This window comes from Solanum dulcamara, chromosome 1 (assembly GCF_947179165.1).
Source record: "Solanum dulcamara chromosome 1, daSolDulc1.2, whole genome shotgun sequence".
Taxonomy (NCBI): Eukaryota; Viridiplantae; Streptophyta; class Magnoliopsida; order Solanales; family Solanaceae; genus Solanum; species Solanum dulcamara.
The window spans coordinates 81,585,008-81,657,096 of NC_077237.1; the positions used below are offsets into that span (position 1 = coordinate 81,585,008).

Here is a 72,089-nt window from a genome sequence, read left to right on the forward strand (position 1 = left end):
TGGGCTTGGCGCTGTAAGGGCGCGGTGCGCCACTATCGCACCATAAAATAGCCTCAGTAGTTTGGTCCTTGGTGCGATGCGCGACTAGTAGATATGTAGGTTGTAAGCCTATTCGACTTGGCGCCGCAGTGGCGCGATGCGCCACTATCACGCTAGTAGTGTTTTTAGCCTGTTTTTCAGATTTTTGGAGAAAGGGCAATTTGAGAATTTTCCCAAATTATATATGTATCTGCCTTGGGATGTTTTTGGTACCATTTTCAGTCCCTCTCTCTCTCTAAAATCCCTAACATTTCCCTCTCTTGTTCTTTTTCTTCTTCTCCAAATCCTTCTCCAACAAAGAGTGCCTTCAAGAGCTTCAAGATTTCAAGTTTTTCATTGAAGACCCAACAACAAGGTTTCTTCAGAATCTACTCTAAGGTATGTAAGGCTATGCAAAGCTTGGGTTGAGTCTACCCATGTGCCCTATATCTTCTTTGAGATTTATTGTCTATAAGAATGAAGTTTATTAGTAGAGTTAGGTCCAAATAGGTCCTTTTCATCTAATACCCTAATTTCTATTATGTTGATGTTGTGGAGTCAAGAAAGTGATGTGCTTTATGTTGATTATGATAAAGAATGTCAATTTTCTTACATATGTTATTTATTATTGAATTGTTGATTTAAAACCTTGGAGTTTTAATGAGTCCTAAGGACGTGATAAATGAGAAGAGGAATGGTTGAATATGTTTGTAGGTTGTCATAAATGCATATCTAAGTTACACTTGATTGAGTTGATTTGAGGATAGAGTTGATGATGTTGGCAAGGTTCTAAATGAGACTAGCCTTGATGACGTGTTTGAGTTGATTGGATGGAGTTTTATGAGCATGGAGTCATGGGAGGAGTATTGAGAACCGAATTGGGTAAGAGTATTATCCATACTCGAACCCCATAAACTACGCCGCCAATGTAGGGAGGGTTGGAACCGTCAAAGTCGGATACTTCCCATGGGATCGAACAGTTAAAGTCGGATGTTTCCCATTTTATTATCTTGAAATGATAGGACTTGACTGATCGATGGAAAGTATGATTTGTTGACTCGTTCATACCCTGGCAAGGTATGAATAGACGTGGCAACAATTTCGGCTTGTTGTACTATCACTGGCTCATAAGTGATGGTTGTCGGATAAGAGAAACTCTCATGTAGGTCTTGATAATACTCTGAGTCGGATTGAGTTGAGTGGCATGTGATTTGGCCCCGTCTAAACCATTTCTCGTTAGACTTAGGACACTTGATTGAGTTGTTTTCTTCTTTCTGAGTTGAGATTTCATAGTTGGTTTGACCCTTTTCTGATGTTGTATTATTCGGCCATTTTACATACTCGTACATTCCATGTATTGACGCTATTTAGCCTACATCATTTCATAATGTAGAGACAGGTACTAGAGATCATCAACCGGTGCACCATTGAAGATCTACTCACCCCAGCTAGTTGGTGAGTCCTCCTAGTTTCCGGAGGATGCCGAGATCTTCTTTACAACTTTGTTTTGTTTTCTTTATTTTGATGGATGGTAGCCATGGTCTTCTCATTGGCACCTCCTAGATTATTGATAGAGGCTTCATAGATTAGAGTGTGAGAAGGTTGGATAATTATTTCGAATAGTTTTATTTTACTTGTTTGTCGATTTGATGGTGTTTGGCCTTCGGCCCCTATAATATGAACAGTATGCCTATGATTGAGTCTTTCGCTGAGAGAATGTGAACGAATGAAGGTGTGACTAGACCAGGTGGTTCACATAAAGGCCAGAAATAGCTTTCGAGTGCCGATTGCGCCTAGGGTACCCTTCCGGGGTATGACAAACATGGTATCAGAGCCTAGAGTTCAAGAGTCCTTGGGAGTCTATGAAGCCGTGTCTAGTAGAGTCTTTCTTATAGGTGTGTTTTTTACCACACTTATAATCAGGAGGCTATAAGGCATTAAGAATTGTCTCACTTCTTTCATACTATGAATTCGTGCGATAGAGTTAAACTCTATAAAACTTCCTTTCTAATTCGTGCGTTTATACGTTGCAGATAATGCATCCCAAACCTACTACCAGCCAAAGGAACACTGATAATGCAGACATGCCACAGTCAGAGGTACGCCCATCGAGGGCTAGAGGCCGACCTGCAAGATATGCGGAGGCACCTCAAGTGCCTGCTACTCCGCATGCGCCTATTTCAGAGGCAAAATTTTGAGGGGCAATCGCTATGCTCACTCAATTAGTGGCTGCCCGAAATGGTAACAAGAGTTCGCTAACTCTTAGCTCTAGTTCCCAAGAGCCATCTGCTACCACCAGAATTAGAGACTTTCTGAGAATAAATCCGACGGCATTCACAGGTCTAAGGTTGATGAATATCCCCAAAATTTTATTGATGAGATATGGAAAATCCAAAAAGTTATGCATGCTACAGAGATTGAGGGGGTTGAGTTGGTGTCTTATCAGCTCAAGGATATGGAAAACATCTGGTATAACCAATGGGAACAAGGTAAAGGTGAGGATGCTGAACCTACTATCTGGGATGAATTTGAGGGAGCCTTTCTTGACCACTTCTTTCCCAGAGAATTGAGGGAAGCAAAAGTGGAGGAGTTTGTGAATCTAAAACAAGAAGGTATGACAGTTAAGGAGTATGGTCTGAAGTTCATCCAACTATCCAGATATGCTCCAGAAATGATCCCAAATATAAGGTCGAAGATGAGAAAGTTTGTCTCTGGATTGGGAAGGCATGTGAAGAAGGAGTGAAAAGTGGCATTATTAATCTCCGACATAGATATTTCAATATTGATGGTGTATGCTCAATAGGTGGAGGATGAGAAAAGGAAAAACTGGGAGGAGCATCTGAGAAAGAGGAAAAAATCAGCGGGACATGAGAATGAACAGAGGCAGAATAAGAGCAATAGGTCCTTCTTCCAGAAGAGGCCTTCCAGTTATGCCCTATCAACTGCGAGTGCACCTATGCTGCAAAACAGGTATGATCGGCAGGGACAGAGTCATCAGAATATTAGACCCCAGGGTTCTCAATACCAGGATAGCGTGAGTCAAGGTTCGAGAGGGAAGCCACCATGCGGCAAGTGCGGTAAGCTCTACTTGGGAGAGTGCAGAGCGGGAAGGGGTGGTTGTTATAAATGCGGCCAAATGTACCATTTTCAGAGGGAGTATCTAACAGAGGGAAACAGAGCCCAGTATTCCACCACTGCACCACCGGCTAAAGGCAATCAGAGGGGCACAACTTTTGGTATGGGCGGAGGTACAAACCGCCTATATGCCATAGGTAGTCGCCAAGATTAGGAGAACTCTCCAAACGTCGTGACGGGTATGATACGAGTCTCTTCTCTTGACTGTTATATTTTGATGGATCCGGGTGCCACGCTATCTTTTGTGACTCCTTACGTGGCAAGTAAATTCAATATAATTCCTGAATGTCTTTATGAGCCCTTTCGCGTAGCTACTCCTGTCGGTGATTCTGTCGTAGCTGAGAAACTCTATAGAGATTGCACTGTGTCAATCTATCATAGGGATACCTTGACTGACTTAGTTGAGTTGACATGGTCGATTTTGATGTGATCCTTGGCATGGACTGGCTTTATGTCTGTTATGCCTCTATTGACTATAGGACTCAGATTGTTAAGTTCAAATTTCCTAATGAGGCAGTCATAGAGTGGAAGGGTAGTCCTGTCGTACCTAAGGGTAAGTTTATTTCATACCTTAGGGCCAGAAAGCTAATCTCAAAAGGGTGTATTTATCACATTATCCGAGTGAAAGATGAAAAGGTTGAGTCTCCATCCCTTGAGTCAGTTCCGATTGTCAATGAGTATCCCGAAGTCTTTCCTGAAGACCTACCTAGAGTCCTTCCTGATAGAGAGATCGACTTTGGGATTGATATTCTTCCTGATACCTAGCCTATCTCTATCCCTCCATATAGAATGGCTCCGGCTGAGTTGAAAGAGTTGAAAGAACAGTTGAAGGACTTGTTAGATAAGGGATTTATTAGGCCAAGTATCTCACCATGGGGTGCTTCCATCCTATTCGTGCGAAAGAAAGATGGGTCCCTTAGAATGTGTATTAATTACAGGCAGCTAAACAAGGTCACCATAAAGAACAAATACCCTTTCCCTAGGATAGATGATTTATTTGACAAACTTCAGGGTGCCACCTGTTTCTCAAAGATAGACCTAAGATCGGGCTACCATCAGTTGAAGGTGAGGGAGTGTGATATCCCAAAGACAGTTTTTCGGATCCGTTATGGCCACTTTGAATTCTTAGTTATGTCCTTTGGGTTGACTAATGCCCCCGCAACTTTTATGGATCTCATGAACTGAGTATTTAAACCATATCTTGATATATTTGTGATTGTATTCATAGATGATATTTTGGTTTACTCTAAGAATGAGGAGGAGCACGCCTATCATCTTAGAGTCATCTTGCAAACTTTGAAAGACTAGGTATTGTATGCAAAGTTCTCCAAATGTGAATTTTGGCTTACGTCAGTGGCTTTTCTAGGCCACATTGTATCTAGAGATGGTATTCGGGTTGATGCTCAGAAGATTGAAGCAGTGAAAAATTAGCCCCGACCCACATCCCCGACAGAGATCAGAAGCTTCTTGGGTTTGGCCGGCTATTATCAAAAGTTTGTAGAGGAATTCTCATCCATATCATCACCATTGACCAAGCTGACTCAAAAGAAGGCTAAGTTCCAATGGTCCGATGTTGGTGAGGAGAGTTTCTAGAAATTGAAGACCAAGCTAACCACTACTCTTGTTCTAACTTTGCTCGATGGAACAAAGGGTTTTGTGATCTATTGTGATGCATCTAGGATCGGTTTGGGATGTGTGTTGATGCAGAAAGGGAAGGTGATAGCCTATGCTTCGAGACAGCTTAAGGTTCATGAGAGGAATTACCCAACTCATGACCTTGAGCTGGCAGCTATGGTATTTGCTCTTAAAATTTGGTGCTACTATTTGTATGGAGTGCATGTTGACGTGTTCACTGATCATAAGAGTTTGCAAAACATCTTCAGCCAGAAAGAACTCAACCTAAGACAAAGGAGATAGCTTGAGCTACTCAAGGACTATGATATGAGCATCCTCTACCATTTAGGTAAAGCTAATATTGTTACTGATGCTTTTAGCAGGTTCTCTATGGGTAGCACTGCCCATGTGGAGGAGGGAAGGAGAGAATTGGCGAAGGTGGTACATAGATTAGCCCGATTGGGAGTTCGTCTTGAAAAGAACAATGAAGGTGGAGTTAATGTTCAGGATGGGTCTGCATCCTCACTTGTGGCAGAGGTAAAGGAAAAACAAGATCAGGATCCCATCCTTCTCCAATTGAAGGAAGTTGTTCACAAACAAGAGGTGATGATTTTTACCAAAGGGGGAGATGGTGTGTTAAGGTACCAACATAGATTGTGTGTACCTGATATCGATGATGTTTGAGAGAGAATTATGGTCGAAGCGCATAGTTCTAGATATTCTATTCATCTTGGCTCTACAAAAATGTATCATGACTTGAGGGAAATCTATTGGTGGAGTGGGATGAAGAGATATATTGCAAAATTGGTTTCCAAGTGCCCGAATTGCCAACAAGTGAAAGCTGAACATCAAAGACCATATGGTTTAGCTCAAAATATAGAAATTTTGGAATGGAAGTGGGAGATGATCAACATGGACTTTATTATAGGTTTGCCGAGGTCCCAAAAGCAACATGATTTAATTTGGGTGATTGTGGATAGAATGAGAAAATTAGCTCACTTCCTGACAGTTAAGACTACTGACACCGCAGGAGATTATGCAAAATTATATATACAGGAGATCATCAGATTGCATGAGGTCCCCTTGTCTATCATCTCAGACAAAGGAGCTCAATTCACTTCCCAATTTTGGAAATCCTTTTAGAAGGGACTGGGTTCGAAGGTGAACTTGAGTACGGCCTTTCATCCCCAAATAGATGGCCAAGCAGAGTGCACCATCCAGATATTGGAGGATATGTTGAGGGCATGTGTGCTTGACTTCAAAGGAAATTGGGATGATCACTTATCTTTCATAGAGTTCGCATATAATAATAGCTATCATGCAAGCATTCAAATGGCTCCTTATGAAGCTTTGTATGGGAGGAGGTGTAAATCGCCAATTGGATAGTTTGAAGTTGGCGAAGTTGAGTTGATTAGGCCTGATTTTGTTCACCAATCCATGGAGAAGGTGAGAGTTATTCAATATAGGCTAAAGACGGCCCAAAGCCGCCAAAAATCTTACACCGATGTGAGGAGGAGAGACTTAGAGTTTGAGTGGGTGATTGGGTATACTTGAAGGTGTCACCCATGAAGGGTGTCATGAGGTTTGGAAAGAAGGATAAGCTTAGTCCTCGATACATCGGTCCTTATCAGATTGCGAGGCAAATCAAAAGTATCGCCTATGAGTTAGAGTTACCCTCGGAGCTAGCCGCCATCCATCCAGTATTCCACGTCTCGATGTTGAAGAAATGCTTGGGATATCCCTTATTGGTAGTCCCCATTGATAGTATTGGAGTTAAGGATAGCTTGTTCTATGAAGAGGTTCCGATCCAAATTCTTGATCGCCAAATTTGCAAATTGAGGAACAAAGAGATTGCCTCAGTCAAAGTTTTGTGGAGGAATCAATTTGTCGAGGAAGCCACATGGGAGGTAGAGGAAAATATGAAATCTAAATATCTGCTTCTATTCGTGCCTACCGATGAGAATGTTGAAGGTAATGTCCATTTTCTTGACTTGAATTCGTTTGTGCATTTTGAGTTTGGATAGTGATTATTTTGAGAATTTGACTGGTTGTATGACTGAATTCTGATTGTGATTTATACCCCGAGTCCACCCTTGGTTCACTCGTCATTCGAGGATGAATGATCCCAAGGGGGAGATAATGTAACACCCCCCAAAATTCTTCATTAGGATTCGAACCCATCTTCGTATATGTGTAGGATCGAACCCGACTATTGTGAAGTGTGTGCATGAGTTAGGATGAGTTCCCAAGTAATTGAAGAGCGTTAGAGGTGATATGGGTCATGAAGGACCCCTAGGACCAAGCTAAGTCCAAGAATTCGGCGTGGCTAAGTTTTAGAATGAGTTTGTGTAAGAGGTCAACTTCTAATGACCCTATCTTTTGAAAGACAATGATTTGGGTGGACCATGAGCTATTAAATTAAATGTCATCAAGTCATCTTTCCAATGCCACCAAGATCGTAATTTTTGGAGTTCGGAGTCAAAGGTTATGACTATCCTAAGACAAACTAGCACGGCAGGAATTTCAGGCCTGGGTTGCAACTGCTGGAAATTTGGGCTTGGAGCCACAGTGGCACGACGCGCCACTATCGCGCTAGGAACATGCCTCAGTAGTTTGGTCCTTGGCGCGATGCACCACTACGAGATGTGCAGGGTTTTCAAGCCTATTTTCCAGAACCCAGAAAACTTGAGCTTGGCGTTGTAAGGGCGCGATGCGCCACTATCGCGCCATAAAATAGCCTCAGTAGTTTGATCCTTGGCACGATGCGCCACTAGCAGATGTGTAGGTTGTAAGCCTATTCGACTTGGCGCCGTAGTGGCGCGATGCACCACTATCGCACCAGTAGCGTTTTTATCCTGTTTTTCAGATTTTTGGAGAAAGGGCAATTTGGGAATTTTCCCAAATTATATATGTATCTGCCTTGGGACATTTTGGGTACCATTTTCAGTCCCTCTCTCTCTCTCTAAAAGCCCTAACATTTCCCTCTCTTCTTCTTCTTCTTCTTCTTCTTCTTCTTTTTCTCCAAATCCTTCTCCAACAAAGAGTGCCTTTAAGAGCTTCAAGATTTCAAGTTTTTCATTGAAGACCCAACAACAAGGTTTCTTTAGAATCTACTCTAAGGTATGTAAGGCTATGCAAAGCTTGGGTTGAGTCTACCCATGTGCCCTATATCTTCTTTGAGATTTATTGTCTATAAGAATGAAGTTTATTAGTAGAGTTAGGTCCAAATAGGTCCTTTTCATCTAATACCCTAATTTCTATTATGTTGATGTTGTGGAGTCAAGAAAGTGATGTGCTTCATGTTGATTATGATAAAGAATGTCAATTTTCTTACATATGTTGTTTATTATTGAATTGTTGATTTAAAACCTTGGAGTTTTAATGAGTCCTAAGGACGTGATAAATGAGAAGAGGAATGGTTGAATATGTTTGTAGGTTGTCATAAATGCATATCTAAGTTATACTTGATTGAGTTGATTTGAGGATAGAGTTGATGATGTTGGCAAGGTTCTAAATGAGACTAGCCTTGATGACGTGTTTGAGTTGATTGGATGGAGTTTTATGAGCATGGAGTCATGGGAGGAGTATTGAGCACCGAATTGGGTAAGAGTATTGTCCATACCCGAATCCCATAAACTACACCACCAACGTAGGGAGGGATGGAATCATTAAAGTCGGATGCTTCCCGTGGGATCGAACCATTAAAGTCGGATGTTTCCCATTTTTTTGTCCTGAAATAATAGGACTTGACTGATCGATGGAATCCATGATTGGTTGAATTGTTCATACCCTGTCAGGGTATGAATGGATGTGGCAACAACGTCGGCTTATTGTACTATCACTAGCTTATAAGTGATAGTTGTCGGATAAGAGAAACTCCCATGTAGGTCTTGATAGTACTCTGAGTCGGATTTAGTTGAGTGGCATGTGATTTGGCCCCGTCTAAACCATTTCTCGTTAGACTTAGGACACTTGATTGAGTTGTTTTCTTCTTTCTGAGTTGAGATTTCCGAGTTGGTTTGACCCTTTTCTGATGTTGTATTATTCTGCCATTTTACATACTCGTATATTCCATGTACTGACGCCATTTAGCCTGCATTGTTTCATGATGCAGAGACAGGTACAAGAGATTATCAAATGGCGCACCGTTGAAGATCTACTCACTCCCAGCTAGTTGGTGAGTCCTCCTAGTTTCTGGAGGATGCCGATATCTTCTTTACAACTTTGTTTTGTTTTCTTTATTTTGACGGATGGTAGCCATGGGCTTGTCATTGGCACCTCCTAAATTGTTGATAGAGGCTTCATAGACCAGAGTGTGAGAAGGTTGGATTATTATTTCGAATAGTTTTATTTTACTTGTTTGTCGATTTGATAGTGTTTGGCCTTCGGCCCCTATAATATGAACAGTATGCCTATGATTAAGTCTTTCACTAAGAGAATGTGAACGAATGAAGGTGTGACTGGACCAGGTGGTTTGCTTGAAGGCCAGAAATGGCTTTCGAGTGCCGATCGCGCCTAGGGTACCCTCCCGGGGCGTGATACAGAGGTTCCGAGTTTGATACCCCATAGCGTTGCAGCGTGAAGAGGGACTAAGGTGTGAACTGGCTGACCCTAGCATAGATAATACCTGAATATGTGGGCCCTGAAAAGAGGGTCATCACAAATGTCACGATTCGAACCTAGAGCCTAGACATGACACGGCGAATGAGACACCCGGAGATACCTCACCCAAGCCTCTTAGAATTCATTAAGCATTTCATTGGTAATAATAAACAATAATAAGCGGAAATAAAAAAAATATTTTCCATTTGTGTCCAAACATACCTCTACTAATAGACTTGACGGGGGCTAAGACATGTCCCTAGCTCACTTTTAAAATAAGTGTCAAGATATGCCTTAATAAAAGTCTTACTATTATACATAAAATAAGCTTAGAATAAAAGGGGTATTGTTCCTGAACCATGGGAACTCACCACAAGCAATCTTCAAACTAATCCGAGCTAGCCACGTGGAGGAGATCAAGGAGGAGCACTGGTCCCTACATGCTGATATCATATAGGCAAAAGTATGTGTTAGTACTTTGAATGTACTAGGTATGTAAGTATGCAATGCAATATATCATTATACAATAAAGTGATACAATGGACCATGCTAGAACCTGGTATTCATTTGAAATACCATTTAGAGTTATGAAGCTTAGTCAATGAAAAATGGATGCCATTATGTATCATAAAAGAAACTTAAACATTTTAGAGGTACTCATGAGTCATCATAAGAAATCATATGCTTGTAAAGTATCATAAATTATAAATAAGTATACCATAAACCTTTTGAAAGAAATCTTTAGCTTTGTGAGAGAATATACTTTACTTTGTGATAGATATAGTAGACATCATATGAAATATTTAAAACATTAAAAAAGGGACCTTGTACTTTTGTGAGAGTGTCCGTTAACTGACATAAACCATGTGAGCAATAACATGGAGTCTCGATGTTATCCCTACATTGGAGGAAAGGGAGAGAATACTTGCCAATGTAGACTCCTATATGCCTAAGTGGATCCACTAAGCTATTGTGTAAACTGGGTACTCACCTCTAGTTCTTAGACTCGGATACTCACCACTAAGCCTTGATATTTTGGGTACTCGCCTCTTAGAGATTGGGTATTCTCCTCTATCTCCTTTATACCTACGGTGGCACGTAGTTTTAGGATGTGGGTATTCGCCTCTAGTCCAGTTCGGTGCTAGGTAAGATCTCAGCAGAATAATATTTAAGTATCATAATAATATAAGCATTGTATAACCTTAGACATTAAATCATCATCGGTGGAATGGCTCATTAAAACATTTTATTTGATTCAAATATGTGAGAATTGTCCTTTTCACATTGAATCATTTCTTTGGCTAAAATCCCTTTCATCATCATTCAATCATTTCACAAGACTCCCTTAAACATAGGCATTTGCTTCATAAACTTTCATTTGGAGTTAAACTTCATTTCAATTTTACTTTATCATAGGAAACTAGGTGGGTTCATTTTATAAACACCTTCAAATACATTTAAAGAATACTTGTATGCATGAGAGTGATATATACACATCAAATCAAACATCTTAAAAATAACCCACCACATGCACTTTAAAACTACCTTCCAAACCTCTATATAAAAACCTTGACAAACCATCCATTTCATATAAATAAGAATCAACATAAGTCAATATAGGTAAATAAACTTCAAATATTCAAGAATCTATATATTTGGAATCGTAGTATGAAAATTCATAAAAACTCATCACTTGAAATTAAGAGTCAATATCCATCAATATATATAAAGAAACTTCAAATATATCATAATCTATGCATTTCAAGAAATCATGTAAAAGTCCATAAGATTTCATCATTTTGAATGGAAATACTAGATTGAGAAAACTTTTGGGCTCCATGGGTGGAAGGACCCATGGATGAAAACCCACATACCTTGGAGAACAATTCCCAAATACAAGCTTAAGAGTAATGGAGACTTGAAGAACCTTGAATGGAACCCTAGATTTTCTTCTTGAAACCCTTGGGAGAACTTTAAGAGGAGAGGATTTAGTGTTTTAGTCTAGTTGTGAGAAAATGAGAGAGTTAGAAGGTTTAGGATCTTTAGATAGGGTCAATTCAGTCCCCAAAATGACATCACTTTGGTTTAAAACACAAGTAAAGACTAAAATGACCTTAAAATCTGGAAAATGGGCATAAACCCTGTAGGCACGATAGATGGTGCATCGCGCCAGCACCCAAACTACTGAGGCTAGTTTCGAGCGCTATAGTGGCGCGGCCTGAAATTCTTGCAGTGATAGTTTGTAGTAAAAGGGTCATCAGTTTTGACTCGGAATTCCAACAATTGCAATCTTGGTGGCGTTGGAAAGAAGACTCAAATACCTTTAATTTGATAGGTTATGGTCCACCCAATTCATTATATTCTAGGAGATATTGTCATTTAAAGTTGACCCTTATATGAACTTATTCGGAAACTTAATCGATAAAAGTTCTTTGGAATCGGCTTGGTGTTAGAGATCCCTTATGACCCCTAAACACATCCAACACACTTCAAATACTTAGAAATTGATGTTAACTCATATATACAATTAACAGTAGATGAGTTCGACCCTATACGCCTAAAAAGAATGGTTCGAATCTTGGTATAGAAATACTTGGGGTGTTACAATCATAGTGCATTGCATTGCATTGATACCTGTGATAAATGTTCTATCTGTTTAATTATGATATTGAACTGTAATTATGTGTTTACTATATTCACGTCGTTTTATATAAATTTGCGGCAACACAGCCAGAGTGGGACTTTTCTGTGTGCAGGTGAAAGCGTTCCTTAGTTTATTTGGTAGTTTTTGATTAGTTCCTTATACTCAGTCCGTTAAACCTACTGAGTATATGTGGATTATACTCACTCTTTCTTCTGTGTCCTTTTTTGATGTAGATACTGGTCAAGGTACGCAGCACGGTAGTTGATTCTCGCAGATTCATCATCATCGGATCAGTAGTAATCTTGGGATCCAGATCACCGCTAGTCCATCTTTCATTTACAGTCTTTTCTATATACCAAGACTTAAACTGTGTATTCAGATTCATATTTTTACTTCGATGCTATTAAAACTTATGACACTAGGTTTTGGGATATTATTGTTGTTGTCTTCTATTTCGCGTTTATTTCTGGCCTGCCCAACCCTTCTTTGCTTGATCTACTCATGTATAGAAGCTTGAAGTTGGATCAATTACAAAAAGCACATGTGATAAAAATTGAAGTCAAGTGGCTTACTAGCTAAAATATAATATCAATATATATATATATATATATATATATATATATATAATGAATCTAAGAGAAAATAAAAAGAGCTATATCACAAATGAATGAATGATAAGGTAAAGAAAAGGGCATGCGCAACAATAATTTTGGACATGATTAGACTTGCTTATGGAAGATCAATCTTTCCAATCCAAAAGCAAAGGAAAAGGAAAAAGAACTCTGTGAATTATATGTGTGTTCCATATCCTATATATTCTGGTACATCTTTTTTTCTTAGTTGCTTATTGATATTACCTTTCTTTCTTAAGTAGGGAATGCCATGTTGCAAGGAATTGGAAAGAAAAGGAAGCAAACCAGAAGTTTAAGATAGACAAAGACAAATGAAAAAAAGGGAAAGAGATCATAGAGAAGTGGAAGTGTACTAAGTTTGAAAAGTACTTTGCCTAACAAATTGTATATATATTATATATATAGTGCACCGTGCTGCCCTTTTTTATATATATTTTTCTAGTAATAATACTAATGTAAACAACATTATCCTCTGTTTGCTTCTTTTTTCTTTAAGTTGTAGGTGTATCAAGGTTGAATAATAATTTTGGCTGTTAAGAGTAGTACTACAAAATTAGTAGTGTGGGGGTGACAAATGGCAAGTCAAAGATGTAGGTGAGTGAAATCTTGATTGTATTTTTCAACTTGGTAATACTTTGAGAAAGAAGTAAAAGGCCATATGCCTTTAAATTTCAAAGTTTTTGAATCTTTTTACTGGTTCTTTTGTATTAGGTACATCCAACAATTATTTTATCTATAATGAAACACACCAATTCACTATGTAAATGAGATTTGCTCAAGTGGCTGACCACCTTTGTCATCAAGGCATCAATCAATGCGTTGAGGGATAGAGTCACGCTGGAGGGTAAGTGGAAGCACTATTGATCCTCCTTGAAAATAATAATTATTTTGAATTAGTGAAAGATAATTTTGTTGCTAAACAATAAAAGTCCGTCGTTAATCTTATTTAAGGATGGATTCCCGATGAATGATAAAATAATATTGTTAATTATGGACTATTTAGTAACAGATTAACGAAGAATTTCATACCTAATTCATATTTTTTATATGAGTCAAAAATTGAAATGCAATGAATAACGATGGGTTATTATGCAATTTATCCATTGAAGCTCTAGTTGGAATACATCAAGAGAATCCTGGATTGGACTATTTACCAATTGGGCCATTTTGAACGCAACATTATAATTGGGTTATCTTACACAAATGTATCGCGCAACAAGATTATTGTTTAGTTAAATGATCGCATGTATATATAATGTATTATATTATATTATATGCACAATATATAATCATATATATATGATGTATAATATGTATAAGAGATGTATATGCATATATATTGCAATATATTGTATCTATATTATATACATAGCGTATAAACAATGTATCCACACTCTTATACACAAAATCAAATGTTATCCATGTTATCTTCTTCATCAACTATTCAGCTGCTCGAATCGGTTGAAAACATTTCCAATCGCCAATATCTCCCTTAGTAGATCTCCAAATTTACAATAACTCCACAAGGAAGAGATCAATTCTTGGTTGCTAGTGGCTGATTCTCTAATTTATGTAAGTATGAAAAAAATGTTCCATATGTAAATTCTAAGTTTCCTCCTCACCCACCCAACGTCCCCATCTTCGATTTCCGTCGGTTAATGTTGGTGTTAATCAAACAATACAACTTCACTAGTTCTTGAGATTGATTATTTTATAAGCCGTGTTTATAATTATAACTTTCAAACAATATCTTTATTTCTTTTTTAAATTTCGAATCTAGTTAAACGAATTCACATACATTAAAATAGAGGAAGTAAAAAAGGTATGTAGCAATATAACACTAGTATCACATGGAACAAATAAAGCATGCATGGTCATACGATACATTATTTATTTATTTTATTTTATTTTCATCTACAAAACATAGCATGCATAAGCACTAAGGCCCTGCATTACATAGCTCTTACATTATTTAATTTGAAATAGTCTCATAAGGTTTTGAAGATTACACGATTGACATCCCGATTCTCTTTTCATTTTTGAACACAAATGCCTTTGCATTCTCTGTGAGAACCAAACGGTTAAATCCATTTTCGGAAGCAATGCCAACATTTTGGCAAGTAAGTTTATTTCCTTGGGGACAAAACACTAGCTTATACGTCGAGTCACCGAGTGACCTAATCTGAAATTGGACGTTCATGTTCCTGGAACGACCTGTGCTTATAGGGTATTTCTCCGCGGGTTCAGGAAAGTTGTCGACCTTCCACATGGCATAGTCAGAACAAGTCGGAGAATCAAGATAGAATTTGATGTGTACGGTAGACTTCTCAGTAATGATATCATGTTTGGGATGATTAGGTATGATGTAGACTGCTTTACCTGTTATGACATAATATAATTAAAAATGATTAAATGGTGCTTTTATATTTGACATAATCACGTAATTCAATAGTATTTTATGATTTTAATTAGTTTATGAAAGAAATGATTTTTTTAGAAGCTATAGTCTAAATTAAAACAAGTTTGGTATATATAGCTTATTTTTTCAAGCTTCTCATGAAAGTTCAATACAAGTTGTATTTTTAAAAAAGAATATTCAAGTGATTAACACAACCCATCAGCTATATTAAAAAAAGAGAAAAGTATATAACTATTCCAATAAATAAGTGATTTTGACTTTTTCTCTTTATATATATAATAGGTGGAATGATTTGAAAGGTCCTTCTATTTATAGTTTCTTAAGAATCGTGAATAATCAATAATTGACAAATATTATTGGACGGAGAAAGTAGTATACATAACAACTGATATAGTACGAAGGGAGTGCAATTGGACAATACCATCATCAAGGTCATTTCGGGATTGCACCACCGATGTGGGACAGTTGTTCTGATCTTGATTTCCGAGATTAGCAAGCTTAACGCCTCCGCCGCCAGCTCCCCATGTAGCCGAAACTATAAAGTACCTTGAGTTTTTGTTTAGGGGATTACCCTCTGTGTCTTTTATAGTTGGAAATTCTTTATTTGGTGTATCAGTGGTACAAGTGGCTACGGTAGACAAGAAAAGAAATGCAAGTGATAAAAAGAGTACGATGATCTTCATCCTTAATTTTTATATTTTTTGGTTTATTTCTTACTATGTAGGTTGTATGAATTTTTTGTTAATTTGGATGATGAATTTATAGAGAAGATGTGACTTGATATTCATGTCGTTTCTTTCTTCTTTTCTAAGTTAATATATTTGCATAATTGCATCTAATTTCATGATCAGCCTAAAAATATTTTTTTTTAAATAGTAATTGGCATTAAAATAAATATTATATTTATCTAAATGATAAGAATTTTATATAGGTGGTTACAAAATATTTTAAAAAATGTTAACCTCTTTTTAAATATTTTTAGGCTCTCTTCGAAAGATAAATGCTTGTATTTAGATATATAGATATAAATATCGTGTTAATTAATAATAAATATATATAAAAAGAATAAAATAATATGTCTATATTATATTATTAAGTACAATATTTTTAAAGAACAACGTAAATATTTTAAAATAAAAAATTAATAATGACAATGTTAAGTCTAAATAATGAATAATATTACATTAATATTTTACAACAAATTTTAACGGCTCATAATGTACATTATATTAGACTTACTTCAACCGCATAAAAAAAAATAATGACAATGTTAAGTCTAAATAATGAATAATATTAAATTAATATTTTACAACAAATTTTAACGGCTCATATTGTACATTATATTAGAATTATTTCAACCGCATAAAAAATTAATGATGACAATTTTATGTCTAAATAATGAATAATATTAAATTAATATTTTACAACAAATTTTAACGGCTCATAATATACATTATATTAGACTTATTTCAACCGCATAAAAAATTAATAATGACAATGTTAAGTCTAAATAATGAATAATATTAAATTAATATTTTACAACAAATTTTAACGGCTCATATTGTACATTATATTAGACTTATCTCAACCGCTGATATATTAGCCAAAGGCTCATGAAACGCATTTGACAGTACGTAATTGAGACTTGATATTTATCCACGTGACTTAGTTCAACTCTTGTCCAGAGTTTGTTGAGTTACATTTTGTGATAAGATTGTTGTATCCTGGAGGAGACAAATCAAGAGGACTACTGCTGGACCAGTGAAAAGATTTGCTGTAGTGAGCTTGAATCTCTTTAAAGAGAACGAGATATTTGTGCCTCAGCCTTAAGATACTTTATGCTCTTCATTTTATTTTTCAGTTATAATTTTACAATCTTGTAATTTCACCAACAATTTTAAGGAGAATTCAAAATGGCTACAATTGAAAAATACGCGAATATCAAGATGGAAGATCTTAACAAATCATTTCGATTCAATGGTAATCGTTTCAAGAGATGGAAGGATAAAGTACTTTTCTACTTAAGTCTTCTCAATGTTTCTTATGTGTTAACTGAGAAGAATCCTAATAAAATTGACAGACTCTCAATAGATAATGATGAACTTATTTCTCATCAAGAGAAAGTGGAAAAGTATAATGATGATTCCTACAAGTGTCGGTATTATATTCCTAATTGTCTATCTGGTAATTTTTATGATTATTATGATAGAACTTACTCAAGTGCAAAGAATATTTGAAAAGTATTGCAGAGTAAACATGATACCAAAGAAGCTGGAGTGAAAAAATATGCTTCTAGCTGATTTTTTTCGTTTTCAAATGGTGGATAACAAATCAGTGGAAGACCACCTTCTTGGAAGGAATTTCAAAAAACTATGCGCTACAAACAAAATGAAATCTCTTTTGAGACGCTGATAATGAAAATTCGCATGGAAGAGGAGGAAAGGGACCAAGATACACTTTTACAAAAAGTAGAGAGCAACATCACAACGAAGGTAAATTTAGTTACTTCAAATAATGCTACTCTTAAATCTAACAAAAATCCTCTTTGATGCATAAAAAAAAAAATTCAAGAAAAATAATGGTAAATCTCCCAAGAAAAATGATGATAGACATAACCAAGCACAAAATCAACAAGTTCAAGATAAGAGAGCGTGCTTTGTCTGTGGAAAAAGTGGACATATTGCTTGATTTTGCAAATTCTGAAAAATGTGGGCCTACACGTCACGCAAATGTTATCGAAGAGCCTTTTGTGGCGGTGATTACAAACATAAATATGATTGAGAATGTTGATGGATGGTGGGCTAATTTTGGTGCAAACCGTCATGTCTGTTATGACAGATTGGTTTAAAAAATATACTCCTTTTGGAGAGCCTAAAACCATCATGCTTGGTTATTCTCACACTACTCAAGTGCTTAGAACGGGAGATGTTGAATTGTGTTATACCTCTGGAAGGATATTAACTTTGAAATATGTACTGTATACTCCTTGAATGAGAAAAAATTTAATGTCTAGTTTTCTTCTAAATAAAACAGGCTTCAAACAGATTATTGAATATGATCAATATGTAATTGTGAAAAATGATATTTTTGTGGAAAAGGGATATGCTTGTGATGAGATATTTAAATTGAATGTTGAAATGAATAAAGTTTCTAATTCTGTTTATATGCTTTCTTCTACTAATTTTTAGCATGCTCGTTTGTGTCATGTTAATGATCTTTATGTGGGAATCATGAGTTATTTAGGATTAATCCCAATGATTAAAAAGAAATTTCAAAAGTGTAAGGCTTGTAGTAAAGCCAAAATCACTGAAAGGCCTCATTTTCAAGTTAAAAGAAAAACTTATTTATTAGAATTAACTCCCACTAATATTTGTGAACTTGGAGGTATTTTAACTCATGGAGGAAATCAATATTTTATCACTTTCATTGATGATTTTTTTAAGTTTACATATGTTTACTTAATGAGATGCTTTTGAAAATTTTAAAATCTATCTCCATGATATTGAAAATCAGTTTGGAAAGAAAATAAAACGAATTAGAAGTGATAGATGTCGTGAATATGAGTCAAATGAGTTAATTTTTTTTGTTAGATCATTGAGAATAATTCATGAAACTACTCCTCCCTATTCTCCTTCATCTAATGGTGTGGCGGAAATGAAAAATAGAACTTTAGTTGAATTGACTAATGTCATGCTTATTGAGTCAAATGCGCCTTTAAATTTTTAGGGTGAAATTATTTTGACTACTTGCTATGTGTTGAATCGTTTGCCACATAAAAAGACAAAATTGACACCTTTTGAGTTGTGAAAAATTCACAAGCCAAGTTTGAAATATCTAAGAATTTGGGGTTGTCTAACCTTGGTTATGCTTCAAATAGTACAGCCTATAGATTTGTTAATCTTGAAGATAATATTATAATAGAATCAGGTGATGCTATTTTTTATGAAAATAAATTTTCTTTTGATTCTAAAAATAGTGGAGGTCAAAGGATTGATCAAAATATTTTGTCACTGCCTTTTTTTTTTTTTTTTATGGGAACAGACCATACACGAGGCTCCCACCTCTCATGCGCGGCCAGGGGTTGAGCCGCTCACCCCCAAGCTGTATTATACATAAAAATAGAAAGATACACGGAGGGGGGCATAAACCTAACCTCCAATCCTATGGTGGTTCATAAGCCGATATTTTGTCACTGCCTAGTTCTTCTTCTTCTACTTTAAAAAATAAAAAAATTGATGATTTTGAGTTAAGAAGAAGTAAAAGAGCTAGACTAGAAAAATATTTTGGTTCTGATTTTTATGTTTTTAATGTTAGAGATGACCCTCTCACTTTACAAAAAACTTTATCTTCACATGATTCTATTTTTTTATAAAGAGGTTGAAAATGATGAAACGAAATCACTAATTTCTAATAAAACTTGGAAGTTAGTTGATTCACCACCGGGTTGTAAAGCAATTGGTTGCAAATAGGTCTTACGGAAAAAGTTGAAACCGGATGGATTAATTGATAAATATAAGGCTAGACTAGTTGCTAAAGGTTTCAGGCAACTAGAAAGCCTAGAATGTTTTGATACTTTTTCTCCGGTTATCAGAATTACATTCATTAGACTTTTAATTACTATGGCTATAATGTTTTATTTGTATATTCATCAAATGAATGTAAAAACTGTTTTTTAAATGAAGACTTTAATGAGAAAAATATATGGATCAACCCGAGTGCTTTGTTGAAGCAGGAAAGGTATGTAAACTTACTAAATTCCTATATGGCTTAAAACAGGCATCGAAACAATGGCATAAAAAGTTTGATTCCTGCGTGATTGAAAATGGTTTTAAAGCAAATGAGTGTGGTAAGTGCATATATCATAAGTCTTAAAATAATTCACATGTTATTATTTGCCTATATGTTGATGATTTATTGGTCTTTGGCTCTAACATGAATGTTATTGATGATACTAAAAATATTATTAGAAGCCATTTTGATATGAAAGATCTTGGTGAGACAAATTTTATTCTTGGAATATAAATTACTAGAACATGTGATGGAAATTTCCTTGATCAGTTACATTATGTTGAGAAAAATTTGAAAAATATAACTTTCTTGATTGGAGGCATGTTTTAACTCCTTTTGATTCAAGTGTACACTTGTTTCCTGTTCAAAGTGAAAATGATGTGATAAATCAAAAGGAATATGCTAGCCGAATTGGAAGTTTGAGATATGTGATTGATTATACTCGGCCTGATATTGCATATGGAGTAGGAGTACTTAGCAGATTTACAAGAAAGACATGTAATGAACATTGGCATGCTATAACAAGAGTTGTGAGATATTTAATTAGGATAAAAACTTGTGGTTTGTTCTATAAAAAATATCCTACTGTACTTGAAGGATTTTCTGATGCTGATTGGAACACTTTAGCAGGTGATTCCTGTTCTACCACTAGTTATATTTTTATATTCGGTGGTGGTGTTATTTGTTGGAAATATAAAAAACAAACTATAGTTGCTAAATCTACCACGAAAGTTGAACTAATTGTTTTAGCTTCAGCTAGTGAAGAAGCGAATTAGTTGAGAGATTTATTATTTCAAATAACTTATTTTGAAAAACCAATTCCTCCTATTTTAATTCATTGTGATAGCATCGCTGCAATTGGTAGAGTTCAAAACCGTTATTACAATGATAAATCCAGACCTATAAAGAGGAAACACATTAATGTAGATCGTATTTGACAAGTGGTACCATTAATATTGATTATGTCAAATCTTGTGATAATCTTGCAGATCCTCTTACTAAGGCCTTAACAAGAGAAAAGGTCAGGAACACATCGAGGTGGATGAGATTGAAACCTTTAAATCTATGAGTCATAGATTAGAAAACCCAACCTGGGGACTAGAGATCCTATAACCAGGTTCAATGGGAAAAATGAATCATATGGTGACTTATGAAAAAATGCATTATTTTTTAAAATCCCTCCCTATGATGTGAGTGCATTGTTTCTTGTAGTGAGTTATGTAGGTTGAGTTTAAAAAACTCTTAATAAAAATCTGTAGCCCGTATGGATGGAGTGTAACTTACAGGAGCACTCTCGAATGATTTCACTTATATGAGTGTGGAAATAAGCTGCTTTCTATGAGAATTGGGCTTATTCTCAAAGTCACTCATGAAACCGGGATAGCACAAGGCCGTAATATGCTGGCTATTAAAGCTCATGTCAACATATTGATTATTATGTGTGAGAAGTAATATTTTATTTCCCTTAAGCAGTCATAGTTCAAGTCTGAGACCACTATGACTCTGGAGTAAAAGTAATTGTTTCACTAAGTGAAGATTCAATGCAGAGCACACCTTAATTATACATAATATTCTTCCTTCAGCTGATAGACTTTCTTATATAATATTAAAATAAGTGAGGGATAGTTAGTGATATTTTGTATATTATTTATTTGCATTTATCCATAGTGTGTAGACGTATGCTGCACATCGACTATAGGATGCATTTGGTGTGTCATTATGGTGCATTACTCCTTTGTGCATTTGTTACATAGATTACAATTTCTTCAGTTTGTGTCCGTTGGCAGCATTGCATTTGCACGTTGGGATTTAGTTACCCCCACATTATTTCACTCCTTATTCCTTCATTATACCTTGTAACCTCTAGACCATTTATCTTCTCTATTTAATTCACTATTATCTTCCTATTCATTGCGAGGAAGACTTCCTCACCTATAAATAAAGATGATTTTCTTTTGTTTTGGACACATACGGAAATATAGAGTGCATAAAAGTTAGTCAAAAAGAGAATTCTTATTAGTTGAAGGAGGTAATTTTTTGTGAAGTTTTAGACTCAACTCTTGTTCAGAGTTTGTTGAGTTACATTTTGTGATAAGGTCATTGTATCCTGGAGGAAACAGGTCAAGAGGATTACAGCTGGACAAGTGAATATATTTGATGTAGTGGGCTTAGATCTCAATAAAAAAAGTAAAATATTCGCGCCTCAGCCTGCAAATACTTTATTTTCTTTATTTTTTTTAGTTTAATTTTTTAATCTTGAAATTTCACCAACATAGTAGTAATAGTACATATATCATTACAGTCAAGTATAAATATTAATTCTTAACTATTTTGCTCTTTTAAGATAAAAATCAATCTTAAATAATACTATTACTCTTTGGTCCAAGTTAAGTCTCAAATCCTGAGGTCAAGGTTGAGTCTCTAGTGGAGGTCAGATCCTGGATCAATCTTAAATCTTGTAACTATTTTTTGGGGTGTCAGATCGAGGTTGAAGGTCATGGAAAGGATCTCGAGTCTCAAATCTCTAGTCAGGGTCATATTGATTCCTAGGTCACTATTGAGTCTCATATCAGGGTCTCGGGTTTGTGTTGGTATCATATCTAAGGCCAAAGTTAGGTTTAGTATTTTAGGGTCGAGGCTAGGGTCTTGGGTGAAAGTTGATCTAGGGGTTTTGTGTTAGGGTTAAGTCTCGAGTGGAGGTCAGATCCTGGATCAGTCTTGATTCTTGATACTCTTTTTCTAGGTGTCGGGTCGAGGCTGAGAGCCATGGCTAGGATCTCGAGTGTCAGGTCTCCAGTTAGGGTCATATCGAGTCCAAGTTCATAGTTGAGTCTTAGATCGGGGTCTTGGGTTTGTGTCGGTTCTCATGTCTAAGGTCAAGGTTGGGTTTAGTATTCTTGGGTTGAGGCTTGGGTCCTGGGTGAAAATTGATCTAGGGTTTTGAGTCAAGGTTAAGTGTCATATCAAGGGCAAGGGTCGAGATTCAGATCCTGAGTCGAGGCTGAGAGTTAGGGCTTGGCAGAGGCGAAGATAGAAATTTGATGAAAGATGTATAAATTTTCTTCTCAATAGTGTAAAGATGTACAAAACTAAATATACACTCATAATAGTTAATGTAGAAATGAGTTGTACATAGTTGATTCTGTTAGGTTGTTAGAAAAGTTAGTTAAAGGATTGTATTTGTTAGTGAGTTAGTTACAGAATTAATTAATCACTAATTAGTTAGGATCAATGTATAAATAGGTATCCAATGCTAATAAGAAGACTAAGCCGGTCATTTCTCTCATCACTTTTTCATTCAATTTCTCTCTTTTTTCTTTCCTTCTTTAATAGCTCTCACTTAGCTAGGAAGTATAACTTTCAACATGGTATTAGAACTTGGTTTCGAATGGAGTTCTAACTAATGTAAAGGAGCAATTTGAAGCCATATCCCTTCGCACAATCGAGAATTGGAAGAACAATTGATAACCGACCTTAATCACCTTAGAAAACTCAAATTGATCAGTGAAGAAGTCAGAGAATGGCGAATGGAGCTGGAATGTCAGAAACTTCAAGTCAGGAAAGGAATGCAACAAATCTAGAGTAGATCGGGAAGTTCAGACATTCATCCCAGAAACCATTTATATCTTCATCCATCTGATACTCCAGGTAGCATTTTGATCCCTTAACAACTTACTGACATTGAAAATTGCACTGGATGGAGTAATTCCATGAAAGTAGCATTGTTAGCAAAGAATAAAATTAATTTTATTGATGGAAAATGTCATAAGTATCAGTATAAAGGAGATTTAGAATATGAATGCGATAGATGTAATACTTTTGTATTGTCATGGATCACCAACTCAATTTCGAAAGAATTAGTAAATAGCTTGATGTTTCACACAATGGACACAGTATTTGTAAGGATTTAAAGGAGAGATTTGATAAGAGAAACTTAACTAGGATATACCAACTGCATCGAGAGATCTGTACTATGAGTCAAGGCACACTTACTATCTATGAGTATTATTCTAAGCTAAGAAATCTCTGGAATGAATATGTGTCCTTGGTACCTCTACTAGCATGTGAATGTGACAAGTACAGGGTATATGCAGAATATATGGAGAGACAAAAACTTATGCAGTTCCTAATGGGATTGAATGACATCTTCGCTCAGTTGAGGAGCCAAATACTCATGACAGTCCCTAGTTCAAGCTTTAACCAAGCCTACAACATGATAATGCAAGATGAAAGCCAAATGATTCAATCTAGCCTAATATCCAATTATGTGTTGCCTATGTTGCCCTTGTAAAAACTAGATGTTAATGTTCCCACTATTTTATCCTCAGCACATAACAACAAATTCAATCAAAACACAGGATTATACTGTGATCACTGTCACTTGAGGAACCACATTAGAGTTAATTGTTACAGGTTGATTGTCTACCTTCAAAACTTCAAGTTCACAAAGAAGAGAAGTGTTGATGATAGGAGCAATAAGGGACAGACTTTTGGAAACAACAGATTACAAAATTTTAGGGGAAATGAAAGGACTCAAGATAATAATATGAACTATAATAAGACTCCTAATAGTGTGAACCTTGCTGAGAACCTAGATATTAGTAGAAATAATGTTCCAGATATATCCTCTTTTCAAACTATTCCAATTTTCACTCTTAATCAGTACAATTACTTGTTGAAGATAATTGACAAAGAATCCATATCTCAAGAAGTCATTTCTAACATGGCATGTATACACCATTCTCCTAGTTGTACATTTAATACATCTCATTGTTGTTCTGTTGCAGGTGATGATACACTTTGTTATACCCCCCAAAAAATTAATTTAAGATTCGAGTCATTCTTCTTATGCGTATATGCCCGAATTTGATGACTTCTAATTGTATATATATTTTAGGATCAATTCCTAAGTATTTAAATTATATATGAGGTGAATTGGGGTCATGAGTAACCTCTAGTACTAAGTCGAGTTGAAAGATCCTTTAACGAATGAGTTTTCGTATAAGATCATATAAGGGTCAACTTCAAATGACTATATCTCTGAAAATATTAAGAGTTAAGTGGCCCATGACCTATCAAACTAAATATCTATGTGTCCTCTTTCCAACAACATCAAGTTTTCCTCATTTAGAGTTCAGAGTAAAATGTTATGACCATTTAATGAAAGACGCTCGATCTTGGCGAATTCTGTGATAGCTCCGCGATGCGGACTCCACTGGCTAAGTCGATCAACGCCCCTTTTATTTTTTAAGGGTATTTTGTCCTATAGTCCTTTGGGGAGTTATTTTAATATTTCTAAATGAGTAGAAATCAGCTTATTAACAAGGTAAGTTCTTCTTCATAGATTTCAAGAAAATATCAAGTTAGGATTCTTTTTCAAGATTTTTTAACAAGGTAAGTCCTTCTTCATAGATTTCAAGTTTTTCATACCAAACTTCTTCATCTATTCATGAATTGCTAAGAGAAATCTTAAATCCTAACCATAGGGTTTCCAAGAAAACAAATCTAAGAATTTCAAGAAATGGTCTCTTGATTATTCTTCTTCAAGTTAAGATTTTTCATCAATATTTATGGAGCTTTTAAGGTATGTAAGGCTACCCATAACGTGGATTGAGTTCATACATGTGCCCTACATCTTCAGTTTTCTTAGTTGAGATGAGTATCAAAGTTCCATGAATCTAGTTATTGAATTATCTATCATTCCTATTGAGTTCGTATATAAATTTCCTTGTGTTAGAGATCATCAACAAGCGCACTATTGAGGATCTACTTCTCTAGTTTTGGTGAGACCTCTTTGCATTCGGAGGAGCTTCTTTATTTCCAGTCATTTCTTTATTATTTAGTAGTTCTTTAAGGTAGCTGTGGACTTATCTCGACACCTTCTTATGAGTCAGTTAGAGGCTTCATAAACAAAGTAGAGTTGGGTAGAGGGATTTAGAGTCTGTTTTAAAACATAATTTCATTATTGAGTTTATGACGTTGAGTTACATTATACTTTGAGTAGTTTTAATTGATTATTTATTTATTGATGATAACATTTTCTAAATGCCCACTTGAGTTAATTGTCTATTGAATATAGTCTTCTGCTGAGCAATTGAATGAGTGATCAGGATAAGTGGTTCGCTTGGGAGCCAACTATGGTCTTCGAGTGCCAGCCACGCCTAGGGTACCCTCTCAGGGCATGACAAAGTTGGTATCAGAGCACAGAGTTCAAGTGTCCTAGGGTGTCTATGAAGCTGTGTCAGTAGGATCTTGTTTATAGTTGTGATGGCCCTACTTCTATAAATTAGGGACTATTGACATTTAAGAAAAGTTTTCATTCTTTTAAATTCTAGATTGTGCAATAGTGTGGTTCTCTAAGGGACTAATTCAGATTCGTGCATTGCTCAAATCTGTTTGATTACCCCTCATACTCAAGGTGGCTGGAACAGTAAAGCTCAGACCCTTATTGATGAGTTATTTTCAGATAAAGTATTCAGAGATTAAAGACACTACACCAGGCTTGAAAGGAGTTGACTAGTGTACACAAGTCTATTGATTTGAAAGAATGCACCCTCTTTCATATGAATCGTGCATTAATCCAGAGAAAGATGTATTCCCATACTCTTTTCTCTAAAACCTTGCTTCAGATGTTATCCTTAAGAGAAAAGTTATGTCTTTAAATAATTAGTTTCACTATCCGATGAAATATGATTTAAGGCATGGTAAGCTATGATTCGTAGAATGATCCTAGAGCTTAAAAGATGAAGTTAGAGGAGTAAAAACCAAATAGTGAGAACAATGGTTAATTGAGGACTATACCTAGAGTTAGGTATCTATAAGGTAAGTGATGGGTTTATAAGTTAAGTCTCTTTTGTTTTGATCAAAGAGTAGTAAGTATCGTGTAGCTTTCATGATAGAAGGTAGATGAAGAGTTGTTAGTTAGGATGAGTTAACGTGCACTTCAACCTAGATGGAAGTTTTATGTTGAGATGTCATTATGTTAGTCAAGACCAAGTATAGGTTGAACGGAAGAGAGGGGTAGTTATGAGTTGATTGATCTAACCTAGGCTTATGATTTTGAAGGAAAAGCCCCAGGATATTCATAGAGTTATGAGCCTAATTAAGCAAAAAAGTGTAATGAATGTTCCCAGATTAGACTTTCTTGAACGAATCATGCTTATGACCTTTTTGCTCTAAACTTTTTAGTGATTCTTCCTTTTCAGTCTGGATATCAATATTGATGATAATAGATGAGTTGCAGAAGATGAGAAATAATGTGTGTTCCTTATTATGTTAGTTGTGGTGTGCTTATTCCATTTAATGTTGTAGATGTGGAGGAAGAGCGAGATGGGATCTTGTTAGGTGAAATAGATAGGTAAGAGTATTTTGGTATACCTCTACATAAAAATTAATACACTTGATGGTTTAGAGATGTTAAGATTGGCGTGAGAATTCTTAAGAGATGTTGAATTCAAAGAATTTATAAAGTGGTTAGATTGATAGGCTTGCATGTGTGGTGGTCATTATATGAGTGATTGCAGCAGGCTAGTAATGTCCTCTTGTAAAGTTTTTAAGTAAGTGTATTGGGATGGTTATAGAACTAGGATTGAATGTGGTAATGATGGCATGTGGATGAATACACGATGAATTAGATGCTTCTTGATTTTGACTCGAGGTTGGTTGAATGTAATGGAAAGGAGTAGTACTCTTGAGATGAGGTTCTCTATAGAGGTATAATACATAAATCTTGTGGTATAGATTAACATAATTATATTATATGTAGTACCCTATGATTTAGCATTAGGCTTGAACATAATAAGAGCATGCAGTTAGACTTGGATTCCTAGGCCTTGGTGAAAGTAGTCATATGTATCCTTATGGGAGTTATGAGTTGTAGCCGAGAAAGAGTTGTGTGTAGAAAGAAGAGTATTTAAGTTATAAAGCTATCGGTCATGTTACTTAATTCATAGTGTCCATACTCTTATATCAGACTCATAAGCCTCTTTTTCGAAGATATGAGAAATTTTGATGAAAACGTTTGAGATTATAGATCTCCTCTCGTTTTAGATTCAGTATCTATTCATTCCTCCAAGTGTCAATTATGAAGGTAATGTTCCTATTCCTATCTATGAGTTAATACCTTCTTGAGTTTGAGTAATTGAGTGAGTTATTCAAGAGCCTGAGTCTTTGAGTTTTTGTATTTCATTCGTGCCTTCCAATGATGATATTGGTGGTAATATTTATTTTCCTATCTTAGAGTTGATGTTCATCCTAATTTTAAGTAAATGATGAGTATTCTTGAGTTCGAGTAATAATGGGTTGATTGTTTGAGTATCGAAGTTCTTGATTCGCGCCCGTGGCTTGTACAATTTCCTAGCTTGGTCATTATTCGAGGACGAATGATCCCAAGGGGGAGATATTGTTATACCTTAAAAAATTTTAAGATAAGACCCGAGTCATTCTTCTTATGTGTATAGGTCCGAATTCAAAAACTTCTAATTATATATATATATATATATATATATATATATATATATATTAGAATCAATTTCTAAGTATTTGAATTGTATTTGAGGTGAATTGGGGTCATGAGAACCTCTAGTACTAAGTCGAGTTGAAAGATCCTTTACTGATTGAATTTTCGTATAAGATCATACAAGGGTCAATTTTAAATAAATCTATCTCTTAAAATATTAAGAATTAAGTAGCCTATAACCTCTCAAATTAAATCTCTATGTGTCCTCTTTCCAACGCCACTAAGTTTGTCTCATTTGGAGTTTGAAGTAAAAAGTTATGACTATTTTATGAAAGACGCTCCATCCTAGAAGAAGTTCGTGATGGCTCCGCGACGCGGAGAGAACGCGGACTCCACTGCCTAAGCTGAACGATGCCCCTTTTATTTTTTTAAGGGTACTTTGTCCTATAACCCTTTGGGGAGTTATTTTAACGTCCCTAAATGAGTAGAAATCAGTTTTTCCTCAATAAAAACCCTCTCATTCACTTCTAAACATTAACACTCAAGAATTTTCAAGAAAACATCAAGTTAGGGTTCTTTTTCAAGATTCTTCAATGAGGTAAGTCCTTCATATATTTCAAGCTTTCCAAATCAAACTTCTTCATCTATTCATAAATCGCTAAGAGAAATCTTAAATCCTAACCATAGGGTTTCCAAGAAAACAAATCCAAGAATTTCAAGATAAGGCCTCTTGATTGTTCTTCTTCAAGTTAAGATTTTTCATCAAGAGTTTTGGAGCTTTTAAAGTATGTAAGGCTACCCATAATGTGGATTGAGTTCATCCACGTGCCCTACATCTTTAGTTTTTTTAGTTGAGATGAGTTTCAAAGTTCCATGAATCTAGTTCTTGAATTATCTATCATTCCTATTGAGTTTGTATATAAATTTTCTTGTGTTATTGTACATGTATTATGATATTCTTTGATGAGTTTCTTGAATTGAGCTTGCTGAGAGTGTAGATTCGTGTTTGTATCTATATGAACCCTATTTTTTTTGTGAAATAAAAATTGTATTTTAAAAAAAGTCTTGCGGCAAGTAAAAAATATTTTCTTAAAATCATACTTATATCTCTTACACAAAATGAGATTTTTTTTGAAAGCGGAGGGTTAGATGGGGCGGGGTAGAATTTGTTTTTTAAAAAATAAAATAATATCTAAATTATTATTTGAAGGGGGCGGGGGCGGGGGCGGGGGTTGGGATGAAGTAACATTCATTTAAAAGAAATTATAAAAGAAATTTAAAAATATTAAAAATAAAACTAAAATAATAGGGGTGGAGGGGGGGGGTTATGGTGAGAGAAAGTGGTGGAGTGCAATAAAAATTATATTTTATATTTTATTTTATAATAACTACTTTTTTGGACTGGGGATAGTAATACTTTAATCTTTAATTTTAACTTATAATAATTTATTTAATTTTTGTCAAAGTGGAATATTTTGTACACGTAGAGTGTGATGTGATAAAAATTTTTAAATAAAAGAGGAAGTATAGTACACTAGTGAGAGTGGAATAAAAGAGAGAGTTGCGTTTCTCAAACTAATAAGTGATAATTTAGGTATGAAACTCACACTCCTAATATTTTAGGTATGAAACTCAAAATAGAGAAACAATTTAGGTGTGTTTTTGACACTTATCTCTTATTAAAGTTTTTTATTTATTGACTAAATATTTTTGAGTAAATTCTCATGTAAATAAGAGAATACTTTACCGACTAAAAAAGATTATTTGATGAAAGAAAATAGTTATCGAATAAATATTACTAAGGTGTTACAATTTTTTTAAGCAATAAAAAGAGGTCGTATGAATTTTTAATTTGAATGATCAATTGAGAAATCTCGTGCCTAAGGAGTGGATTTTTTAAAATATTAGGTTGGATTGATTGATTATTTGTTTTGTTTCCCACTTAATATTCGGAATTCATATTGGAGCCTTCGATTAAATTTGAATCGTGCATTACAATGTCTATTTGAAAGTAACGTTTCTAACAAAATTTTCTACATATTCAGAGCTCAAATTCAAAATTTCTAATTAATTATAATAAAATAATTCTATTACTGTACCATAGCCTATGTTGATTGGTTGATTGATTTTGTTATTACGAAAAAATTCACCACCTCCGTGTCCTCAGATCCATTTTTCAATTAATTTTGGTGTTTGAAAATTAAACGTCATTAAGGGTAAATTTAATCAATATTTTATGATAATATTGAATTATTGATAAATTGTTAGTTTGTTTATTTTAACTTTAGCATGAAAGATACATATTCTGAACATCACCAATAAAATTTAATTATCTGCATTAATTTTTAATTCAGAACTATTATACCAATTCTTGACTATAACATAAAATAACTTATCGTTACAATAAATAATATAACGGGAGATAAGCATTAAAAATACATTTAAATTACTTTTTAAAATTTTATATCTAAATTATTAAAAGTATGAATTTTATGATGTGTACTGCATTTTCTTTTATTTAAAAAGTTTGTCACATCACACAATATTCTTTTGGTGTCAACTCCTAAAAGCCGCCTCCGTGTCGTCGCATCCATTTTAAAAATAATTTTGGTGTTTGAAAATTAAACGTGTCATTTTATCATTAAGGATAAGTGTTATCAATATTTTCTCATAATACTGAATTATTGATAGATGGTTAGTTTGTCTATTACTCTCTCCATTTCAATTTACTTGTCAATTTTTTTAAAATTAGATTTCTCTTTTTAATTGTTAATTTTAACAAATTAAGAAAGAATAATTTTTTTCTTTAATTATATCTTCAATTTATTAACATTGAGTTAATATCTTTAAAAAATATAATGAGTAAATATGTTTAAAATTCTATCAATTAATAAAAATAAAATAGTAAACTTACTATATCAATCATTATTTTATTAATAAATTTGTCAAGTTAAAAAAATGAAAGGAGTATAATATAACCTTTAGCATGAAAGATATTCTGAACATCACCAGTACAACATGTTTTATCCAAAAGTTATTAAAAAATACTCAATTTGGAATTATAATAATGGAATATATTGTGAGCTAGTCTGCACTCAAAGGAAAAAGTGGGCTAGCTAGATTTTTACTCTGCATTTACAAAAAATAACAATAATATTAATTATTTATCAATGTAATTTTATAAGTGAGATTTAAAGAAAATAAAGTGTATATAGTCTTATAGAGAGGTTGTTTTCGATAAACGCTCGATTCAAAAAAAGATAAAACTACAACAAAATAATAAGCAATTTACTAAGTATTTTCGTTGCATGTAATTTTTACCTAGGGAAAAGGACAAATAAGCCCCTAAACTATTTAAAATAAGTTAGATTTACCATCCGTTACGTTTTTGACTCAAAAATTATTGTTATGTTTTCTTCTCATAAATGCCCTCCAATTTTTAAAATTAACTCAAAAATATCTTTCTTACTAACGGTTGTTCCAAATAAGGAAAATGGTCTAATTTTGCATTGAATTATTCAAAATAAGATTGTTTTGCCCTCCATTTAAAGTTCGGGACACGTGCTCTAATTATAAAGATTTGAGCATAAATTTATATAGAAGATTATGAGATTAATTTGACTATTTCAAGTGACAATTTTTACGTAATGCTGATTTTATATTTTATATAAAGTTTATTTATCTGCACTAATTTTTCAACTACATAGTTATTCTAGTGTTTACTTTCAGAACTTTTATACGAGTCCTCGATTAAAATTTAGGATAACTTATAGTTACAATAAATAATATAACCTACAGGCTACAAGGTATAATCCCAAAATAATGTCTGGTGGCTTCACACTGAAAATTTCCAAACCAATGTTGTTTCAAAAAGTAATTAACTAGGTTTGTATGTAACTTGTAGTCATTTCCATCTTAATCTATCCCAAAGCCTAGGGTAAATAATTTAATGTTTCAATTGTATTTTAACTTTATACATAATTATTCCACACAATTTCATACATTTTAAATTTCTTTTACGAAATTAAAAGTCTTAACTACAACAACAAGAGAGAAGAACAAGAGAGGAAAAACAAGGAAACAAGACAAAAGTCAGATAGAACCAAGCATACCGTAAATAATATAAAAATATGAATAATGAGATAGAGAAAGTCAGGGTAGGACAGATCCGTAAGAAAGGAGCATTCACTACTATAGATAAATAGAATAACCAAAGTATACCGGACCAACAAATGTAAGCAGTAATCAAATGCAGAAATCGAATGTTAATAAATAAATGAGCAAAACTACGAGTATTATGGTGAAGGGATAAGCCACCTAGCCTACTATCTTAATCTTAGTCCTCCACAACGTCCTATCTAAGGTCATGTCCTCGGTGAGCTGCAACTGTATCATATCATGTCTAATCACCTCTTCCCAATACTTCTTCGGCCTCCCTTTGCCCCTCCTGAAACCATCCATAGCCAACCTCTCGCACCTCCTTACTGGAGCATCTGTGTCTCTCCTCTTCTCATGCCCAAACCATCTCAGTCTCGCACCTACGATTTATTAAGGAAAATCTAAAATCTGTTAGATAAGGTTCGATTTAGTCATCAATTTTGATGATTCATTACATAATCTCTATTTATTCAAAATTGGTCAAAGTTGAAGAACAAAATTGTTATTATAGGCTATCATAATTAGTTTCAAAAAAAATTTCATTTTTGTTTATAAGGCCATCGTATATATCCATTTTGCTCTAAGATGCCAATTCTAATTTTATATGTTGGATATCATGGCGCGAAATACATGCGTAAAGATAAATATATATCTTTTGTTATAAATAGTAAGATTTTGAGTTTCATATCTGAAATATTAGGAATACGAGTTTTCTATCTGAATTATCACCTATTATTTAGCGAAACACACCTACATGCTGACTGACCAAATAAAGAGTGTATAGTACATACACCATCAAATATTAGTCTAGGTGTGTTTTCACTAAATATTGGGTGATACCATGATAGTTTAAGTTCGAAATTCATACTCCTATAATTTATATATGAAACTCAAAAAAAATTGAGATACTTTAGACGTATCGTCAATCTTTCACTCCAAAGACTAATTCTTCTGAGTTGATATGACAAAAAATTACCTCTACGTCCATAATAATTGTTTCAAAGTAAAATGGTACACCTAATTTGAAATGAAATGGTTGTTTACTTAAACGACAAACGATTCATAAAATTCTACGTTTTGTAAATGATTCATTAATTTCTCACTTTCTTGTTGCTTAATGTCTTAATTAGGCTTCCCACAAATAGTAAAGCAATTTAATTACTCGAAAGGAAATAACTAAATCTATCTCGTTCGAATTCATTGTGTTTTGTACGTCTCTAACATATATCCTTTTTTTGTGCTTTGCATCCTATCATATTTTTTTAGGGTTTTGAGGTTTATGGTCTTGTCACGACCCAACCCCATAGGCCGTGACTGGTGCCCGAACTAGACACTCGTATATACATGTTATCTATAATCAATCAACAACTAAACATGATATGAGACTTAAGGAAATAGGATGTCATATCAAAACTGTTCCATATTTATATATTAATGCGACTTGTCTCCTGATGAGTTATAAAATCAAAGATAATGTGGTACGTAGGCCGACAAGGCTGCCACTACACATCACATTCCAAAATATACATGTATATAAGCAAGCTGACAAGACTGCCACTATGAATAGAAATGTTCCAAAATATAAGTCATACTAGTACAGCTGGATAACATCTATATATCACCCACATATATGTCTACAGACCTCTAAGAATACCAACAGTAACATATCACGGGACAGGGCTGTAACACCCCAGATTTTTTTTTTGCAAAGACTCAAACACTTCTCCACGTGTGTGTAGACTCGAACTGAAGGACTTGTAATTATATATATGAGTTAGGATTAATTCCTAAGTATTTTTAGTGTGTTATATGTGTTTAGGGGTCATAAGGGATCTCTAACACCAAATCGAGTCCAAAGAATTCCAATCGATTAAGTTTTCGGATGAGTTAGTAAAAGGGTTAACTTAAAATGACCATATATCCTAGACTATAATGAACTGGGTGGACCACGACCTACCAAATTAAATGTCTTTGAGTCTTCTTTCCAACGCCACCAATATTGTAAATTTTGGAGTTCAGGGTCAAAAGTTATGACCATTTTACTACAGACTAGTACTGCAGGAATTTCAGGCCTGGGGGACCACTGCAGGAAATGTAGGCTTGGCACTCCAGTGGCACCTGACGCCACTATAGCGCCAGTAAATAGCCTCAGTAGTTTGGTCCTTGGCGCGATGCGCCACTATTAGATGTGCAGGGTTTTAAGCCTATTTTGGCTTGGCGCCGTAGTGGCACGACGCGCCACTATAGCGCCAGCAAGATATTTTGCCCAGTTTTTTAGGTTTTGAAGAGGGGCAACTCGGACATTTTCCCTAAACATATATACACTAATATAGGACGTTTTAGGCTCATTTTTTCAGCCTCCTCACCTCCAAAGAAACCCTAACCTTCACCCTCTTCTCTCAAATCATCTCCAACAAGATTTGCCCTCAAAAATTCAAGGATTCAAGCTTCCCATTGAAGACCCAACAACAAGATTTCTTCAAAATATATTCTAAGGTATGTAAGGCTAACCTTAAATATGGATTGAGTTCTTCCATATGCCCATAGATGTGTTAGGTAGAAGTTGTGAAAGATTTGAACCTTTTATGAAGATTTTTCTTGAAATTTTCCTAAACTCTAGAATATTTTTATGTACTAGAAATCGATTGGCGATTTTCATGACTTAAATTCTTGAATAGTTATCTTTCATATTATTGACTATAAATGAATCTTTGTATATGAATTTATATGTATTGATGGTGTTCTTGAGTTGACTTTGTTGAGAGTATGGATTCATGTATTCATTCACATAAACCCAAGATGAGATTTCTTTTTGATCATAATTTATCTTGAGGATGAGATTGATGGTTTTTATGTATAATAAAAACAATATTATTTTTCATAGTGAAATTAGGTATTCTTTTACATGAGTTTGATGAAATTAATTTTTAGTTATATGAGAATTTTGGGATAGTTATGAATGTGAAGGGCATAAAAAGAAATGAAACCTTGGTAGAGTTGGAATGTCCTTTTGTCTCTATAAATTGAACATAGAATTAAATAAGGATTTTGGAGTAGATGTTTGATGATGATGTGATGATGATGATTGATGATGATGTGAATGATGATATTTGATGATGATGCGATGATGATGTTTGATGATGATGTGAATGATGATATTTGATGATGATGTGAATGAAGAGGTTATGTTGATGAGGATGTTGTGTGATGAAGTAGATTGGAGTCTAATGTGATTATATGATATGTGATTGACATAATTTGATTTGATTGGAGTCTTATGAGCATTTTGAAAATAAATAATCTTTTTAAAAAGAGTTTTAAATAAATGATTGTGAGCATTTTTGGATAAACTATTTATACACTATTTTGAATTTTAAAGAATGATTATTTTCATCTTTGATTTAAAAAAAGAGTTTAAGCACGATTTGAGTTTGAAAAGTCTCTTAATTATCACTTTGAACATGAGTATCTTGAGTATAAATGAGTTGAACATTTTTACATAAAAATGTCTATTTTGAGGTAGAGTTGAGGAGTTGGAATTATATTTTAAATGCATATAATATTTTCTACATCCATTGAGTTGAGATGGTATAAAATTTAAAGAGAAGAGTTTGATGATTGAGATGAGTCGATTTGAAAGAAGGTCCAATGAGACCAGACTAATGAGTTTTGAAAATAGTCCAATGAGACTAAATGAGTTGATTTGAAATTAAGTCCTAAGAGACTAAACGAGTATTTTGAATATTTTACTCACTTGATAGATATGTGCATATTGAGTCTTGGGAGGAGTATCGAGCACCGAATTGGGTAAGAGTATAGTCCATACTCGAATCTCATAAACTACGCCGCCAACGTAGGAAGGGATTGAACCATTAAAGTCAGATGCTTCCATGGGATTGAACCATTAAAGTCGGATGTTTCCCATTTTATTGTCCTGAAATGATAGAACTTGACTGATTGATGGAATCCATGATTGGTTGTTCGTTCATGCCCTGGCAAGGTATGGACGAACGTGGCAACGACGTAGCTCATTGTGCATCACCTACTTATAGGTGGTGGGATTATTATCGGTTAGAGAAACTCCCAAATTGAGTGGATTGTGCATGATTTGATTGGTTCAATTGAGCTTGTTGATAATTGAGTCGGATTATATCACATTACTAAGTTCTAATTTGCATATTTATTGAGTTGAGTCCTTTGACTTGATTGTTGAGTTGTTTGTTGAGTTGATTGTATATGATTGAATTAGATTGGATGATATATTATTGGATTATGTATGATTGGATTGGAGTAGGTGATATGTGGTGGATTGGATTAAATGATATGTGATCGGATAGTGTACGATTGGATTGGGTTGAATAGAGTGGTATGTGATTGGATGGGATCGAATTGTAAATGATTTGATTAAACTGTATTGTACATGATTGGATTGGATTGTATGGTATATGATTGGTCTTTGTCTAAAAATGAATTATTACTTTAGATTTATGACACTTTGATTGAGTCTCTCTTATCTTTCTGAATTGAGATATTTGAACCAACGTTATTCTTCCTTGAGGTATGTTTCATTTTTCCATATTACATACTTGTATATTCCATGTACTGACGTCCATTTGGACCTGCATCATTTCATGATGCAGAGACAGGTTAAAAGATCATCAATAGGAGCACCATTGAGGATCTATACACACTCAGTGTATTGGTGAGTCCTCTCCTACATTAGGAGGACACCGCTTATGTTATTCTTGCGTCAAGTTAGCCCCTTTCATTTTGATTTGAGGTAGCCATGAACATATCATTGGCACTAATTAGATAGTAGTGATAGAGGCTTCATAGACTAGATAGTGATGGGTCGATTGAGTATTTTCTTTCCTTGAATTATTCTTGTCAAACTAATTCTAATGACAACCAATGGTCTTCGAGTACCGGTCACGTCTAGGGTACCCTCTCGGGGCGTGACAAGGGCCTCGCTATAGCCATGAATAAATAAATATATACATCAAAATATCTATACCAAAATTCTAGGCTCCGGGACAATGAAGAACTTCCAAAATAGTTGAGTGGAAATCCTAAGCTGGAGGATCTCCAAAATAAATATATGTACCTGCGGGCATGAAATGCAGCCCCCCAAAGAGAGGGGATCAGTACAAAATATATACCGAGTATATAAAGCATAACATACCATAAATGAGATCACATCTAAAGTAGAGATTTAGGAGACAAACATGTAAATCAAGAAATCACTACACCTATATTTTATAACGAAGTTATACCTATCATTGTCATATGCTGTACTCGGTCCATCATGGAACTTGGTGAATAAAGTCGTGTCATCATATTATTATATCATCACATCATCATATCGTTATATACATATACTGTACCCAGTCCTCTAGTAAGGAACTCGGTAAATAAAGTTGTGTACACATATATCGTACCCAGTCCATCATGAGACTCAGTGACATAATCATATCATTACATCATCATATACCGTATCCGGCCCTAGTGAGGGACTCGGTGAATACTGTAGTAAAATATGCGTGCCCGGCCCTAGCGAGGGACTCGGTGAATAATGTAGTGGAATCATACATGATAACATACTCAATCCTCTAATAAGAGACTCGGTGGATCATACCATAACAATATATATGAATAAGGTATCATTAGCAACCTTGTGTAATTTGATCATTATCGGAGACTTAATGGAATAAGCAAAACAACCCATCGTCTGAAAACCAAGACAATAACTCTTCCATTGTCATTATGAATTCACCAATTATGGATTATACTAAAATATGAATTATAAGACAACATGAGTTATACCAACTAGGATGGATGGAATCATACACATGAGTCAAGACATAATGATATAAATTCTGAAAATCAAGAACATTAGCCATCCGAGTGTATCTACGAATGAGAGTTTTCTTGGAATTTAAGCATGCGTCTTCCATTTGTTTCATATGGATCATGCCAAAAGAAAAAAAAGATAGAATTTACATACCTTTAACGTTTATCCTCACACAACATGTATATGCTGCCCCATACCTATGTTAATACGTTAAGCATTATGGTTAGGCTATGGAAAGGCATAAATTCTGAAAATTTGGACAACACATCCCCTGAAATTCATCACCATATTTCGAGTATATAAAAGCAAAAATGGGTTTTAGAGCCTAAATGTAAGTTTTAGATCTATGCAATAGATTTGCAGAATATTTTTAATCACTCAAAACAGAGCCTTACACAAGGAGTTATGCTAAAATTACTAACAACAGTCCCATCCCAAAAATGGGTTTGCCAAACAAAAGTCTAGGCAGCAACTCCCTTAATATTTTACGCCACAATACTAACTACAATATTACTCAAAATTACTCCATCACTCTTAGCTTAGAACTGCCCCAATATGTCCCAAATATTAACATATACATTCCCTTCACTTTTAACATATAATTCATGACAATAATAGCAACAACGACAATTAACCCAATCTAATTCAAACAACTCCAAATCTGTCCATTTTAATACCAACACTAATCATGGGGTTTTCTTGCTTCCAATTCCATTTAATACAAGTGAATATCTTCATTATAACATTATTGGTAAGTTAAGGCAACCCACATTCATAACACTCAACAACAATTCCATTCATTCCACATGCAACTACTACATCTTCATGTAATCTTTAATGATCCATAGTTTTAACATTTTATCAAAACAATCCTAAAACAACCCAACCAACATATAATGCAACATATAACCTTAATTATCATTAATATTCCAAGATCAACAAGAACAATAATAACATGTCAAAACAGCCCCTAACTCACAACATAAAGAGGCCCAAAACCTTGCGATTACTTGTGAACACACCAAGGAAACTACATACGATTTTACACCTTATTTCATACTAACTTTTCTTTCAATTTTCATGAGACATAGCAGCAGCCACAAGACCATTATACCACCTTATTCATATGCAAATAAATAACATTATTACCACTAAAATCCTTACAACAGCCCACAATAAGTTTAGCTTCAACTTTAACAACTAAATACCTTCATTCTCATCACAAAATCCAAATCCATAACATTCAAAGTACTAAGCAAAAATTATTCACCATTGTCTGCACCAAAACAGACCCCAATGTCTCCCACATGTTTAAATGATCAACACCCATAATTTCATACATTCACCACACATTTACCAACTTACCCAAGTTTAAATCCTCTAAAACATGTAGAAAAAAATTGAATCTTACCTTACGCTTTTATGACCCAATTTGCTTGGAACTTGAGGCTTGGTTCATCAATGTTTTTGTTGCCATAAAAACCCCATCCTTGCTGCCATAACCTTGAAGAATCACCACACTTGACCCCTTAATTTCTTCCTCAAGCCAAGGCTTGGTCGATTTCTCTTTCTCTCTATATTTCTCACTTCTTCCTTCATAGAATTATCTAAAGTTAGAAAACGTTTTTGGTGCAGATTTGTTTTTGACAAAATCACGTTTCTAAGGACCTTCTAAAGGGTTGAAACACTTGAAGAAAAATACTTTTAATCACCAATCTTTGGAACTTCCGCCATGGCCATGGCCGTGAGCTTTCAAGAGCTTCCATGGAAAGTTTGTTGTTTCTCCTTCAATTGAAACTTAATGGTGGATATGTAGAACATTTTAGGGATTTCATGGTGTAAGAAAATAGAGGAGCTGGCCGTTGGTGGAGCTTCCATGGCTGGCCGAATCTCTCTCTCTCTCTCTCTCTCTTCACTTCTCTTGATTCATTTTCTCCATTTGATGAAGATGAAAGTCTCTTTCTTCTTGGAGAGCTTTCTAGAGATGAAAAGACCAAGTGCTGCAGATTTTTGGTCAATTAATAGATCATTTCTGCCCAAGAAGCCTAAGTGTCCCCTACAAAAACATGGGCCAATAGGAATTGGTCATGTGGCAATAGAGGCCACTTTTCATCCCATTAATTAACTTAATTCATCTTATTTAATCTCAAATTCCCACTTAATAATCTAACTATGTTTAATTAATTCCTAATCTCAACTAATATCTTCTAATTATAATTAGAAATTAAAGATTTTTACTTTGTGTCCAAAAACGATCCCGTCTTTAACTCGAATCGATTTTACTCGACGTATGAAAATATAGAATATAATATGTCCATTAGCTCACGAATAGTCCAATGTACAAAAATACTGAATATAATAATTATCATGATGTTTATGACCTGTTTTGAGCCGACATATAGTGATAAAGGGTGGTGGAGTGGTCCTGCCATGTGTCCACCAAGTGTCAGGCTCTCTACTTGCGGCCAACTCCTTTGTTCAGTAAAACGGTCATATATATTGTTCTCGATATTGAATAAATTCCTGCAACATATGGTTGGAAAGATAATCCAATTTTCTACAACTTTGATTTTATGAGTTTTCCCAAATGCCCAAACCATGATGACGTTATGGTCTCCCCAAGTCAGATCGCCCGAAAACGTAACTTAAAATATGATGTGTAGTGGCAGCCTTGTCGGCCTACGTACCACATTACCTTTGATGTTATAACTCCTCAAGAGACAGGTCGAATTAATATATAAATATGGGATAGTTTTGATATGACATCCTATTTTCTTAAGTCCCATATCATGTTTAGTTGTTGATTGATTATAGATAACAGGTATATACGAGTGTCTAGTTCGGGCACCAGTCACGGTCTACGGGGTTGGATCGTGACAGGTCGGGTCTTGGTTTGGGTCCAAGGACAGGAGTCAATCCTAGGTTATGGTCGGGGTTTGGGATGGGGTCAGGAATTAGGTCTCATGCCTAGTGTCAGGGTCAGGCGTTGGGTCCCTAGTTGGAAGTCATGTTTTGAGTCGAGGTTGAGAGTCATGTGACGAATTCAGGATGAGATTGGGAGTTGGGTCTAGAATCTTGGTCGGGGCTGGGGAAGAAGTGGAATCCCAAGTCGACACCCATTAAGGTGGTGAGATTGACAGAGAGTTTTGAAAAATATTTTTCTTACTTTAAGTAGGAAATTCATTTTTCTGAAATCTAAGGAAAATAAGTTCATTTGAAAAATATTTTTCAAAATATTTAAGACAACTAAACGTGATAGATTTGAAAATCATACCAAACACACCCTTCATAAATATACTTTTTTGAGGTTCATACGAGCTTACATACTTTGAGAATAGTGTGGTTGGTAGAGATCAATGGATAATTCAAATTTATGATGAATAATATGAATGACTCACTTTTGACATAATCGGATATCCAACCATTTAAAATAGATTAAATCAGAGAAAAAATTACAAATTTTAATCATTTTTCCACTCCTACACATGACAAATAACTAAAAATACTAGACTATCATTTAATGTTTGTAATAATTTAAGAAAGTTAAGATGTCTTCTCATAAAATTTCAGTTTGCTCAAAAGGAATCTTTAAACTAGAGTCTAAAAGATTCATGAGTTTCGAGAAAAATAAATATTTATTAAACAACTATTCCAGAAAATGTCAAGCAGAAAAATTTAGTCTACTCAGTCTCCTCGCTTCACATAGAGTAATTAAAAGAAATAACATAACAGAAAATAAAAGGATAGCATCATAAACTGTCTTTTGTCCTAAATTTTTGCAGAATGAATCTTCAAGTCTCTAGCCAGCTCAATTCGTTCCTCAATTGTTGTTTCTACTATTGCTTGAAAATTAAATAAAAAAATATATTAACATATAGACGATAATATATATATATATATATATATATATGTGTGTGTGTGAATAAAAATTGCTTACCGAAATTTGGATTCAATGTCAAAAGACGCCAGGAAGGATTTACTGGTAGACCAATCTTAGCATAACTTGGATCATACAAATTGTTATGAATTGGTCTGCACCACCAATTTTGCATTTTAACACATTAAAAATAAAATAAAGCATAGTCTAAGCACTCCCTCAAATTTTGAGACCAACTTATAGAAAAATAATAACATATAAAATGAAACAGAAAGAAATATATGATTACGTTAAATAAATGTGAAGCTCTCATTGTGGAGGTACTCATTGGAGCACTTGGATGTTGATGATTTGCCTCCATGTTTTCTCTTTCAATGGCTTCTCTCTGCATTCATTTGATAAAAACATTATAAATAATAGAAAATATTACTACGCATTTTTGAACAATTACACAAAGTAAATATTTTCACATTATGAAAATTATTTTTAAAAAGAAATTACTTACATAAATTAGGGAATAGACATACACTCTTGAATACCGAGAGGATAGTTGTATTGGTGGCATTCTTCCTCGCATGTACCTTCCCTATATATATTTAACATAAAATGTAAGTTTTCCAATATTGCTAACAAATCTTTTTTTGGTATTGTTGTCATTCTAATTTATTTGTGTAAATATTAAATAATAATTAAAAAAAATTGACCAGCGTACCCTCACACTACGAGTTCTCATAGATCCTCTTGAAGGAATATCAGCCCTATTAGAGTCTACATCGTATCCCGACTAATAGAGAAACGATAAAAGCAACATTAGCAATGATGAATTAGCATTATTAATTAAAGTGCAATAGTAGTCACTTGAGTACAACTTTAAAGCTTTATATTATAAACAAAATGATTTAGAAAAAAAGATGATACCCTAAAGGTAAATTTTGTCCCAATGAGAGATCAAGAGGAGGGTCAGACATAGGCCTTGACAAGAGATAAAAAATATGTATTAGTTATTCATATAAATAATACATGTTTTAGAAAAATAGTCATTAGCATGAAGCTCTAAGTTCACAGTTGAAGCTCCATGGTAATATGTTGGAGTTTCACTTGTGAATTTGAAACTTTATAACAATAAATGTTTTTTAATTACAAAGGACTTAAAAGTAGTTATTTGTAAAATTTACCCTTGTTATAAAAATTGAATATGGATTATCATATGTGTATGTATGTGTAAGAGAGAATATTTAATATCTTGAAGCAGAATATATGTCAAGTAAATTCAACATAAATGAATTTAATAGGGAGTGAGCATATTGAATCTGATGATTTTCATTGGTTGCTACAAAAGAAAGAAAGAATGAAAAATATGCAATAAACTATTAACTACAATATTTAGTTCAAGTTTTTTTTATAACAATATTTAGACATTTTTTTGTCTAAACACATAGTAATGAAGGGGATTATGTGTCATTTGTTTCATATAAAGTAAAATAGAGAAAATATATGCTTACGCCTTTTTAGAGCAGTTGGGTATTGAAAAGTTGTCTCCATGCTTTCTTTCTCGATGTCTTTTCTCTGCATTTATTATTTGAAAAATATAAAATAATGAAATTTGTTACTATGTGTTTTGGAACAATTACACAAACTAAATATTTTCACATTATGATAATTATTTTTAAAAAGAAATCACATGCATAAATTAACTTTTAAACTAGGATATATTAAATTGGGATTAGACATATACTCCTGAATGCGAAGAGGATCCACGAATTAATCTTGGCACTCTTCCTCGTTCGCATCTTGCCTGCATTTATTTAACATTAAATATAAGTTTTCCAATAATACTAATAAACCTTTTATGGTACTTTCGTGATTTCATTTTATTTGATATAGTTTGATTCAACACAAAACTTAAGAAACAAAAGAAAAATATTTAGAGTCATGAATTTATAAATATATTATAGCATTTGTATAATTATAACACTTTTGAAATTTAACATATCCAAAATTTGAATTGATATCCACTGAAATTTGCATTGAAGAACTTCAAAGCTCAAATTTTCACCATTTTTGAGTTCTTGAGTTTCTTGGTGCGATTTTGAGAAGAGGTGTTCGAGTAAAATCATTGGGTAAGTGATTTTTAACCTAAAACCTTCCTTTTTCATTAATTATTTGAGGATTTTAACTCCTAAATTTTTGTTTCAGACTCCAAAACCTCTTGTTCTTCCCTAAGCCAAATTTATGGAAATTGGTGATTTCTAACTCGTGTTGAACTCTATTTTTATGAGTTTTTCAACCATGAGTTCCTTAATATGAGTAGAACGTTATTTTTCAATAAAATTTCAGATTTGACCCTTTTGAGATTAATCAATTTTTGGACTGTTTTACCCCAGGTTCCAAAACCTATCAGTATGGGTGTCATTGAACTCCTTATGAATCGTATGTTTCATTCTTGATAGTGGATTATCCTTTCGGGCGTCGAATTCAAAGGTTGTTCGTCCGGTAGAGCTTTCTAGTGCAGTTTCGGCAATTAAGGTAGGTTTGGCTATCTTTCTTGGTGTTGAGTTGGGATAATTAGTCAAATTTTATGTTGTAGACTGTAATGACCTTGAGGGTCATTTTCGAAAATTTGTGCAGTCAATATGCGTGAGCAGTAACACATGTGAACAGTAATAGTTTTTGGCATAAAATGCCCCTTTCTTCCCATTTCAATATTTTTCACCATTTTCTTGAGTTCTTGAACTCTTTGAGGCGATTTGAGAAGAGATTTTTGAGGCAAAATATTGGTTAAGTGATTTTTGACCTAAAACCTTCATTTTTCATTAATTATTTGATGATTTTAACTCATAAATTTTAGTTTCAAACCCCCAAAATCTTTGTTTCTTCCCTAATCCGAATTTAAGGAAAAAAGAGATTTCTAACTCATTTTGCGCTCTATTTTTATGGGTTTTTCAACCATGAATCTCTTATTACTAGTAGAATGTGATTGTTCAATAAATTTCCAGATTTGACCCTTTTTAGAAATAGTTAATTTTTGGACCATTTTACACCTGGTTTTGAAACCTATCAATATGGGTGTCATTGGACTCCTTGTGATGTGTATATTTTATTGTTGATAGTGGTTTGTCAGTTTGAGCATTAAATTTGAGAGTTTCTTATCCAATAGAGGTGTTCGAGTGTGGTTTCAGCAATTGAGGTAGGTTTGGCTATCCTTCTTTGAGATCGAGATAGGATAATTAGTCATTTATATGTTATAGACTTTGAGATGGGGTAGTAGATTGTGATGCCCATATGGGGGCTTATTTATTAATATGTTGCCATATAGGGGTTTATTTGTATTACATAGCTCGTATGGGGGCCTTATTTGTTCTTTTATTTGCTTTGAGAGCATGCGATTCGTGATTTGCCTAAGAGAGAGGCTTAAGTATATTATTTGACTTGTGATGCTCACCTGAGAGGTTGAGTTGGGGTTTCGAGAATGCTTGAGTATTGAAATATTGTTGAGATAGGGGTGAATATTTAAATGGAAGTATTTCCTTCTCATTACTATTTATTGAGGGTGAATATTGTGTGTAGGTTAAGTTTTGAGAACTTTAAACCTTCTACCATAAGTGAGTTGAATATTACTTCCATGTCATATGTGTTTTGATGCATTCATCCTTATTCATCATATCATGAAACATGGGAAGTTGAGAAATATGACAATTCTTTTTGAGAAAGAAAATGAAATACCTTTAAACCTTTATATATTGAGTCCCTGACCGAGGTAGTTTTAAGGCAGGGTAGTGGATATATTGTGATCCCTTGACCACGAGGAGGTGGCAAGGATAATGAGATATTGTGATTAAGGTATATGGTCTGCGAGACCCCCATGGGTCCTGCTTGGTAGCACAACTCGACAGGTGTATACGACAGGCTGTGCGACAGTCTTGATTCCACCATACCACCACATCATTGCATCATCATATTGCATTGCATTGCATTGCATTGATAGCTGTACTGCTGGAATTATCTGGTTAATTGTAATTATGAGTTATTGTTATGGGTTTACTTTACTCGCACCATTATATATATAAACTGGTGGCACCGATGCCGGAGTAGGACTTTTCTGTATGTATGTGGAAGCGTTCCATAGTTTATTTTATAGGTTTTATTAATTTATTATACTCAGTCGGCTAAAACCTACTGAGTACATATGAATTGTACTCACCCCACTTTTGTATCCCTTTTTGATGTAGATACTAGTCAGGGTACCTCATGTGGCAGTTGATATTCTAACGGATTATGTATTCTCATATTAGTGGTGAGGTCCCGTAATTTTGATCGTCACTAGTCTATCTTTATTTCTCAGTCTTTTATATCATTCAGAGAATTATATTGTATCTTCAGACTCGAACCTTGTATTAGATGCTCTTTATACTTATGACACCAGGTTTTGAGATAATTTCTTCATTCTCTTTCTTTTAATTTAAATCATGGCATGACTTTCCCTTTGGGAGTCTCGTATGAGTTTTACTTTTAGGCTTATTATCATGCCCCGGGAGGGTACCCTAGACGTGGCCGGCACTAAAAGCCATTTCTAGCCTTCAAGCAAACCCCCGGTCCAGTCACACTTTCATTCATTCACATTCTATCAACGGAAGTCTCAATCATAAAGATACTATTCATAATTTAGGGACAAAGACCAAACAAATACCCAATTAATAAATAGCTAGAATAAAACTAGTCAAAACGAACAATTCAACATTTCTACACTCTAGTCTATAAAGCCTCTATCAACAATCCAGGAGGTGCCAATGACAAGTCCATGAATATCAAAAATCAAAATAAGGGAAACAAATCAAAGCTATAAAGATAATCTCGATATCCTCCGGAAATTGGGAGGACTCACCACTAGCTAGAAGTGAATAGATCTTCAACGGTGCATCGATTGATGATCTCTAGTATCTATCTCTGCATTATGAAATGATGCAGGCTAAATGACGTCAGTACATGGAATGTACGAGTATGTAAAATGACTGAATGAAACAAATATCAAGGAAGAATCAAATCAACTCAGGAGAAAGAACAACTCGATCAAATGTCCTAAGTCTAAACAAGAATATGGTTTAGACGGGACCAATCACATACAATTCAACCTAATTCGACTCAGAGTACTATTAAGAACTATATGTGAGTTTCTCTTATCTGACAACTATCATTTATGAGCCAGTGATAGTACAACAAGCCGACAATATTTCCATGTCCGTTCATACCTTGCCAGGGTATGAACGAATCAACCAATCATAGATCCATATCCAACCAAGTCCTATCATGTTAGGACAATAATTTAGGAATCATCCGACTTTAATATCTCAATCCCCTCCTACGTTTGGCGATGTAGTTATTGGATTTGAGTTATTACTGTAACACCCCTCGAAAATTCATCCTAAGATTCGGACCCTTCTTGTACTCGGGTAGGGTCAAACTTATTTATCTTGAAGTGTGTGCATGAGTTAAGATGAGTCTTTGAGAAATTTAGTAGTGTTGGAGGTGATGTGGGGTCACACAGGACCCCTAAGATCGAGCTAAGTCCAAAGATTCATCGTGGCTAAGTTTTAGGATGAGTTCATATAAGGGGTCGACTTCTAACGACCCTATATTTTGAAAGAAGAAAATCTGGGTGGCCCATGACTTATCAAATTAAAGATCGTCAAGTCTTCATTCCAACACCACTAAGAATGTACATTTTGGAGTTTGGAGTCAAAAGATATGACGATCATAAGAAAAACTAGCACGGCAGGAATTTCATTTTTGGCCTAGGCTGCAACTGTTGGGGAAATGGCCTTGGCGCTATAAGAGTGCGCCGTGCCACTATCGCACCAGAAACATGCCTCAGTAGTTTGGTCCATGGCGTGACGCGCCACTAAAAGTTGTGTAGGGTTTTTCAGGCTAATTTTCTAGAACCCAGAAACTTTGGCCTTGGCGCTGTAAGGGCGCGATGCGCCACTATCGCGCCAGAAACATGCCTCAGTAGTTTGGTCTTTGGCGCGGCGGGCCACTACGAGGTGTTCAGGTTTAGGCGTATTGTAACAACCCTCAAATTTTTCCAAAGATTCGAACCCTTCTTGTGTTTGGGAGGGGTCGAACCCGAGTGTCTTGAAATATATTCGTGAGTTAAGAGGAGTCTCTAAGGGACTGACCAGTGTTAGAGGTGATGTGGGGTCACCAAGGACCCCTAGGACCGAGCTAAGCCCAAAAGATCCGTCGTGGCTAAGTTTAGGATGAGTTCATATAAGGGTCGACTTTTGACGACCCTATCTTTTGAATAACATCAATCAAGGTGGACCCACGACCTATCAAAGTAAGGGTCGTCGAGTCTTCTTTCCAACGCCACCAAGAATATAAATTTTGGAGTTCGGAGTCAAAAGATATGACGATCCTAAGATGAACTAGCACGGCAGGAATTTCATTTTTGGCCTGGGTTGCAACTGCTGGGGAAATGGCCTTGGCGCTGTAAGGGCACGACGCGCCACTATAGCGCCAGAAACATACCTCAGTAGTTTGGTCCTTGGCGCGACGCGCCACTAAAAGTTGTGCAGGGTTTTCAGGCCAAATTTCCCAAACCCAGAAAATTGGCCTTGGCGCCACTATAGCGCCAGAAACATTCCTCAGTAGTTTGGTCCTTGGCGCGACCCGCCACTAAAAGTTGTGCAGGGTTTTCAGGCCAAATTTCCCAAACCCAAAAAATTGGCCTTGGCGCTATAAGGGCGCGACGCGCCACTATCGCACTAGAAACATGCCTCAGTAGTTTGGTCTCTGACGCGGCGCGCCACTACGAGGTGTGCAGGTTTTAGGCGTATTTCAGCCTGGCGCTGCAATGGCGCGATGCGCTACTATTGCGCCAGGTGCATTTTTGCCTATTTTTTCAGAACTTTTGAGAAGGGGCAATTTGGGAATTGCCCCAAATTATATATGTATCACCCTAGACTATTTTGGAATCATTTCTTCAGCCCCCACTCTCTCTCTAGAAGCCCTAGAAACCTCTTCCCTCTCTCTCTTCTTCTTCCTCTCCAAATCCTTTCCCAACGAGAAGAGTTCCAAGAGCTTCAAGATTTGAGTCCTCCACTGAAGACCTAACACCCAGGGTTTTCTTCAAAGCTTCTCTAAGGTATGTAAGGCTATCTAAAACATAGGTTGAGTTCACCCATGTGCCCTAATCTTGCTTTGAGGTTAGATGTTCATGAAAATAGAGTTTCTTGGTATGGTTTATGCTTGTATGAACTTTGTCCCCTATGTATTTGATTGTATATGTGTTGATGTTGTTGAGCCAAGAGGTTCCTAAATTAAGCCTTTATGTGAGTATGAGTCGATGAAGATGAAGTTGTTAAATATGTTTTATTAATCTCCTTAACTATGTGGATTATGATGAAAGAGGTTATTTTCCTAAGAAATGTTACCTATTATAAAGTGTGATTTAAAGTCTTGAAATTGTGATAAGCCTCAAAAGATTTCTCAAATGGATGAAAGAAATGATTGATTATATCTAGATGATGCTATATATGTGCATTTAAAGTTTTTAAAATAATATGCTTGAGATTGATCGGATAGTACGATTGAGAAAGATGTGATTGTAATAGAGATGGTGAGATGACAAGGTTGTAACGATACTTGTCGATATGAGTTGATTGGATGGAGTTTCATGAGCATCGAGTCTTGGGAGGAGTATCGAGCACCGAATTGGGCAAGAGTATAGTCCATACTCGAACCCAATACCTGTGTTGCCAAACGTAGGAGGGATTGAACCGTTAAGTCGGATGCTTCCTCGATAGTTTGTCCTGACATTATAGGACTTGGTTGGATTGGATCCATGAGTGTTTGATTCGTTCATACCCTAGCAAGGTATGAACGGGCACGGCAATAACGTCATTTTGCTGTACCTTCAATGGCTCATAAGGGATGGTTGTCGATTAAGAGAAACTCCCAAATAGGTGTTCATAGTACTGTGAGTTAGAATGAGTGGAATTGTATGTAATTGGTCCCGTCTAAATCATATTCTTGTTTAGACTTAGGACATTTGATTGAGTTGGTATTACTCTTGAGTTGAGCTTCCGAGTTGATTGATTCTTTCTTGATGTTCATTGTATTCGGCCATTTTACATACTCGTACATTCCATGTATTGACGCCATTTAGCTTGCATCATTTCATGATGCAGAGACAGGTACCAGAGGTCATCAATCGGCGCTCCGTTAAAGATCCATATACACTCTCAGCTAGCTGGTAAGTCCTCCTAGTTTCCGGAGGATGTTGAGCCTTCATGTACAGTTTTATTGACATTTCTTTTACTTTGATTGTTGGTGGTCATGGACTTGTCATTGGCACCTCTTAGACTGGAGTATGGGGAGGTTGAATGATTATTTTGAGGTGTCTTATTTTAATTCCTTGTTGGGTTGTAAATGTTTGGCCTTCGGCCCTATATATATGAATAGTATTTCTGTAATTGAGTTATCCGCTAAGAGAATGTGATTGATTGAATGTGTGACTGGACCAGGTGGTTCGTCCGAAGGTCAGAAATGGCTTTCAAGTGCCGGCCATGCCTAGGGTACCCTCCTGGGGCATGACACGTATTCAGCCTAGCGTTGCAATGGCGCAACGCGCCACTATCGCGCCAGGTGCATTTTTCCCTATTTTCAAAACTTTTGAGGAGGGGTTATTTGGGAACTTACCCACATTATATATGTATTACCCTTGGTCATTTGGGAACACATTTCTTCAGCCCCACTCTCTCTCTAAAAGCCCTAGCAACCTCTTCTCTCTCTCTCTCTCTTCTTCTTCCTCTCTAAATCCTTCTCCAACAAGAAAAGTTCCAAAAGCTTCAAGATTTGAGTCCTCCATTGAAGACCCAACAACAAGGTTTCTTCGAGAGTCTATTCTAAGGTATGTAAGGCTATCTAAAACATGGGTTGAATCCACCCATGTGCCCTACTCTTGCTTTGAGGTTAGATGTTCATGAAAATAGAGTTTTTTGGTATGGTTTATGCTTGTATGAACTTTGTCCCCTATTTATTTGATTCTATATGTGTTGATGTTGTTGAGCCAAGAAGTTCCTAAAATGAGCCTTTATGTGAGTATGAGTTGATGAAGATGAGTTGTTAACTATGTGTTATTGATCATCCTAATTATGTGGATTATGATAAAAGATGTTATTTTCTTAAGAAGTGTTGCTTAGTATAAAGTGTTGATTTTAAAGTCTTGAGTTGGGATGAGTCTCAAGAATTTCTCAAATGGATAGGATAAACGATTGGTTATATCTATATGTTGCTATAAATGTGCTTGTAAATTTCTTTTGAAAAATATGTTTGAGATTGATTGGATAGTATGATTGAGAGAGATTTGATCATGATAGAGTGACGAGTTGACAAGGTTGTAACGAGACTTGTCGATATGAGTTGATTGAGTTGATTGGATGGAGTTTTATGAGCATTGAGTCTTGGGAGGAGTATCGAGCATCGAATTGGGCAAGAGTATAGTCCATACTCGAACCCAATACCTGTGTTACCAAACGTAGGGGGGATTGAACCGTTAAAGTCGGATGCTTCCTCGAGAGTTTTGTCCTGACATTATAGGACTTGGTTGGATTGGATCCATGAGTGTTTGATTCATTCATACCCTGGCAAAGTATGAACGGGCGTGGCAACAACGTCGTTTTGTTGTACTGTCACTGGCTCATAAGTGATGGTTGTCGGATAAGAGAAACTCCTATTTAGGTCTTGATATTACTCCGAGTCAGTTGAGTTGAGTAGCATGAGATTTGGTCTGGTCTAAACTATTCTTGTTAGACTTAGGGCACTGGAGTGAGTTGTTATGTATATATATATGAGTTAAGATCCTGAGTTGATATTGATGCTTTCTTGATGTTGTTTCCTCCGGCCATTTTACATACCCGTACATTCCATGTACTGATGTCATTTGGCCTACATCGTTTTATGATGCAGCGATAGGTACTAGAGATCATCAACCGGCTCCCCATTGAAGATCCACTTACAATCCCAGCTAGTTGGTGAGTCCTCCTAGTTCCTGGAGGATGTTGAGCCTTCTTGTACAGTTTTGTTGTCATTTCCCTTATTTTGATTGTGGGTAGCCATGGACATATCATTGGCACCTTTTAGACTTTGATAGAGGCTTCATAGACTGGAATGTGGGGAGGTTGAACGGTTATTTTTGAGGAGTCTTATTATATGTGTTTTGTTGAGTTGATAAATGTTTGGCCTTCGGCCCCATATTGTGAATAGAAATTCATTAATTGAGTTTCCGTTAAGAGAATGTGATTGAATGAGTGTGTGACTAGACCAGGTGGTTCGCTCGGAGGCCAGAAATGGCCTTTGAGTGCCGGTTACGTCTAGGGTACCCTCCCGGGGCATGACAAACATGGTATCAAAGCCTAGAGTTCAAGTGTCCTAGGGAGTATATGAAGCCGTGTCTAGTAGAGTCTTGCTTATGGGTGTGTTGTGCACCACACTTATAATCAGGAGGCTATAAGACATTAGGAATTTGTCTCACTTCTTTCATACTCTGAATTCGTGCGATAGAGTTAAACTCTATAAAACTCCTCTCTAATTCGTGCATTTATACATTACAGATAATGCCTTCTAAATGTACTGCTAGCCAGAGGAATGCCGTTAATGTGGAGATGCCCCAGTCTGAGGTGTGCCCGGCAAGGGCTAGAGGCTGACATGTGAGGTATGCAGAGGCGCCCCAATTGCCTTCTACTCTGCCTGCAACCACGTCAGAGGAAGAATTTAGAGGAGAGATTGTAATGCTCACGCAATTAGTGGCTACCCGAAATGGTAACCATAGTTCGCCGACCCTTAGCTCTAGTTCCCAAGAGCCGTCTACTACCGCCAAAATTCAAGACTTTCTGAAGATGAATCCGCTGGCATTCACGGGTTCTAAGGTTGACGAAGATCCTCAAAACTTTATTGACGAGATGTGGAAGATTCTGAAAGCTATGCATGCTACGGAAATTGAGGGGGTTGAGTTGGTGTCTTATCAACTCAAGGATGTGGTGAACATTTGGTATAACCAATGGGAACAAGGTAGTGGTGAAGATGCTGAACCTTCTAGGTGGGATGAATTTGAGGGAGCCTTTCTTTACCGCTTCTTTCCTCGAGAAAATAGGGAAGCGAAGGTGGAGGAGTTCGTAAATCTGAAACAAGAAGGCATAAATATTAAAGAGTATGGCCTGAAGTTCATCCAGCTATCTAGGTATGCTCCAGAAATAATCCTAGATATGAGGTCAAAGATGAGGAAGTTCGTCTCTGGATTAGGGAGGCATGTGAAAAAAGAGTGCAAAGTAGCATTATTGATCTCAGACATGGATATTTCGAAACTAATGGTGTATGCTCAACAAGTGGAGGATGAGAAAAGAAAAGAAAGAGAAGAGTATCTGAGTAAGAAGGCAAAATCCGCGGGCCATGAGAATGGATAGAGGCAAAACAAGGGCAACAGGTCCTTTTTCCAGAAGAGGCCTTCCAATTATTCCTCATCTACTGCCAGTACACCTATGCCGCAGAGCAGGTATGATCGGCTGGGTCAGAGTCGCCAGACTTTCAGACCCCAGGGTTCTTAATCCTAGGCCATTGTAAGTCAAGGTTCAAGGAGGAAGCCCCATGTGACAAGTATGGTAGGCTCCACTTGGGAGAATGCAGAGCGGGAAGGGTTGGTTGTTATAAATGTGGCCAAATGGACCATTTTCAGAAAGAGTGTCCAGCATGGGGGAACAGAGCCCAGTCCGCTACCACTGCACCACCAGCTAGGGGTAATCAAAGGGGCACTACTTCAGGTATGAGTGGAGGTATAAACTGCCTATATGCCATGGGTAGTCGCCAAGACCAGGAGAACTCTCCAAACGTCGTGATGGGTATGATTCGAGTCTCTTCTCTTGACTGTTATATTTTGATGGATTTGGGTGCCACCCAATCTTTTTTAACTCCTTACGTGGCTAGTAAGTTCAATAAAATCCCTGAATGTCTTAGTGAGCCTTTCTACGTAGCTACCCCTATCGGTGATTCTATCTTAGCTGAGAGAGTCTATAGAGATTGCACTGTGTCCATTTATCACAGGGATACCTTGGCCGACCTAGTTGAGTTGGACATGGTTGATTTTGACGTGATCCTTGGCATGGACTGGCTCTATGTCTATTATGCCTCCATTGATTGTAGAACCCGGGTTGTCAAATTCAAATTTCCGAACGAAGCCATCATAGAGTGGAGGGGTAGTCCTGTTGCGCCTAAGGGTAAGTTTATTTCATACCTTAGGTCCAGGAAGCTAATCTCAAAAGGGTGTGTTTATCACATTGTCCGAGTGAAAGATAACAATATTGAGTCTCCATCCCTTGAGTCGGTTCCAATTATCAACGAGTTTCCAGATGTCTTTCCTGAAGATCTGCCTAGAGTCCCTCCTAATAGGGAGATCGACTTCGGGATTGATATTCTTCTTTATACCCAGCCCATCTCAATTCCTCCATATAGAATGGCCCCAGCTGAGTTGAAAGAGTTGAAGGAGCAGTTGAAGGACTTGTTAGATAAGGGATTTATTAGGCCAAGCGTCTCACTATGGGGTGCCCCCGTCCTATTTGTGTGAAAGAAGGATGGGTCCCTTAGGATGTGCATTGATTACATGCAGCTGATCAAGGTCACCATAAAGAATAAGTACCCTCTCCCCAGAATAGATGACTTATTCGACCAACTTTAGGGTGCCACTTGTTTCTCAAAGATAGACCTGAGATCCGGCTACTATCAGTTGAAGGTGAGGAAGTGTGATATTCCGAAGACTTCTTTTCGGACTCGTTATGGCTACTTCAAATTTTTGGTCATGTCCTTCGGGTTGACTAATGCCCCCACAACTTTTATGGATCTCATGAACCGAGTGTTTAAACCATATCTTGATATGTTTGTGATTGTATTCATAGATGATATTTTGGTCTACTCCAAGAATGAAGAGGAGCACACCTATCATCTTAGAGTCATTTTACAAACTTTGAAAGACCAGGTAATGTATGCAAAGTTCTCTAAATGTGAATTTTGGCTTGCATCAGTGGCCTTCCTAGGCCACATTGTATCTGGATATGGTATACAGGTTGACGCTTAGAAGATTGAAGCTGTGAAGAATTGGCCCAGACCTACATCCCCGACGGAGATAAGAAGATTCTTAGGTTTGGCCGGCTATTATCGAAGGTTTGTAGAGGGATTCTCATCCATATCATCACCATTGACTAAGCTGACTCAAAAGAAGGCTAAGTTCCAATGGTCCGATGTTGGTGAGGAGAGTTTCTAGAAATTGAAGGCCAAGCTAACCACTGCTCCTGTTCTAGCATTGTCCGATGGAACAAAGGGCTTTGTGGTCTACTGTGATGCATCCAGAGTTGGGTTGGGATATGTGTTGATGCAAAGGGGGAAGGTGATAGCCTATGCTTCGAGAAAGCTTAAGGTTCACGAGAGGAATTACCTAACTCATGACCTTGAGCTGGCAGATGTGGTATTCGCGATTAAAATCTGGCGCCACTACTTGTATGGAGTGCATGTTGATGTATTCACCGACCACAAGAGCTTACAATATGTTTTCAGCTAGAAGGAACTCAACCTGAGGCAAAGGAGATGGCTCGAGCTACTCAAGGACTACGACATGAGCATCCTCTACCATCCAGGTAAAGCTAATGTTGTTGCTGATGCTCTTAGCAGGTTGCCCATGGGTAGCACTTCCTATGTGGAAAAGGGAAGGAGGGAATTGGCAAAGGAGGTACATCGATTAGCCCAATTGGGAGTTCGACTCAAAAAGAACAATGAAAGTGGAGTAAATGTTTGAGATGGGGCTACATCCTCACTTGTAGCAGAGGTAAAGGAGAAACAAGATCAGGATCCCATCCTCCTCCGGTTGAAGGAAGTTGTTCACAAACAAGGGGTGATGGTTTTCACCAAAGGGAGAGATGGTGTGTTGAGGTACCAAAGTAGATTGTATGTACCTGATGTCGATGATGTTCAAGAGAGGATTATGGCCAAAGCACATAGTTACAGATACTCTATTCATCTAGGCTCCACAAAAATGTACCATGACTTGAGGGAAATCTATTGGTGGAGTGGGATGAAGAGAGATATTGCAGAATTTGTTTCCCAGTGCCCGAATTGCCAATAGGTAAAAGTCGAGCATCAAAGGCCATGTGGTTTAGCTCAAAATATAGAAATTCCGAAATGGAAATGGGAGATGATCAACATGGACTTTATCACAGGCCTGCCAAAGTCCCGAAAGCAACACGATTCGATTTGGGTAATTGTAGATAGAATGATGAAATCATCTCACTTCTTGGCGGTTAAGACTACTGACACCGCAGAGGATTATGCAAAGTTGTACATTCAAGAGATCGTTAGACTACATAGGGTCCCTTTGTCTATCATCTCAGACAGAGGAGCTTAATTCACTTCCTAATTTTGGAAATCCTTTCAGAAGGGATTAGGTTCGAAGGTGAACTTGAGTACAGCCTTCCATCCCTAGACAGATGGCCAAGCAGAGCGCACCATCCAGACATTGGAAGATATGTTGAGGGCATGTGTGCTCGACTTCAAGGGAAATTGGGATGATCACTTACCTCTCATAGAGTTTGCATACAACAATAGCTATCATGCAAGTATTCAAATGGCTCCTTATGAAGCTTTGTATGGGAGGAGGTGTAGATCTCCTATTGGGTGGTTCGAAGTTGGTGAAGCCAAGTTGATTGGGCCTGACCTTGTTCACCAAGCCATGGAGAAAGTGAGAATTATTCAAGATAGGTAAAGACAGCCCAAAGCCGCCAAAAATCTTACACCGACGTGAGGAGGAGAGACTTAGAGTTCGAGGTGGATGATTGGGTGTATTTAAAAGTGTCACCCATGAAGGGTGTCATGAGGTTTGGAAGGAAGGCGAAACTTAGTCCTCGATATAGTGGTCCTTACCAAATTTTGAGGCGGATTGGGAGTGTTGCTTATGAGTTGGAGTTACCTTTGGAGTTAGCTTCTATTCATCCGGTATTCCACGTTTATATTGAAGAAGTGCTTGGGTGATCCCTCGTTGGTAGTCCTCATTGATAGCGTTGGAATTAAGGATAGCTTGTCTTATGAAGAGGTTCCGGTCCAAATTCTCGATCGCCAAATTCGCAAGTTGAGGAATAAAGAGGTCACCTCAGTCAAGGTCCTGTAGAGGAACCAATTTGTTGAGGAAGCCACATGGGAAGCGGAGGAAACCATGAAATCTAAATATCCACATCTATTCGTGCCTACCGAGGAGAATGTTGAAGGTAATGTTCACTTCCTTGACATTGAATTCACTTGTGCATTATGAGTTTGATTGGTAATTTGTTTGAGAAATTGATTGTTGATTGACTGAATTCTGGTTGTGATTTATAGCCCGAGTCCCTTTCCTAGTTACTCGTCATTCGAGGATGAATGATTCCAAGGGGGAGATAATGTAACACCCCTCGAAAATTCATCTTAAGATTCAGACCCTTCTTGTACTTGGGTAGGGTCAAACTTATTTATCTTGAAGTGTGTGCATGAGTTAAGATGAGTCTTTGAGAAATTTAGCAATGTTGGAGGTGATGTGGGGTCACAAAGGACCCCTAGGACCGAGCTAAGTCCAAAGATTCATCGTGGCTAAGTTTTAGGATGAGTTCGTATAAGGGGTCGACTTCTAACGACCCTATCTTTTAAAAGACGAAAATTTGGATGGCCCACGACCTATCAAATTAAAGGTCGTCGAGTCTTCGTTCCAACATCACCAAGAACGTACATTTTAGAGTTTGGAGTCAAACGATATGACGATCCTAAGACGAACTAGCACGGTAGGAATTTCATTTTTGGCCTGGGCTACAACTGCTGGGGAAATGGCCTTGGCGCTGTAAATTGTGCAGGGTTTGGTCCATGGCGCGACGCGCTACTAAAAATTATGCAGGGTTTTTCAGGCCAATTTTCCACAACCCAGAAACTTTGGCCTTGGCGCTGTAAGGGCGTGACGCGCCACTATCGTGCCAGAAACATGCCTCAGTAGTTTGGTCTCTAGCGCGGTGCGCCACTACGAGGTGTGCAGGTTTTAGGCGTATTCAGCCTGACGCTGCAATGGCGCGACGCGCCACTATTGCGCCAGGTGCATTTTTGCCTATTTTTAGAACTTTTGAGGAGGGGTAATTTGGGAACTTACCCACATTATATATGTATTACCCTTTGTCATTTGGGAACACATTTCTTCAGCCCCACTCTCTTTCTCTAAAAGCCCTAGCAACCTCTTCTCTCTCTCTCTCTCTCTCGTCTTCTTCCTCTCCAAATCCTTCTCCAACAAGAAGAGCTCCAAGAGCTTCAAGATTTGAGTCCTCCATTGAAGACCCAGCAACAAGGTTTCTTCGAGAGTCTATTCTAAGGTATGTAAGGCTATCTAAAATATGGGTTGAGTCCACCCATGTGCCCTACTCTTGCTTTGAGGTTAGATGTTCATGAAAATAGAGTTTCTTGGTATGGTTTATGCTTGTATGAACTTTGTCCCCTATTTATTTGATTCTATATGTGTTGATGTTGTTGAGCCAAGAAGTTCCTAAAATGAGCCTTTATGTGAGTATGAGTTGATGAAGATGAGTTGTTAACTATGTGTTATTGATCATCCTAATTATGTGGATTATGATAAAAGATGTTATTTTCTTAAGAAGTGTTGCTTAGTATAAAGTGTTGATTTTAAAGTCTTGAGTTGGGATGAGTCTCAAGAATTTCTCAAATGGATAGGATAAACGATTGGTTATATCTATATGTTGCTATAAATGTGCTTGTAAATTTCTTTTGAAAAATATGTTTGAGATTGATCGGATAGTATGATTGAGAGAGATTTGATCATGATAGAGTGACGAGTTGACAAGGTTGTAACGAGACTTGTCGATATGAGTTGATTGAGTTGATTGGATGGAGTTTTATGAGCATTGAGTCTTGGGAGGAGTATCGAGCATCGAATTGGGCAAGAGTATAGTCCATACTCGAACCCAATACCTGTGTTTCCAAACGTAGGGAGGATTGAACCGTTAAAGTCGGATGCTTCCTAGAGAGTTTTGTCCTGACATTATAGGACTTGGTTGGATTGGATCCATGAGTGTTTGATTCATTCATACCCTAGCAAAGTATGAACGGGCGTGGCAACAATGTCGTTTTGTTGTACTGTCACTGGCTCATAAGTAATGATTCTCGGATAAGAGAAACTCTTATTTAGGTCTTAATAGTACTCCGAGTCAGTTGAGTTGAGTGGCATGAGATTTGGTCTGGTCTAAACTATTCTTGTTAGACTTAGGACACTGGAGTGAGTTGTTATGTATATATATATGAGTTAAGATCCTGAGTTGATATTGATGCTTTCTTGATGTTGTTTCCTCCGGCCATTTTACATACTCGTACATTCCATGTACTGATGCCATTTGGCCTGCATTATTTTATGATGTAGCGACAGGTACTAGAGATCATCAACCGGTGCCCCATTGAAGATCCACTTACAATCCCAGCTAGTTGGTGAGTCCTCCTAGTTCATGGAGGATGTTGAGCCTTCTTGTACAGTTTTGTTGTCATTTCCCTTATTTTGATTGTGGGTAGCCATGGACATATCATTGGCACCTTTTAGACTTTGATAGAGGTTTCATAGACTGGAATGTGGGGAGGTTGAATGATTATTTTTGAGGAGTCTTATTATATGTGTTTTGTTGAGTTGATAAATGTTTGGCCTTCGGCCCCATATTGTGAATAGAAATTCATTAATTGAGTTTCCATTAAGTGAATGTGATTGAATGAGTGTGTGACTAGACCAGGTGGTTCGCTCGGAGGTCATAAATGGCCTTCGAGTGCCGGTTACGTCTAGGGTACCCTCCCGGGGCATGACAATTACTTACTCTTACCCAATTTGATGCTCGATACTCCTCCCAAGACTCAATGCTCATAAAACTCCATCCAATCAACTCAATCTAATCATATCGACAAGTCTCATTTGGAACCTTGTCAAATCATCAATTCTATCACAATCAAACATCATCCAATCATACTATCCGATTAATCCCAATCGTATCTTTCAAGTGTAGTTTAAATATGCATTTATAACATCATACAATCCTATCCAATCATTCCTCTATTCATTTAGCAAATCTTTCCGGGACTCATCAAGACTCCAAGGTTCTAAATAGACAATTTAAGATAATTAACATATTTAAGAAAATCAACAAAATATGTTTAACAACCCATATCAATCAACTCATACCAACATGAAGAATTTATCAATTTCTTGACTCACCAATATCAACATAACAAAAATTAGGTTAATAGACGAAAAAGACTCATTTGGACATAAGCCTATCAAGAAACTCCATTCTTATGAACATTTAATCTCAAAAAAGATGTAGGGAACATGGGTGGACTCAACCCATGCTTTGAGTAGCCTTACATACCTTGGTGAAGACTTTGAAGGAACCTTAATGTTAGGTCTTCAATGGAAGGCTTGAATCCTTGAAATTCTTGAAGGCAATCCTTGTTGGAGATGGATTGAAAGAGAAGAGGGTGGAGTCTAGGGCTTTTTTTTTGAGAGCAAAGGACTGAAAATAATTAGTCCAAAATGTTCCAAGGCTAGAGTATATATAATTAGGGAAATGCCCAATTTTTCCTTCCTCAAAAATTTGAAAAATGAGCTAAAACCCTCCTAGCGCTATAGTGGTGCGTCGCACCACTGCAGCGTCAAGTCAATTATAGGCTTAAAAACACTGTAACCTAATAGTGGCGCGTCGCGCCAAGGACCAAACTACTGAGGCTTATTTCTGGCACTATAATGGCGCGTCGCGCCCTTGCAGCACCAAGCTTAAATTTTTTGAGTTCTGGAAAATGGGCTTAAAAACCCTGCACATCTAATAGTGGCGCTTCACGCCAAGGACCAAACTACTGAGGCTTGTTTCTGACGCTATAGTGGCGCGTCGCGCCACTGCGGCGCCAGGCCCAGGCTTTTCCTTAGTTACAATCCAGGCCTGAAATTCCTGCAGCACTAGTCCATCGTAAGATAGTCATAACTTTTGACTCCAAACTCCAAAAAATGCAATATTGGTGGAGTTGTAAAGAAGACTCAAAGACCATTAATTTAATAGGTCATGGGCTACCCAGTTTGTTATATTCAAAAAGATAAGGTCATTGGAAGTCGACCCTTATACAAACTCATTCAAAAACTTAGCTGAGATGAGTTCTTTGGACTTAGCTTGGTTTTAGGGATCCCTTATGTACCTAAATCACATCCAACGCTTTTCAATTTCTTAGGAATTGATCCTAACTCATGAATTCACTTTACAATCATCTAGTACGATCCTATAGTACACGAAAAATAGTCCGAATCTTAGTGAATTTTTTTTGTGGTGTTACACTTACACATCAGGTTGGGTTTTAGGATGTGTGTTATTATGACTTTGATTTTTGGGTCGTGACATAGACTTTGGTACGGGGTTTTAGTGTAGTTTGGGACTGATAATTGATAATGTGTTGCCCGTATGGGGGCTTATATGTGTTGTGTAGTCCGTGTGGGGGCTTTATGTGATATTTTGTCTGTAATTGGGATTGTGCAATCTATGACTTAACTATGTGGAGATGTAAAGAGGTTATTTGATTTGTAATGCCCACCAAAGGGTTGAGTTGAGGGTTTTGAGTATGCTTGAGTATTGAGATATTATTGAGAAAGGGGTAAACACTTAATTAAACGTAATTCCTTCCCATTATTGTCGTTAGGGTGAATATCATGTTTTGCTTAAGTTTGGAGAACTTTGAACCTTGTACTATACATTGAGTTGAATATTATCTCTATGCCTTATATATATATATATATTGTGATTGTATCCATCCCCATTCATAGTATCAATGATCATTGGGAAGTTGAAGATTGTGGAAATCCTTTTGAGAAAGCAAATATGACATCTTTTTTATCCTTGACCACGAGATAGATGTAAAACGAATAAGACATTAGTATCATGAGTCATTGTCCATGAGTTCAGTGGCGAGGTAGTTGATACATTGAGATTGTGATGAGGTATATGATCTGCGAGACCCTTATGGGTCTTGCTTAGTAGCACAACTCAGTAAGTGTATACGACAGGTTGTGTGACAGTCTGGACCACACTGTACCATCATATCATTATATCATCAGCCCAATTGGTGAAAGGCTGTAACACCCCTCAAAAAAATTTTCCTAAGATTCGGGCCTTCTTTGCATATGTGTGGGGGGCCATTGTATTTATTTCGAAATATGTTCTTGAGTTGAGATGAGTCCCTGGTAAATTTAAGAGCGTTGGAAGTGATGTGGGGTCATTGAGAGCCTCTAGGACCAAGCTAAGTCCAAAATATCCATCGTGGCTAAGTTTAGGACGAGTTCATATAAGGGTCGACTTTTAACGACCCTATCTTTCGAAAGACGTCAATACGGGTGGCCCATGACCTATCAAATTAAAGTTCGTCAAGTCTTCTTTCTAACGCCACCAAGAACATAAATTTTGGAGTTCGGAGTCAAAAGATATGACGATCCAAAGACGAACTAGCACGACAGGGATTTCATTTTGGCCTGGGTTACAACTGCTGGGGAAATGGCCTTGGCGCTGTGAGTCCTCTTAGTTCCTGGAGGATATTGGGCCTTCTTGTACAACTTTTGATTGTCTTTTCTTTATTTAGATTGTCGGTAGCCGTGGGATTGTCATTGGCACCTTTTTGACTTGAATAGAGGCTTCATAGACTAGAGTGTGGGAGATTGAACTGTTATTTTGATGAATCTTAATTTACTACTCTTGTTGGGTTGAAATGTTTGGCCTTCGGCCCTTATGTTATGAGAAGTATTTCCTTAATTGAGTTTCCGCTAAGAGAATGTGCTTGAATGAATGAGTGACTGTACCAAGTGGTTCGCCCAGAGGTCAGAAATGGCCTTCGGGTGCCGGTTACGTCTAGGGTACCCTCCTTGGGCATGACAAACATGGTATTAGAGCATAGAGTTCAAGTGTCCTAGGGAGTCTATGAAGCCGTGTCTAGTAGAGTCTTACTTATGGGTGTGTTGTGCACCACACTTATAAGCAGGAGGCTATAGGACATTAGGAATTGTTTCACTTCTTTCATAATCTGAATTCGTGCGATGGAGTTAAACTCCATGAAACTTCCTTTCTAATTCGTGTGTTTATACGTTATAGATAATGCCTACTAAACGTACCGCTAGCCAGAGGAATATTGATAATGCGGGGATGCCACGGTCAGAGGCACGCCCAGCAAGGGCTAGAGGCCAACCCGCAAGATATGCGGAGGCACCTCAAGTGCCATCTACCCCACCTGCACCCACATCAGAGGCTGAATTTCGAGGGGCAATTGCAATGCTCACGCAACTAATAGTTGCCCGAAGCCGTAATTAGAGTTCGCTGACTCTCAGCTCTAGTTCCCAGGAGCCATCTGCTGCCATTAGAATTAGAGACTTTCTGAGGATGAACCCACCGGCATTTACAGGTTCTAAGGTTGATGAAGATCCCCAGAACTTTATTGATGAAATGTGGAAGATTCTGAAAGCTATGCATGCTACGGAAATTGAGGGGGTCGAGTTGGTGTCTTATTAACTCAAAGATGTGGAAAACATTTGGTATAGCCAATGGGAATAGGTAAGGGATGAAGATGCTAAGCCTGCTAGGTGGGATGAGTTTGAGGGAGCCTTCCTTGACCACTTCTTTCCCCGAGAATTGAGGGAAGCGAAAGCGGAGGAATTTGTAAACCTAAAATAGGAAGGTACGTCGGTTAAAGAGTATGGCCTAAAGTTCATCCAGCTGTCCAGGTATGCTCCAGAAATGATTCCTGATGTGAGGTCAAAGATGAGGAAGTTCATCTCCGGATTAGGGAGGCATGTGAAGAAGGAATGTAAGGCAGCATTGCTGATATCGGATATGGATCTTTCCAGATTAATGGTGTATGCTCAACAGGTAAAAGAGGAGAAGAGAAAAGACAGAGAAGAACACCTGAGCAAAAAGGCAAGGTCATCTGGGCAGGAGAATGAGAAGAGGTAAAGCAAGGACAACAGGTTCTTCTTCCAGAAGAGGCCTTCCACCTATGCCTCATCTACTGCTAGTGCACCGATGCCGCAGAACAGGTATGATCGGTAGGGATAAAGTCGCCAGAATTTCAGGCCACAAGGTTCTCAACCCTAAGCTAGCATGAGTCAGGGTGCGCAGGGGAAACCACCATGTGTCAAGTGTGGTAAGCTTCACTTGGAAGAGTGCAGAATGGGAAGAATGGGTTGTTATAAATGCGGCCAAATAGACCATTTTCAGAAAGAGTGCCCAGCATGGGGAAACAGAGCTCGGTCCTCTGCCACCGCACCACCATCCAGAGGTAATCAGAGGGGCACTACTCCAGGTACGAGTGGAGGTACAAACCGCCTATATGCTATGGGTAGTCGCCAAGACCAGGAGAACTCACTAAACATCGTGACGGGTATGATTCGAGTCTCTTCCTTTGATTGGTATGTATTGATGGATCCAGGTGCCACCTTATCTTTTGTGACTCCCTATGTGGCTAGTAAGTTCAATAAAATCCTTGAACGTCTTCTTAAGCCCTTTTGTGTGGCCACTCCTGTCGGTGATTCTGTCTTAGCTGAGAGAGTCTATAGAGATTGCACTGTGTTAATTCATCACAGGGACACCTTGGCTGACTTGGTTGAGTTAGACATGGTTGATTTCGACGTGATCCTTGGCATGGACTGGCTTTATGTCTGTTATGCCTCTATTGATTGTAGAACTCAAATTGTCACATTCAAATTCCCGAATGAGGCTGTCATAGAGTGGAAGGGTAGCCCTATTATGCCTAAGGGTAAGTTTATTTCATACCTTAGGTCCAGGAAACTAATCTTGAAAGAGTGTGTTTATCACATTATTTGAGTAAAAGATGACAACATTGAGTCCCCATCTCTTGAGTCGGTTCCGATTGTCAACGAATTTCCAAATGTCTTTCCCGAAGATCTGTCTGGAGTCCCTCCTGATAGGGAGATCGACTTCGGGATTGATGTTCTTCCTGATACCCAGCTTATCTCAATTCCTCCATATAGAATGGCTCCGACTGAGTTGAAGGAGTTGAAGGAGCAGCTGAAGGACTTATTAGATAAGGGATTCATTAGGCCGAGTGTCTCGCCATGGGGTGCTCCGGTCCTATTCGTGCGGAAGAAGGATGGGTCCCTTAGAATGTGTATCGACTACAGACAGTTAAATAAGGTCACTGTAAAGAACAAATACCCTTTCCCCAGAATAGATGACTTATTCGACCAACTTCATGGTCCCAGTTATTTCTCAAAGATAGACTTGAGATCCGGCTACCACCAGTTGAAGGTGAGAGAATGCGATGTTCTGAAGACTGCTTTCCGGACTCGTTATGGCCACTTTGAATTTTTGGTCATGTCTTTTGGGTTGACTAATGCTCCCGCCACTTTTATGGATCTCATGAACCGAGTATTCAAACCGTATCTTGATATGTTTGTGATTGTATTCATAGATGATATTCTAGTTTACTCTAAGAATGAAGAGGAGCACGCCTATCATCTTAGAGTTGTTTTACAAACTTTGAGGGACCGGGTATTGTATGCAAAGTTCTCTAAATGTGAGTTTTGGCTTGCATCAGTGGCCTTCTTAGGCCACATTGTATTTGGAGATGGTATTCAGGTTGATGCTCAGAAAATTGAAGCTGTGAAGAATTGGCCCAGACCCACATCCCCAACAGAGATAAGGAGCTTCCTGGGTTTGGTCGGGTACTACCGAAGGTTTGTAGAGGGATTCTCATCCATATCATCACCATTGACTAAACTGACCCAAAAGAAGGCTAAGTTCCAATGGTCTGATGCTTGTGAGGAGAGTTTCCAGAAATTGAAGACCAAGCTAACCACTACTCCTGTTCTAACTTTGCTCGATGGGACAGAGGGTTTTGTGATTTATTGCGATGCCTCCAGAATTAGTTTGGGTTGTATGTTGATGCAAAGGGGGAAGGTGATAGCCTATGCTTCAAGACAGCTTAAGCTTCATGAGAGGAATTACCCAACTCATGACCTTGAGCTAGCAGCTGTGGTGTTTGCACTTAAAATCTGGCGCCACTACCTGTATGGGGTGTATGTCGATGTATTCACCGACCACAAGAGCTTGCAATACGTCTTTAGCCAGAAGGAACTTAACCTGAGGCAAAGGAGATGGCTTGAGCTACTCAAGGACTATGATATGAGCATCCTCTACCATCCAGGTAAAGCTAATATTGTTGTTGATGCTCTTAGCAGGTTGTCCATGGGTAGAACTAGCCACGTGGAGGAAGGAAGGAGGGAATTAGCAAAGGAGGTACGTAGATTAGCCCGATTAGGAGTTCATCTAGAAGAGAATAATGAAGGCGGAGTTACAGTTCAGGATGGGTCTACGTCTACACTTGTGGCAGAGGTGAAGGAGAAGCAAGACCAAGATCCCATCCTTCTCCAATTGAAGGGAGTAGTACACAAATAAGAGGTAATGGTTTTTACCCAAGGGGGAGATGGTGTATTGCGGTACCAAAATAGATTGTGTGTGCCGGATGTCGATGATGTTCGAGAGAGGATTATGGCCAAAGCGCACAGTTCTATATACTCTATTCATCCGGGTTCCATAAAAATGTACCATGACTTGAGGGAGATCTATTGGTGGAGTAGGATAAAGAGGGATATTGCAGAATTCATTTCCAAATGCCCAAATTGTCAACAAGTGAAGATTGAGCATCAAAGACCCTGTGGTCTAGCCCAAAACATAGAAATTCCAGAATGGAAGTGGGAGATGATCAACATGGACTTTATTACAGACTTGCCGAAGTCCCGAAAGCAACATGATTCCATTTGGGTGATTGTGGATAGAATGACGAAATCAGCTCACTTCTTGGCGGTTAAGACTACTGACACCGCAGAAGATTATGCAAAGTTGTATATACAGGAGATCGTCAGATTGTATGGGGTCCCTTTGTCTATTATCTCAGACAGAGGAGCTCAATTCACCTCCCAATTTTGGAAATCCTTTTAGAAGGGATTAGGTTCGAGGGTGAACTTGAGTACAACCTTCCATCCCCAGACAGATGGCCAAGCAGAGCACACCATTCAGACATTGGAAGATATGTTGAGGGCGTGTGTGCTTGACTTCAAGGGGAATTGGGATGATCACTTGCCTCTCATAGAATTTGCATATAACAATAGCTATCATGCAAGCATTCAAATGGCTCCTTATGAAGCCTTGTATGGGAGGAGGTGTAGATCGCCCATTGGGTGGTTTGAAGTAGGTGAAGCTGAGTTGATTGGTCCTGACCTCGTTCATCAAGCCATGGAGAAGGTACGAGTTATCCGGGAGAGGCTAAAGACAGCCCAAAGTCGCCAAAAATCTTACACCGATGTGAGGAGGAGAGACTTAGAGTTTGAGGTGGATTATTGGGTGTATTTGAAAGTGTCACCCATGAAGGGTGTCATGAGGTTTGGAAAGAAGGGGAAACTTAGTCCTTGATATATTGGCCCGTACCAAATTTTGAGGCGGATCGGGAGTGTTGCTTATGAGTTGGGCCTACCCTCAGAGCTAACTTCCATTCATCTGGTGTTCCACGTTTCAATGTTGAAAAAGTGCTTGGGCGACCCCTCGTTGGTAGTCCCTGTTGAAAGCGTTGGAATTAAGGATAGCTTATCCTATGAGGAGGTCCCAATCCAAATTCTTGATCGCCAAATCCGCAAATTGAGAAACAAAGAAATCGCCTCAGTTAAAGTTCTGTGGAGGAATCAACTTGTTGAGGAAGCCACATGGAAAGCGTAGGAAGCCATGAAATCTAAATATCCACATCTATTCGTGCCTACCGAGGAGAATATTGAAGGTAATGACTATTTCCTTGACTCGAATTCATTTGTGCCTTTTTGAGTTTGATTGATACTTGATTGAAAATTTGATTGATTGAATGACTGAGTTTTGATTATCATGTGTACCCCGAGTCCATTCTTAGTTGCTCGTCATTCGAGGACGAATGATCCCAAGGAGGAGATAATGTAACACCCCTCAAAAAAAAATTCCTAAGATTCGGGCCTTCTTTGCATACGTGTGGGGGCCCATCGTATTTATTTCGAAATATGTGCTTGAGTTGAGATGAGTCCCTGGTAAATTTATGAGCGGTGGAAGTGATGTAGGGTCATTGAGGGCCTCTAGGACCGAGCTAAGTCCAACATATCCGTCGTGGCTAAGTTTTGGACGAGTTCATGTAAGGGTCGACTTTTAACGACCCTATCTTTCGAAAGACGTCAATCCGGGTGGACCACGACCTATCAAATTAAAGGTCATCGAGTTTTCTTTCCAACGCCACCAAGAACGTAAATTTTGGAGTTCGGAGTCAAAAGATATGACGATCTAAAGACGAACTAGCACGACAGGGATTTCATTTTGGCCTGGGTTACAATTGCTGGGGAAATGGCCTTGGCGCTGTAAGGGCGCGATGCACCACTATCGTGCCAGGAACATGCCTCAGTAGTTTGGTCCCTGGCGCGACGCGCCACTAAAAGTGTGCAGGGTCTTTCAGGTCAAATTCCCAGAATTTAAGACACTAGGCTTGGCGTTGTAAGGGCGGGATGCGCCACTATCGCGCCAGAAACATGCCTCAGTAGTTTGGTCCTTGGCGCGACGCGCCACTAAAAGTTGTGCAGGTTTTAGGCGTAATTGGACTTGGCGCTGTAAGGGCGCGACGCGCCATTATCGCGCCAAGGCCATTTTTGCCTAATTTTTAGAAATTGGAGAAAGAGCAATTTGGGAAATTTCCCAAATTTATATATACACAATCCTTGTGTATTTTGGGATCATTTTCTTCATCCCCTCCCTCTCTCTAAAAGCCCTAGTTTCTCTCTCTACTCTTCTTCTCCACTTCTAACCAAAAAGGAGTCCAAGAAGCTTCAAGATTTGAGTCATCCATTGAAGACCCAACCTCAAGGTTTTCTCCAAGTCTTCACTAAGGTATGTAAGGCTATCAAAAATATGGGTTGAGTCCACCCATGTGCCCTATTCGTGTTTTGAGGTTAGATATCCATGAAAATGGAGTTTCTTGGTATGGTACATGTTTGAATGAGTATTGTTCCCATCTTATTTAATTATTTATGTGTTAATGTTGTTGAGCTAAGAGGTTTCTAAAATGATCCCTTATATGAGTATGAGATGATGAAGAAATGAGTTGATAAATATGTTTTGTTGGTCTTATTAATTATGTAGATTTGATAAAGTATACTATCTTCTTAAATATGTTGCCTATTATAAGAATGTCGATTTGAAGTCTTGAAGATGTGATGAGTCATAAATATTTTTCTCAAATGGATGGAGGTAATGATTGATTTTATATCTAGATGATGTACATACATGCATTTTAACACTTCCTTGAAGATATGATTGAGATTGAGACTTGATTGTGATAGAGTTGATGAGTTGACAAAGTTGTAATGATACTTGTCGATGTGATTTGATTGAATTGATTGGATGGAGTTTTATGAGCATTGAGTCTTGGGAGAAGTATCGAGCACCAAATTGGGCAAGAGTATAGTCCATACTCGAACCCAATAACAGCATCGCCAAACATAGGGGGGATAGAACCGTTAAGGTTGGATACTTCCCTGAGAGAGTTGTCCTGACATTATAGGACCTGGTTGGATTGGATCTATAATTTGTTGACTCGTTCATGCCCTGGCAAAGTATGAGCAGATGCGACAACAACGTCGGTTTGTTGTACTTTCACTAGCTCATAAGTGATGGTTGTCGGTTAAGAGAAACTCCCAAATAGGTGTTGATAGTACTCTGAGTTGGATTGAGTTGATTTGTATATGATTGGTCCTGTCTAGATCATATCCGTGTTTAGACTTAGGACATTTGATTGAGTTGTCATCCTTTTGAGTTGAGATCCCGAGTTGATTGATTCTTTCTTGATGTTCATTGTATTCGGCCATTTTATATACTCGTACATTCTATGTACTGACGCCATTTGGCCTGCATCGTTTCATGATGCAGAGACAGGTACAAGAGATCATCAACCGGCGCTCCGTTAAAGATCCACTACACTCCCAGCCAGTCGGTGAGTCCTCCTAGTTCCTGGAGGATATTGGGACTTTTTGTACAGTTTTTGATTGTCTTTTCTTTATTTAGATTGTCGGTAGCCGTGAGATTGTCATTGGCACCTTTTTGACTTGAATAGAGGCTTCATAGACTGGAGTGTGGGAGATTGAACTGTTATTTTGATGAGTCTTAATTTACTACTCTTGTTGGGTTGAAATGTTTGTCCTTCGGCCCTTATGTTATGAGAAGTATTTCCTTAATTGAGTTTCCGCTAAGAGAATGTGCTTGAATGAATGAGTGACTATACCAAGTGGTTCGCCCGGAGGTCAAAAATGGCCTTCGGGTGCCGGTTACGTTTAGGGTACCCTCCCGGGGCGTGACAAAGGCGATCTTCTTAAGGTGGATGTAAATGAGCCAGATGTTCCGAGTTCGATACCCCGTAGCACTGCAGTGTGAAGAGGGACTAAGGTGCGAACTGGTTGACCCTGGCATAGACAATACCTGAATATGTAGGCCCTAAGAAGAGGGTCGTCATAAATGTCATGACCCGAGCCTAGAGCCTAGACGTGACACGGCAAATGAGACACCCGAAGGTACCTCACCCAAGCCTCTTAGAATTCATTAAGTATTTTATTAGTAATGATAAACAATACTAAATGGAAATAAAAAAAACATTTTCCATTTGTGTCCAAACATACCTCTACTAATAGACTTGGCGGGGGCTAAGACATGTCCTTAGCTCACCTTTAAAATAAGTGTCAAGAAATGCCTTAATAAAAGTCTTACTATTATACATAAAATAATCTTAGAATAAAAGGGGTATTGTTCCCGAACTATGGGAACTCACCACAAACAATCTTCAAACTGATTCGAGCTAGCCACGTGGAGGAGATCAAGGAGGAGCATTGGTCCCTACATGGTGATATCATATAGGCAAAAGTATGTGTTAGTACTTTGAATGTACTAAGTATGTGAGTATGCAATGCAATATATCATTATACAATAAAGTGATACAATGGACCATGCTAGAACCTGGTATTCATTTGAAATACCATTTAGGGTTATGAAACTTAGTCAATGAAAAATGGGCGCCATTATGTATCATAAAAGAAACTTAAACATTTTAGAGGTACTCATGAGTCATCATAAGAAACCATATACTTGTAAAGTATCATGAATTCTAAATAAGTATACCATAAACCTTTTGAAAGAAATTTTTAGCTTTGTGAGAGAATATACTTTACTTTGTGATAGATATAGTAGACATCATATGAAATATTTAAAACATTAAAAAAGGGACCTTGTACTTTTGTGAGAGCGTCTGTTAACTGACATAAACCATGTGAGCTATAATATGGAGTTCCGATGTTACCCTTACATTGGAGGAAAGGAGAAGATTACTTGCCAATGTAGACTCCTATATGCCTAAGTGGATCCACTAAGCTATTGTGTAAACCGGGTACTCACCTCTAGTTCTTAGACTCGGGTACTCACCACTAAGCCTTGATATTTTGGGTACTCGCCTCTTAGAGATTGGGTATTCGCCTCTATCTCATTTATACCTATGGTGGCATATAGTTTTAGAATATGGGTATTCTTCTCTAGTCCAGCTCGGTGCTAGGTAAGCTCACAGCAGAATAATATTTAAGTATCATAATAACATAAGCATTGTATAACCTTAGACATCAAATCATCATCGGTGGAATGGCTCATTAAAACATTTTATTTGATTCAAATATGTAAGAATTGTCCTTTTCACATTGAATCCTTTCTTTGGCTAAAAGACCTTT

General features: G+C 37.1%; 1 protein-coding gene across 1 annotated transcript; it reads right to left on the reverse strand.

The window, feature by feature from the left end:
* Positions 1-14,491: 14,491 nt before the first annotated feature.
* Positions 14,492-15,788, reverse strand: LOC129889557 (latex serine proteinase inhibitor-like). The gene is made up of 2 exons (XM_055964919.1): positions 15,486-15,788; positions 14,492-15,024 (listed from the first exon to the last, which is right to left on the reverse strand). Exons 1-2 carry the CDS (start codon positions 15,745-15,747, stop codon positions 14,651-14,653), a joined length of 636 nt encoding a protein of 211 aa, XP_055820894.1. The 5' UTR covers positions 15,748-15,788; the 3' UTR covers positions 14,492-14,650.
* Positions 15,789-72,089: the final 56,301 nt, after the last annotated feature.

Bases quoted from the DNA above. Each gene is read 5' to 3' on its own strand.
- LOC129889557 (XM_055964919.1), bottom strand. From the start codon at position 15,747: ATGAAGATCATCGTACTCTTTTTATCACTTGCATTTCTTTTCTTGTCT. The intron at 15,025-15,485 runs GTATTGTCCAAT...ATGTCATAACAG, and splicing joins CCGAAATGACCTTGATGATG to GTAAAGCAGTCTACATCATA.